The 55007-nt window shown below is 36.2% G+C and overlaps 1 protein-coding gene, 1 non-coding gene and 1 pseudogene across 2 annotated transcripts; all 3 read left to right on the top strand.

Moving 5' to 3' along the window:
• The first annotated feature begins 1069 nt into the window (after window positions 1-1069).
• Window positions 1070-1217, top strand: LOC142340512 (U1 spliceosomal RNA; annotated as a pseudogene).
• A 3548-nt stretch (window positions 1218-4765) lies between these two features.
• On the top strand, window positions 4766-4927 carry LOC142340511 (U1 spliceosomal RNA). Its single transcript, XR_012759072.1, has one exon. It is a non-coding gene; the product is annotated as a U1 spliceosomal RNA (small nuclear RNA).
• A 19984-nt stretch (window positions 4928-24911) lies between these two features.
• On the top strand, window positions 24912-31932 carry LOC142340204 (uncharacterized). Its single transcript, XM_075390719.1, has 2 exons — window positions 24912-26023; window positions 31577-31932. Exons 1-2 carry the CDS (start codon window positions 25229-25231, stop codon window positions 31868-31870), a joined length of 1089 nt encoding a protein of 362 aa, XP_075246834.1. The 5' UTR covers window positions 24912-25228; the 3' UTR covers window positions 31871-31932.
• The last annotated feature ends 23075 nt before the right edge of the window (window positions 31933-55007 follow it).

Below are 55007 nucleotides of genomic sequence, written 5' to 3'. Positions count from 1 at the left end.
TTTAAAACAGAAGTGCTCAGCAAGGACAAGAATGTTTGGCCAAAACAGTTAGTTCCACAAAAATTATTGGTACCCACTTTAGTCTCCAAAGAACAACTAAAAGTCTCTTGGCATTAACAAAATCACCTCTTTCAAACCACAAATCAAAAATAAACAGCTGCATATCTCTAAATGGAAAATCGCTCGCCATCAATACGTTTGTTCTACCAAAATTAATGCACGTTGCTCGACATCAGAAAACAGGATTGAGCATTCTAACTAAGTGTCAGTCGGAACTCCTTCACGTCATCTTCCCATCATCCAAATACGACGTAAAGCAGGAGATACTGTACCAGGAAAAACGTAATGGAGGAATCTCGTTAACTTATCTGTCTGCTAGGGTGGCAGCAGCAAAATTGATCGACACTCTGATTGGGATAAGAGAGAAGAAAACCAGACCGTCCGCGACAGCGAACTCACGAAACTAGTTAAACATTGCCGTGGACGATTAGAGCACAGAGATAACTTCATCTGTCTCTCTCACATTAACGATGATGCGAATGTTTTAATTATCAACAACTCAATTTCCTTAAAGCGTATTTATTGGTTTCTAACAGCTGCAAAGTTTGCTGTTTCTATTGTTCATGAAAAATTGAGAAAGTCCTCGCCGGAATATGGTTGCTCTTCTACAGAACTGATACGCTTCAGCGAAAGACTATGGCTCAATAAGAACCTCTTCGCATTTGAGAAAAATGCTTTTACAGATTTGCTTTTAAAAGTATCCGAAACAAACAATCCAAATGGAATGACGGTTTAGAAGAGAGCCCTGTTTGTGTGTTTTGTGAGAAGGAATTTGAAACAACAAAACATATTCTTTTGAAATGCAACTTCTTTTCCACAATACGAAACCATATTGGCCTTATGAACTGGAAAAACATTTTTGTAGACAGAGGTCTTCTAAAACTTAGATTTTTATCTAGTGTACTGCTTGGATCTTTGAAAAACTTGCCACTTGAAACTGATACCTGTCTCCATCTTTTCAATGGTAAATTATTGTTTGATGTCTGTTTGACCTAATCTTTGAATTTAAATATTTAAAACCTGGCGACCGTTGTCCCCCGATCAAGCAGAGGCTTCCGCCTTGCACTGCGCGGAGGTTGACCCCTGCGATTTCTTCAAAGCGAGAAACTCGGACGCACAATTTCTTTGTGTTAGGACTGCGTTCGCGCTTTCCCTAGTAATTTTGTAAAGTTGAAACTACGTCAAGCAATCATTAGTCCTCCCAAGTCGAGGTCTGCGTCAGACCCATCCAGACAATAATCAGCCTTGATTAGAATTTAGATCGTTTTTGTCGTTGTCGTGAGAATCTTTGACTAAGTCAAAGATCATCCAAATTTGGAAGTTCTTGATTATTGAAAAAAGTGATAAACGAACAGCTAGATTTTGAAAAGCGATATTTATTGTTGCCATGGTCATACTCATCCAGACAATAACCAGCCATGATCAGATTTTAGCTCATTTTTAGAAATGGTGCTCGCTTTTACCATGGTTTAAAAATTTTGCTAATTTTTGTCGCGTTGTAAAATTTCTGTTCTTTTATCACTTTTTTCAGTGAGCAGGAACTTCCATATTCGATTGATCTTGGACTTGGTTTTTACTTATGGAACAAAACAGTGCCTTATTGCAAAAAAGTGTACCATCGAGCTTGGACAGTTCATTCTGAACAATAGGATATCAGTATATTTCGTTTTCTCATATATTAGATGTTCATTTTCAGCAATCTGGAATTCTGTCGCGTGAACCTTCAATTCCACCCAAGTTGAGATGCCATTCGGAAATGACTTCTGATAAGACCGTTTCAGATGAAAGTAAAGTCTGATCAGACCATTCCAGAGCAAAGTATCCTCTGATCAGGCTGAAATGCACTCGAAAGACCTATGTACTGCATTATAATAAACCATTCAAATTCTACTCTACATAGCAATACAATTAACCGTTACAATTCTACTAGAGCGCTAACTACAGTATTGTAAACACTAAGTGTTTACAATACTGTAACAATAAGTAAACACTAACTACAGTATTGTAATACAAATAGCTACAGTTTCTTATTGATTACCAATTTTGATAGCACAGTAGGAACGCTCCACTACCCGAATTCAGAATTAGTCTGGTGGGACTGCGCAGACCGGGGTTCCGATAACCCGCCTCTCCGACAAATTCCTAAAGGGGTTTTGCTTATTGTAACGGTTTATTGCTTAACGGTTACTGCTTATTTCCCACTCGTCATTTCCACCCCCTTCCCCATTCCTCTCAAACTTTCCCAGTTTACCTTACCTATACTTGCACGCTTATAAAATACCATTTTATTCACCGTTGGCTTCCCCTGCAGTGTCGTTTGCGGCAGTTTTGGAATGGAATCACCCGACAGAACCCATTAACAACGACATACAGGTCATTAAAATTATTCCGCCTTTCTCTAAGGAAGACGTTCGATCTACCGAAAAATTGGATTACGCATATGAGCGATGCGAAGAAAACATCTTGTCAATGTTTCCTACGCCATTACAAGAAAAAGCAGCAATAACACGAACTTTCACAACTAACACAGAAGGGAAAAAACTTCAGTCGTTGACAATAGTTGCTCCCCCTGAATCCGAGCCATATTTCACTAAAATGAAATGTGAATGTATCATGCCACTGGGGCGAACCATCTTTCTAATTGGATACGTTCCCAAGAACAGAAGGCTTTCCAGCTTCTACCCCCGGAATACTAAAGTCAAAATCTCCAATCTACCCTTCATTTGTGGTGCTCAGTTGAGCATAGTCCACTAATACAAAGTGAAACCTTTTCTTTATATATGGCAAACAGATTTATACTGGACGCGCCATACTAGATGTCATCAAAAAGAATGAAAAAGATTAAGACGAAATTAGAAAATGGTCATATACCAACGCAATGAAGGATGGATTAGACTGTCACGGTGTTTGCATTAGTTTTCACGTTCCCTCCCTGCATTCCTGTGAACACTGCACAACCGTCGGTAAACTTAGCATGGGGCACCATAAAGACTGGTGTCTGAACCTCTCCGAAAAAAAAGAGAGAACCGTGCCATAAGGAAAGCCCCTTGGTAACTTTTGATAAAGCCTGCGAAATTCACAATGCAAATGATGGAGATAGAAAAGATGACATCGAGTCGCATGATAGATTAACTTACCATTTTCTAAAATCTCCAAATCAGTGGGTTCTGTTCGTACTCACGATAATGTTCTAATTAACATCGACTTTACGAAGGTATTCGACAATATTGATCGTCGCTTCATATTCCTACTACTAGAGAAGCTGAAAATCCCTGGTGTGTTTTTGAAATTTGTCAAAGCACTCTACTGGAGAACTTCATCATATGTCGAAATCAATGACCACATATCACCGATTTTTAGCTCAGAGCGCGGCGTTCGTCAAGGTTGCCCGTTATCTTCTATCCTTTTCGTTCTGGATGGAGCCTCTGTTCCAAAGCATTCAAAGTGAGGACGAGATTCGGAGCCTCAGTCCATCAAAATTAGAATCATATGCCAACGACATCTTGTGCATCATTCACAAAAACAGTGTGACAGCATTGTTCGAGTTAATAGACAACTATTGCGAATGTAAACAATTAAGTCTGAACAGTATGAAAACCGCAATACTGACAAACGATATGATCCAAGTTTTTCCTGCGTTACATCAACGAAAATATTGGGCATTGTCTTTTCTCTCAATGGAAACGACGATTCTCTTCTCACCATAATTAGAAAGTCCATTAGTCGCCACCAAGTCAAACTTAATATATCCATTAGTCCATTAGTCGCCACCAAGTCAAAGCTCCTCAATCCCAGGCTGCTTTCTTACTCAATTTTGTAATTCACAAATTCTTACATTTTGCTCGTCACCGCGACATAATGATAGCAGATCTAATGAAATTGCAATCAGAACTGTTGCAAATAATTTTTGAAAACAGCAAATACGATATTAAGACTGAAGTTTGTATCAACCTATCAGCAAAGGTGGCATAAGACTGACTTACTTCCCCAATCGTGTATTAATAGCAAAATTGCTAGATTTCACTCTTTTGAGTAGTCACTCTCCTGTAACTGTGAACACCAGTCTTGATAAAAGCATAACCAAATCACTGAAACATTGTGGTGTACAACTGTGCCAAGGTGAGGACGCCTGGTCGCTGCCGTCAATCACCAACTCCCAGAACGCTCTTCTTATCAGTCCAATCACTCAGTTCCGTGCAATTTATGACTTCCTTGCTGCTGTGAAGTTCCCCTTCTCAATTGTCCAAGAAAGACTTCAGAGTGCCGCTGAAAAGTATGATTTAACTCCCACCTGCCTCACAGTGTTCTGCTCAAAATTATGGAAATCAAGATATTTATTTTTTTCGAAAAGAATGCTATCTATCGTCTCGCTTTCTTGTGCATACGTGATAAACAGTCGAAATGGATTATTGATTTTGGAAGAATCTGCAATCTGTGCTTTCTGCGATGATTCAAACGAACATTTACTTCTAAAATGCCAAAACTCAAAACCTTAAGAAATCATTGCGATGTTAAAAACTGGTCTGATATATTTAAACATACAAACTCAATAGCTCTCCGATACACTGCAACCATTTTGCTTGGTTCGTTAAAAAATACCCCATCAGACTCACTGTTTTTCCTAAACTTGTTCCTTCAATTTTAAGCTCTCCTTTTGCTGTCGAATACCCATGTAAATATATTAGTGTCCCTTCTGAATTTAAATATTTATACCTGGCGTCGGTTGTCCCCCGATCAAGCAGAGGGGTGGCCCAGAGAGAGGCGTCCACTTTGCACTGCGTAGAGGTTGAGCCCTGCGATTTCTCCAAAGCGAGAAACTTGGACGCACAATTTTCTAATATTGGGACTGCGTTCGCGCTTTCCCTAATAATTCGGAACACTTGAAGCTATGTCAAGGAATGAGAAGTCCTCACATGTTGAGGAGTGTGATAATGATCAAACCCATCCCGACAATAATCAGCCTAGCTCAGAATTTAGCTCGTTTGTATTGTTCTCGTGAGAATCTTTGACAAAGTCAAAGATCACCCAAATTTGGAAGTTCTTGCTTACTGAAAAAAGTGATAAACAATCAGAAATTTCAAAAGGCGACATTTATTGTTGCCATGATCACACTCATCCAGACCATAACCGGCCATGATCAGACTTTAGCTCGTTTTTAGAAATTGTGCTCGCTTTTACCACGTTTTAAAAATTTTGCTAATTTTTGTCGCGTTTTAAAATTTCTCTTCGTTTATCACTTTTATCAGTAAACAGGAACTTCCAAATTCTGTTGATCGTTGACTTAGTTTTTAGTTATGTAACAAAACACTGCCTTTTTGCAAAAAAGTGTACCATCGGGCTCGGACAGTTCATTCCGAACAATAAAATATCAGTATATTTCGTTTTCTCATATATTAGATGGTCGTTTTCAGCAATCTGGAGGTCTGTCAGGTGAAACTTCAATTCAACCCAAGTTGAGATGCCATTCGGAAATGACCTCTGATCAGACCAAAATCGGACCATTGACCGGAACTTTTTGCTACCACAGCCTAAACTAATTTTAGACCATTGCCCAGACGACTGTGAGCTTGAAACAACCTCTGATCAGACCATTCCCAAACTAAAAATTCGACGGCTCAGATACTTTTCTACACATCGACCACACCAAATTTATACGAGGACAAAAGAAATTCTAAAAATTGGACGTTGAAACCTAGTTTTGGGCTCTCGATAAACAAGCATCAATACAAATCAAAAATTACCCCAGGATACTACTTGGCGTCAGTCATCCCCTGCTTTAGTGGAAGGCAAAAATTCCATCGCTTCAACTAGTGAATGGTAACGACAACTGTGTTAGTGTTTGGTTAATTCTTACAATAAATCTGTCCAATTCTTTTCCAACACACAAGTGAATACTAGCTATAGAATATCATTACAAATAGCTACAATGTACTACTATTTACCAGTTCTGATAGGAACGCAGAGTAGGAACGCTTCAATATCCGAATTCACAATTAGTCTGCCCGGGTCGAGGTTTGGTGGTGAATTTTTGTAAGAAATGCGGTGAAATGCGGTGAAAAAAAATTTTTTACCGCGTGTTTCTTGCATCTTTTTGCGATGAATGCGGTGAATCGCGGTGAATTATTTTTTTTCACCGCGTTCTCTTTGGCAGTGAATTATTCTTTTTCACCGCTTGATGCGATTAATTATTTTTTTCACCGCATCTAGCGGTGAAAAAAAATAATTCACCGCTTGAGAGAAATTGGTGAAAGAAAAGAACTCTTCGCATTAAGCGGTGAAAAAAAGTAATAAACCGCCACCGAGAACGTGGTGAGAAAAAAATAATTCACCGCATTCACCGGAAAAGGATTTAAGAAATACGCGGTGAAAATTGTTTTTTTTTCACCGCATTTCTTACGAAAATTCACCTTGTCTTCTATGAATTCCCCCTGCTGAACTTTTCTTACCTGAATCAGCGCTTCAGCTGATTTTTTTTGTCAAACCAGGCATCATCAGACAGCTCACTGCAGGCAATCTCCATCAGCAACAATTTTTCACTGTTCAGCATCTTTTACTCATTTTTTTTCGATTATTCGAGAGTTTCAGACCAAACCGCTAGTTTTGATTAATTTCCCATTTGAGCCTCTAGATAAATCGATAAAAACCGATAGAATCAATCAATCAATCAATTATCAAATCGTATAAAATTATCAAATCGAACCCATGGCGGGACTGCGCGGACTGAGGTTTAGATACCCGCCTCTCCTACTAATTTTCCTACTAATATTATAACTATTATTATAACTAAACTCTCACCCACACCATATTGTCAGTACATAATCCCCGCCAATTTTGAAATTGTTACAGTTACCTTTCATCTGCAACAGTATTACCCAAGAGAAGCAAACTACTGTAGTTTTGATCACAATCGCCGAAAACATCTCACATCGGTGATTCTCCTTTTTTTTACCCTACGTAGAGAAAAGCAGAAATTGGACAGAAAAGGAATAGTCTAATTGACACAGCTTGCTCATTGGAAATCATGACATCATTCATTTTGACATGAAGAACAGAGTTTTTTGCTAACTGATCAAATGTACACCTCTGGATGTCAGATGAATGCCTATCCAAGCAGTTTCTGTGATCACTCATTCTTACATCTACTGAGCAATATAATGGCACTTGGTCATGAGCGGGGGCAAAAGTTTTGGAATATGAACAATGACGTTCGCCAACCAAACCAATTACTGATTGGAGACCACCTTAACTGGAAAATAAAAATGCATAATTCAGAGTTCTACGATCTGTTTAAAGCTGAACTACGCGACCTCATTTTATCAAATTAAGCGACAATTTTTTGAAAAGAAAATGTCTTTTGCCTACATTCCACTTTCCTTGTTTCGGTGCCAATTGAGATCGAAGTGATTAAGTCGATCCATCACACCACTTCCACGATTATGCTATTTGCTTTTATTTTGCACTCAAACGAAGTTTGTAGCAATTATATTAGTCCTGCTGGTTGTTTTTGCAGCAATATTTGTACTACCAACTTGTTTTTTATCATTTTCCTTTGTTCAAGCAATAATTTTTCGTCCTCAAAACGGGATAAACATTCAAAGCATAGAGATCATTAATTTTCTCTTAGAGCCTCACTGTTTACTATTATCTAATTACTTGATCTACTGAAAGCTTAAAAAATATTATTTCATGCTGTGAAGGGCCGACGCTTTTAAAATTTCCTCGTCCCTTACTATAGCCCCCCCCCCCCCATTTAAACCCTCTTCCTCTCAACTTTTCAACCTCCTCACCTTTTTCCACCCGTAACCCCGCTCACTCGACCTGCTCCCCACGCTAATCTCCGCGCTCCCCCTCTCCAACCCCTTCAGTAAAGCCAGAGTTAGCCTCCTAAACATCACCTATCTACTGAAGAAGCCAACAGATCGACAGTCGTTTGAGAGCAATTCGCCCGACATTAGTATCTAATGTTTTTTCCGTGTTGAACCGTTTTTATCATTGGTGGGGTTGGCCATGATGGTGACGACGGTTTAGAGTTTTGGGATGAATGCTTCGGCTATAAATTTATTTTATCGTCTCACGCTCGTGTCTAGTTAAACAGTTTTTTTGACTCCGCAAAGCTTTAAAGAGAGGTGTTGATAACCGCTTCAGCCTTTTCTCCAACTTCTTTGTGCCTGGAGTTATTTGCTACTCTAAAACACCGAGTTGTAAGTTGATTAAACGAATTTGCTCAATTTTTGTGACAAGTACTGTGACTGTTTATGTCTGTTTATGCTTCATTTTTTCGGGAAGTATCTTTCCTCTCAAAAATGATTGAGAGGAAAGAGACTTCCCGAATTGGCTTTACTTCCTCAAAAAATGGTAAAGTTTTCAAACCAGTAGAAACCGAGAAGAGTATGTAGCTCTTCTCAGTTGTCCTATTTTTTAATGTCATTCATTTTAGATCTCGTTTGTATCATGTTTGGCTGATGAGGCGTTTTTGAAACTACGTAATGGTTTTTATCTTATATCTAAATTTTTTATCATTATGTGCAGGACTTTCAACTTTTTTACGTTTTTAAAGCTACATAAGCAAGGTTTTCTGTTTCATTGCGCTGATGGAGACTGAATAGAGGCCTTATACTCAACGAAACTTTTGAAATCAATTTATTTGAGTTCTGATGGTATGAAACCGTGTTTCTGTGAAGAAAGTTGACAAAAATAACAAAACATTCTTTTCAGTTCCTTGCAGGTTTTCGAGTTATACTTGAAGTTTTACCGAAGCGATCAAAAACTTTTTGTCAACTTCCAGAAGGATTTTGTTTTTCCTCGAAGTTACACGAGTTTCTAATGCTTTTTCATCGTATCGTGAGAAATTTTGTAACCTGACATTGAATAATGAAAGTTATTTCTCATTTGTGTGCCGTTCTATTATATGAACAATTACTTTGATTTTTATTTATTTTGTAAGTTTTAAGTTTGTTAGTTTTTAAAGTTTAATATTTCGTTAATTGTTTTGAATTAAAATTTTTAATTTTCGTGAGCGGTTTCCGTATGTGACAGTTTCCTGAAAGTGTTTCTTCAGCAGAGACAGCTCGTTGCCGGAATTCATTCGGTTGTGTTTTCGCTTCACTGTTGTTCACACAGCAAAGTTGAAAACTACAAAATTTTCCGATGAATGTCTCCTTTCACGAACAACTTCTGCGGGCATGGCGTCATTTCGTACGCTTTATAGCGAAAAACTTAAGATGAATTAGGTGATTAGATTTTGATTTAAAATTTTTTTTGTGCATAAAAAAATTAAAATTATAACCGTGTTGTAAAATATACTTGAAAACAGCAATAATTCAAGTAAATGCAGCAAAACTGTTAACATACTTGTTTTCTTCCGAAAAATAAAATTAACTTTTAAAAGCTCCTACATTACTATCCAAAGGAATTTTTCATGTTGTGAGAGCAAGGAGTCATTCGAGGTTTTCTTCCAAATCTTTTCATTTTTTGCCAACCGAAGCCATTGTGGTGACTTATTCCTTTTTTCCTCATTGACGAACAATCGAATTCATTCCAAAGTATGCATTCGACATTCTGTCTAGTTCTAAAACGTTTTCTTCGAGTGTCTTCATGCAGACTCAAATATCCGTGAAAACTCTTAGATTTTTCTGGTCTGACTATGTCATACTGAAATTTGATTAGCGAAGGTTTTTGCTATCATTAGCTCAGCTGGTAGGATATTTGTCTGTATTAGAAGATCTCTCGCTGTGTCATAATTTTTTCGGAGAAAGCACTCTTTTAATCTGTCCGTTAACCGTTAATCATTGCTAATCTGTCGATTAAGTTGTTTCAAATTTTTTTGCAGACATACACTTTTTCGATTTGGCCAAATAGATAAGTGTGAAAGCATAATTGATTTTAATAGAGGAATGCGCGTGTTGTGGGGAACTTGATGTCTTATTAAGTATATTAATGTTATAGAATGAATCATATGTTTTACCGTTTTATCCAGCTGCTCATCGATATCATGGTTCCTGTCAATTTGAATAACAGAGTATATACAACATTTTGACCTGTGAGAACTTTGTTTTTTTAAAATAAAAAATAGATCCAAAATCAGAAAAACTGCGAAAAAAAATTGGTTTTGTTTGTATTCAAAGTTAATATGTTCATGTTCTGTTTTCTACAAAAATTCATTGACAATGACTAGTCCATGTAAGCTATTTTCTCTTCAAAATCAGGCAAAACTTGTGTCGTCTTCAAATTGAATTATTCTTTCCGTTGTCTTTATAATAGAAGAAGAATCGTTCATTTACAGAAGAAAACTGAGTGGTTCTAAAACAGTTACCTGTGGCACACAATGATTCACAGTTTCGCAATCAGAAAAAATGCCATTAGGGGTTGCTTTTTGCCTGGAGTTGGCACGAAATGAAAACGAAAGGACCTCTTTGTAAGGTTTTCCCAGGTACTCTTTTGCCTCCTGGGAAAAACTTTACATTTCAATTTTTTAAGATAAATGCCGTGCGATATGGTATTAGAGACCTTTGCAAGACCTAAAAAACAGCAATAGTTTCTTTGCTTTGATATAAATTAGCCATAACTGTTTCAATTAGACTTTTTCTGGAATCCGATTGCCTTTCTCTAGAGTTTTATGCTCGTCAATGAAATCTGTCATCTGAGTCAGAAGGGAGCGCTCAAAAATTTTTGCTAAACTCGGAGTAACATAAACTTGTCGACAGTTTATACTATCCAATTTATTAATTTTTATGAAAACTGGGGTTACATAGGCTAGTTTTCTTTCTAGTTGGGAAAATTTTCTACTGAATGCAATCAATTAGATCGAATTGTAGATGTACGTTTATAGCCTTTGCATTTTTTTAATGAGACAAACTGCTATTTCCGCAGTTCTTGCTTCTTATTCTAGGTCCTGCTTCTTATTCATAGACCAGCGAGTCAATGACTGAATACTACGAAGTAAGCAAAATTTTCCAGGGTATTTACAACAAATATTTAAACTTTGAATACACCTACCTTAGCAAATGATCTGTTTAGTTAATTGAGGTTATTTACTGGATCCCTTACAGTTTCGCCACTACACTACATGCTTTCATCAAATTCGACACTTTTTCCACTCAGACTGATGTTCTGCTTAAAGAATTTCCATACTTTTTTGCTGGTAGTTTTTTGAATTGTTGCGCACCCACCTTAATCTCTTACTAACTAAGTTTCTTAAAAGCGTAATTTCTTTGTACGTCTCACTATCAAGATTTCCTCCATTTGTTGAACAAAAAATGTTTTTGGACAATTATACACTTCAGTTCTTCTTTAAACCAGGACTTAGATATCTTAAAAATTTTATCACTTATTAATATTCAAGATTGGTGCGTGTTTTTCAGCAATTTTCTTGAACATATCGATAAATGAATCAGACATATCGTTGCCAGTCTCTCTTTGGTAGTTTTTTCACCATTCTGTAAGGGTTAAATCTAGAGCGCGAGAAAAGTAGAAAAATTCTTATCGTTGCCATCCTATCACTCTCAGATTTCAATTAGAGGTCTCATTCGAAGATAATAAGAGAGTGGTCTGAGTTAAAAAGGTTTGTTGTGACATTGTAGGCAATTATTTGATCTTTCAAAATAAAACAGTGATCATTTAGTGTAAGTGTTTTATCAGTACAACTGGTTTCATTCTCGAGGCTAACAATTTCTATTCCTAAAATGTCAAGTCTATTTTTCTCTAATGTTCAGGTAATTCAAGTTGTAATTTCCCAGTAAAATAACGTTGTCTGTTTTATTATATGCCCCTGAGAGTTCGGTACTTAATTGATCGAGATTTTTGATCAAGACCCCGGGCAATGGAACACGTTCAGAAATAATTTTTATTTCAGAGGGTCACCCAAAAGTGTTCGAAAAAATTCTGATCAACCGTTTCAATGTTTGATTTAATTCTGGCGTTAAAATTTTTAGAATAAAAACACCTGCTCTCCACCCTTCGAAGCCCCTGTTTTGTTTGGTCTACATTTCACAGAGAAATTGTGCAAAGCTCTTGAAAAATACTTTCTTTGTTAAAGTCAGTGCTCTGCCAGGTTTCAGTTTCAGCGACAAACCTCATAATGGTGCTGTTGGCAAAAAGTTTGAAAACTCTTCAAACTTGTTTTTCGAGTTGTCACAATAATTGGGAAAAGTAATGGCGAATTGTCTGATCCTCTGTTTTTTTAGGTTTGAAATACTCAACCAAACATTCTAGTTGAGGCCCTGGGTTCAATTCAATGCCACCTGACAGCATGAGACGTACAAGTGAATAAAACAATTACCTCTAAAAAGAAAATAGTTTTTATAGTTTTTAATTTATGTTTATTTTCATTGAAAATAAGGCGAAATGAACTCATAACACAGTGAAAGTTCTTCTAAAAAAAGTTCTTCTTTCTGTGAAGTTAGTTTGAGCAAGCCCTATTGATTTATCGCTATTTTTTTTACGTAATTTTTTAATGGGCTGCATCTGTTTCTGTTTATTCCTCGGTACTCAAGCCTACTTCAGAGCTACAATAGCTCTCTGTTAATTTAATTTCACCAAGCTCTGCTTTTGCTTTGTTACTAGAGATTTTTGATGATACCTTGTTTCCTGTTTTCTAGCTTTCCCTCTTTGACACTGGAAATTCTCCCCATCATCCCTTTTATGACAGTGTTCAATCAACCCCTCGGGATAAAACGAGTAACAGCAGGGTCCAGCCTCACCTGTCATTCCAGATCACTGCGTCGGAGGTTCACCGGTTACGCTTTAATAGAGAGGAATCAAGTTTTTAGTTGTTGTAACAAAAAACAAAAAAATTTATGGAATTTTATTAGTCCTGTTTGATGCATTTTTTGCATTACCAATTTTTTGTCTAACCGAAAAATTTATCTGAAATTTTTGTGTTGAGTATTGGGATGAGCTCGTGAAACCTGAAGGCATTAAATTACTGAGCAGTTCTTCAAGAACTGCACTTGTATAACCCAACTGCGATTTTTCGAAACCTACGAGGAGACCTAAATTTATGATGTGGAGGGCAAACTCTTGAAGGAGATAAAGAATTTTAGATTTCCTCCCAACATACTTTTTTCATCACCCTCTAACGCCACCCCAACAAGTTTACTGTTCAACCAATTTTTCTTGGTGCATTACAAAAACTTTCGAAATCCGAATTTTTTACTCACATTTTTTGAAAAGTTAATTTTGACTTGTGAATCAACTTGCAAACCCAATTTTTGCCCAAGACTCGCAAGACTTGTAAACCTTGCATTTAGATTTGCCCAGTACTGATTTAGACTTGGAGTTCGGTACGGGTATATAACTGATGTTGGATCTGATTTGAAAATTGTGCTGATTTAGGCAGCCAATCAAACTCAAGGACAACACGCCTGCAATTATCCATCCTGGTGCCATGATATTCATCATCAATCTCCTTCCAGAAATGTAATTCCCTGATTCGAGACAAAAGGAATGCGCAGAACATTCTCCATATTTTATGTCGTGCAAAAACTTTTCTTGTCATGCGAAAGAAATGCTCAACTACTTTTGCATTCGGGGTTGGTTCGAGTTCTGTGGTCCGATTTGTGCTGTGATGCTATTGGACGAGTATCATCCATCACACTCGCCGTGACCCACCCGTCGGTAGATAAGCTTTCAAACCACAGAATCGAAGTTCGAGATCTGAGAGTTTATTTAAGGCTTGGAAGTCAACACATTGTCTGTTTAAAGGAAGACGATGCGATTAATCAATATTTTCCTACTGGCGATCGATGGCGATTAGTGCTGACGTTAGGGTTGGTAGATCTCCACATGGCCATGCTTCAAGTCCGAGGAATGATTCGAGATCCCAAACTAGTGACGAGCTGCCCAACTCATCACAGGATTCCTAGCGCGTGCAGACTAAAATTGGGACCGTTCCTCTAAACACGTTTAAAACTTTGATGACGTTGACGAGCGAAAGAGAAACTGAAGCGCAGACTGAGCTACTGTCGGCCAAGAACGCAGAAGTAGAACCTACCTGCTTTTGTCAAATTCAACTACAAATTTGACAGCAAGTTTTTGATTCGCTCAATTGTGTTGCATATGCATTGATTGAGCTACGTTTTAATTGAGCTATGTTTGATGAGCAAATGCTTAAAGTTGTTCACTTTAGAGTTCTTGCCAAATTCTTTTTGGGGTAAAATGTTTCTACCTATTGAAGCATTTCTACCTAATAAAGTGGATCTCAAGTTATATTTATATATATATATATATATATATATATATATATATATATTTATATATATATATATATATATATATATATATATATATAATCTGTATATTAATATTGTCATACGGTATGGAAAATATCATCTTATATCCATAACCGTATTTAGTTCTAATTACCCATTTGAAGGACAAGTGCTTTTGTTGCCTAGTTTAAATTTAGTTCATCAAGTGTTCTTTTTAACTTCCTGTCTTGTCATCCTTTAGACAGGAAACTGTCTGTTCAGCTCATAAACAAAACGATACTTTCTTCCTGTCTTATGATTATGTTAAGAACAAAACTTTCGCTTCCTTTTTGATTCTAATTTGTAATCTAAATTATTCATTTTCCAGTTTGCAGTTCTGTAAACCAGTTTCAATTCAACTTTAGTAACTCGCTTCTCAATTGCACTCGTTCAAATAGAATTGCGCCATTCGCACCGCGATTAACTAATTCAATAGTTGGTAATTCTAATTGCAAAGAAATAAGTGCCATTTGCGGCGCGATTGCCTTGACTGAATAGTGAGATAAGCATTCGCGACTCGATTAGCTCAATCAGAAGTAATTGAGTACAACATGACGCCGTCAGCAGCTGAATCAAAGAAGACGCCTCTTCACGTCGATGTATTTTGAGAAAAGTCTACTGCCACTCCACCGCTGACGTGGGATAAATGGACTCAACAGTGGAAGCTCGCATTGCTAGCAAAAGAAGGAATTCAGCTCGAATATCTTTTGAAAGATCCACCATCAGCGGTAACATACCCACCCGAGCCAATTTACAAGGAACCAGTGGAGAACCAGACGCAAGCAACTGAAAGGGATAGAAAGATCAGTAACAAACAACTCAAGGTAAAAGGCAAAATCGTTGCAAAAAGATTGATGAAATTTGTATCTTGTGCGGAAATAAATCAGGGGGGATCTGTGAGCAAAAATCAAGTCGTTGTTATATTTAAGCAATGGCACGGAGGGACGACGTATTTGCAAAAGCAAACACCCTTATTTCCTAATAGAAAAACAACCATTTAAGGAGTTATGGCAAACAAAGGACGATTCCTTTACAAAAATGAAAAAAAAATGACGTACGACCGTTTTGTCTTCCACTCCTGCAAACAACAGAAAGGTGAATCTGTTGAAAGTGTCTACGGCCGCCTAACAGACCAAGCCAAAAATTGTAGTTTAGGAAGTGAAGAAACTGCACTTATTCGAGATGCTTTCATACTAAACATAATAGATCATGAAACCCAAAAGGAGTTATTAAAGGAACCTTCCAAGGCACTTGAAATAGAAACTCGATGGAGATGGGGGCATAAAATTTGCAAAAGATCAATCAGAATTTGATGCCAGCTTCAAACTCAGTAAATGTCGTCAACAATTACCAACCACGCAATCGCAATGCGACTGCACAACAAACTAGAAGGGATTCCACATGATATCCAACTGTACCCCAAAACTACCAATATAATAGTATCTGCACCAATTGCGGCCAACGGTGGAGTCATAATCAAAGACAGACTTGCCCCGCAAATGGGAAAAAGTTTAATAATTGCGGAATATTTGGCCATTTTGCAAGAAAATGTCGAAAGCCGAAACGATCACAGGGACAAGCATCTAAAGCTCCACAAACAAATGTCAACCACATTGACAAGACTCCTGAAAAAAGTTACGACGAAAAGTCTGTTAACTACATAACTATTTGCCAACAACTATACGAACAAGTCTATGATTCCCATTACGATAGCGACTCTGACAACTACGTAGCGGCAATCTCATGTGAATCAGCAAATCAACTTGAACCCCTGAACACTACAATTCGTACAATTCGGAGAGGTAAAAGCAACCGCCATGATTGACTCCGGGAGTGCAGTTAGTCTCATCACAAAAACATTAGCAAATCAAATACTTCGAACTACACAATCTGCAAAGTAAGAGGGAAAAGAGGGAAAAGTCTGGATCACTAAGAGGGAAAAGAGGGACCTTAAAAGATTCTCAAATGACCCGATCAAAGTCCTCGGACACCTGGAGACGACGGTTGCATATAATAATTGGATAGACAGAGAAGCCAATCTGACAGTGGTGGAAGACGGTCACAAAATCATCATTGGCAGAGACCTCTTCACAAGCCTTGGCCTTCCAGTTGTAAAACAACAACAACCAGATAATGGTAAATGTGTGAATAACATTAATAATTCCGCATGTAAAATTAAAGAGACAATCGCGGCACAATTTCCACATTTAGTTTCAAGAATTGGTCTTTCTAAGACACATTTAACGCAATCAAAATTTCATCAAAAGTTTACAGCAAAGCCTCATAAATGTCGGCTCGTTCCAATAAATCTACAACCTACAGTCACGGAGGAATTAGAACGCTTTCAGAATGAAGGTCATATCGAAAAACTATTTAGTTGCTCAGACGAACATTTCATATCTCGTGATCACAGTAAGAAGGACAAATCTATAAAACTCGCAATAGATTCTAAAGTACTAAATAAAGCCAGACACAAAAATAAATATCAAATGCCCAACATTGACATGCTAATTGACACATTATTGCAATATTTTACTAACACTCAAAACGGTCAACAAGCATATTTCACCACATTAGACTTAAAATATGCATACAGTCAACTAAAATTACACCATGATACTGCGAAACACTGTAACTTGTTTTATTATGCGTGGAGAGTCCACTGGCATCTATAGATTCAAAACTGGATTCTACGGCCTTACTGACATGCCGGCAGAATTTCAAAAAGCAATGGACTATACATTAATAGGTCTACAAAACACCTATTGTTTCTTAGATGACATAATAATTTTAAAACTGGAACTGAAACAGATCACTTGGCATACGTTACAAAATGCTTAAAAAAGCTAGACGAAGACAATTTAAGAATAAATCTTCAAAAATGTCATTTTGCTCAAACGGAAATTGAATGGTTTGGATATAAGCTTACCTAAACTGGCATATCACCATTAGAAAGTAAAACCGCAGCAATTTTAACAATACCACCATCAACAACACTAAAACGCCTACGATCCTTTCTCGGGTCAGTACAATATATTGGCAAATTCATACCAGACCTAGCACAATTATGTCATCCACTTAGACCACTTCTCAAAAAATCCACAAAGTTTATTTGGACAGAAGACCATACTAAACATTTTAATTTAATCAAAGAAAAAATTGCCAACAGTACAGAAAATAGTCATTAAAATCCAAAATTAGACGTTCGAGTTAAATTTGACGCTTCACGTTCGGGACTGGGAGCAGCACTTGAACAGAATACACCCCCAGGTTGGAAACCAATAACATTTGCGTCACAGAAGAACGTTACAGTGTTATCGAATTAGAACTATTGGGAATAGTTTGGTCGATTGACTATTTTAAATACTATGTATATGGAAAAAACTTCACTGTTTTAACAGACCGTCGAGCATCATTGTCCATATTAACAGAACACAGATCGAACAGATCTTACAATAGCCGACTCTCTAGATGGATAGACAGACTACTTCCATACAATTTCACAATTGAACACATACCGGGAGCAAAATTGGGCTTAGTGGACTACATATCTAGAAACACATTCGCAAGAGCTTAAAAAGTCTCTACATACGATGAACACTTTGTAGTAGCAACAATATCTTAAATTCGTATTTCGATGATACATCTCATTAAAAATGATCAGAACACACTACAAAAATTCAATAGTATATTAAAGTTACATTCATCTTCATCTCATTCAAAACAGTCAATCGCACCGCAAATGCATACCCCATTAAGAACTAATTCACAAATTATTATTAAACCAGTTGACCCACAATCACTAATTTGTAGAAAGAAACTACCATTCGTGCCGCAATTAACACTTTCAGATTCAATAGTTAATCCGCATTTAAACAAACAATTCGCATTACAAATGCCTCTTAAAATTAGAAGATCACAATTTGCACCAAATAACCACACAACAAATAATTCAAATTCCATTAACAAATTTGATGCAAAAGCAGTGCAAATGTCAGACAATAAAGAATGTGAACAATCTGAACAAATAAATCTAATAAAGCCCATTAATGGAAAAGACAAATTCCTAGGTACAAATACAACCTGCAAAACAATCGCTCGCTTTTTGCCCAAAATAGAATCACATTTCACTCCACTTTGAATAACTCTATCAAATCGCTCAACGCAAACAACTCTGTCAATTTACTCAACAAGATGCCAAAAACAAAAGCAACAAGATCAAAATCTACTCCAACGAAGGCACGAGTGAACTTTTCTGACACAACCCCATCAACACCCGCCACAAAAACGTCCTCTAATACCGAAACCCCACCAGGCAGTTTGATCGACGCGGCAGAATATATATGCTTCACAGAAATATTAAATAAGATATTTAGCAAAAAATTACTGGCCATTCTCACCGGAAAGGATGCAATTCTCAAAGAAGTGCGAGATTGTGTCATACGAGACGACCCTGACAGACTACGAGAGATAAACCCCTACATCTTCTCGTATTGGCGGGGCCTCAGTGTGAAGCACGGATGTGTCTGTCTAGACGAAAGAATAGCGATACCAAAAGCGATAAAGGATGCGGTGCTGGAGGATATACACTCAACTCACGCTGGGAGTTTCGCAATGCTTTCACTAGCACAGAATATTGGGTGGCCAAATATCCATCGGGATATACTGGCAAAAACCAGCGAGTGCAAAGCCTGCACGGAAATTGGTAAGAACTCAAAATCAGTGATCCCGCACTGCAAATGGGCACCTTTACCAAAATGCGTTGAACCAAATGACGAAATACAAATGGACTTTGGTGGGCCAATACTTAATGAAATGGGTATAGAACAGTATTCCATTACAAGTGTAGGTAGATATTCACAATATCCCACAGCAGAAAGAAATAACAGATTACGCTTCTGGTACAACTGTAAATAAATTCTTAAATAAAACATATATAACAACGGGGTCCCCAGAACCATTAGATTAGATCAAGCTCGATGTTTTACAGGAAAAAAGTTTGAAACATTTTGTACAGAAAATAATATTACACCTATATATGCACCAGCAAATGATCACAGAGCAATAGGTCTAGTAGAACGCCCTATTCAAACAATTAAACGCCAATTATCATGCATGAAAACACAACTGAAAAAAAATTTCATTTAGAACATTTCCTACATGCAATTATACAACGACTGAGAATTTCGAAACAAAAAACAATACAAATCACACATTTGAGGCACACTTCGGTAGAAAATGTAAGACACCAATTTCTAATATCACCACTAAATCTAACAACAAAAATTTAAATTACAATAAAATAATTAAACACTATTTAGATGAAGACACAATACCAGGCCGCTTGTATCTAACGGAGGAACAGTGGGAAGACACGGCCCTATGCTCAGATACGGAGATAGAAAAGGTCATCTGCGCCGCAAGTGCCCGCGCACAGAAAGAAGAGGACAAAATGAAAGACGGAGAACTGCGACTAATTTGGTCACAAGGGGTGAGCAGGCCAATTCCGTGTTCCGAAAGAAGCGTTCAAGTCAATCTAGCGAGGAAAATCTATGACAGCTTTACGAAGTGTTCGATCCTGGTAGCACTGTATGTAAAATCAGCCCAACCACGAGCGTTATTAAAGAGCCCAGCAGACAAGAAGTAAGGCTGCGAAACTCTGATATCGCAAAATTTGGTACAAAAGCGGAACGCGATAAGGATCTCGGCCAATACATAGAGCGTAGACCGAAGGAAATCTACGGAAAAACGGTCGAACAGAAAATAATAAAACATAGAAGAGACCTAGTTAGAATGAATCTCGGGGACAAAAAGATAAAGAGAAACAAGAAACAAGCGGACGATCTCAGTGTTGTATCATCGGGCAGATCCTGCATCTCTACGGCCAGTAATGTTGCGCGCTCACTGAAAATGAAAACCCAAAACGCAATCTAAAACACGAGGACGCATTCGCAAATAGACCTGATCTCACCCAGATTTTAAACTTCAGCCCACCTGTGCCAATTGCGCCCCCACCACATAAACCGAACGTAGCTGGACCATCTGTGGCACGAGTGGCTTCTCCTCAAATGCGAAAGCCTATCCTACGCAAAACGCAAAAACGACAACTAACAATAAGTGATACATCCGATTCGGATACTTCATCAGTAAGAAAAAGCAAAAGGACCCTTGAAAGACAAAAGAAGTCTACGACGTTGAAAGTGGAAAAAAACTCAGAAAACAGAAAGATATTCAACGGAAGTTCCCGAATCAAATAAAGTCATTGGGGGAGGTTTCGCCACGAAACCCTAATGAGAGATGGACAACGGATCCAAATCCAAATCTCCCAAAAGAAATGAAAGTTTTGAAGGCCGAAAACCAAGATCAATCAGATTCTGAATAAAACTCAAAAAAATCTCTGAACTTTATATTTTATCTATTATTTATTACTTTAATACTTATATAACCGGTGAATATTTATTAATTTTCTCATTTGCTGTACTAATTTTTCTCCCAAAAGGGGGAAATATCATACGGTGTGGATAATATCATCATATATCCATAACCGTATTTAGTTCTAATTACCCATTTGAAGGACAAGTGCTTTTGTTGCCTAGTTTAAATTAAGTTCATCAAGTGTTTTTTAAACTTCTTGTCTGTTCATCCTTCAGACAGGAAACTGTCTGTTCAGCTCATAAACAAATCGATACGTTCTTCCTGTCTTATGGTTATGTTGCGAACAAAACTTTCATTTCCTTTTTGATTCTAATTTGTAATCCAAATTATTCATTCTTGAATTTGCAGCTTTGTAAACCAGTTTCAATTCAACTTTAGTAACTTGCTTCTCAAATGCTCTCGTTCAAATAGAATTCCGCCATTCGCACCGCGATTAACCAATTCAACAGTTGGAAATTCTAATTGCATAGAAATAAGTGCCATTCGCGGCGCAATTGCCTTGACTGAATTGTGAGATAAGCATTCGCGACTCGATTAGCTCAATCAGAAGTAATTGAGTACAACAAATATCAGAAAAGGAATAAGGGCAAAGAGGTGAATGTAATCAAATTTGCAATAGTCGAAGAAATCGAATTGTAAAATATTTCAGTAAATATATGTTTATAGAACTGCAGCTTATCAGCTGATAGTTTTTTATTTGCGTTTTTCGGAGACGAAGGAAGGAAATTCCACCTATATAGGCGGTTCTTCAAGTTTTGATGCTAAAGGAAGCAAAACAATGAAAAATTTTGGTTATGTAAAGTGTAATTAGTGAACTTCTATTGTAATCCAATAAACAACGTACCCGTCATGCTTTGGTTTTGTTTTAGCGTAAAAAACACGTGACGGAAGGCTGCGTTTAGTCAAAAAATTCTTGACACAACGTTATAAAAATCAAAATGTGCACATTGATTATTTTGATCTATTTTGAACTAACATTTCGAAATGAACAAAATCAGTAATTTTCCAAAATTATGACGGCAATCTGTTCTTTTTATACTTATCCGAAATATAGACAAAATTTGTTTATATCATTGCAGTTTCTCAGCGATATATGTTTTTCAAAAGCGTTTTCGATAGAATTCATTTCTACCTATTAAAGTTGCTCTCAATTTTTTTAAGCTACAGAAGCAAACAAGTTTTATGTTTTCCATTCTGCTCACAAAGTTGGCAGACATGCAGATTTTGAAAGAGTCGAATTTCTGAGCTTTTATTATGATCAAATAAAAACGTACAAACCTTGTCAGATTTTGAATTTGTTCTAACGTAAAAAGAACACAGCTGAATTTTTAATATATGGTAAAGACCAGATCAAAATTTTCAAATTATTTCAAATGACCAACTCAATGACTAAGATTTGAGAATTTGTGTCTGCTCCAAGTTTATGCAAAGAATGTTATAAGTATTAAGCAACATTCTCTCAAAATCAAGAAAATTTATTAATTTTTTACATGAAAATCACTACACTGAGAGGAGATCAACAAAAGAGAAATATTTGACTTAAAAGCCCAAAACTTTGAAAAAAAATTGTAGGACATTGATTCATCACTTTGAAGAACTCATCATGAGAAGAAAAGATTTGAAAAAATGTCGAAAAGTTTTAGCAATTGCACAGCAATTAGAAAATGTGTTTCAGTGTTTTATCTCAGAAATTTTACATTGATTTTGATTTATTTTTACACTTCTACGTCAAAGTTGAAGAGAAAATCAACAGGAAATTGGGTTCTATAAAATGACTGAAGGGAAATGAAAGTTCAATTATAGTTATCTCTTAACTTGAACGTGAACTCAGAGTGATTTTGAAGAATTTTCTCACTAAAATTGGCATCTCGTCAACAGAAATTGTATATTAAAAGAGGCGTATTTTTAACTGAATACAAAGAAGTAATTGTTCGAATACATTTTGACCTTTTTCCAACGTATTTGGAAAACTATTTTTCCAGCTCAAATCAGATATCTTCAGTTCTCTCCAACCGTGTCCGCAAAAAATTGTATTTCTTTTCCAGCGATGGATGAGTTATCTAATTTGATTGAAAAAAAGTTTAAACTCAGTACAGAAACAAAATTCGTTTGCAGCATTAAAATTTGGATACAATCAGAAATTGAATAAAATTGCATATTTATTACCAAAACACAACCGATGAAGATCTATAGAAATACATGTAGCAATTGGATATACATCAGAAAAAAGATGAGTAAGGGCATGATGACAAAATTTTCATGCTTTCTTGAACCAATAATTAATGATGTATCATAAATGTAAAATATTACTCAATTCTTGAAAATTTAGCTAAGATATTAAAATATTCCTCGAAAATTTCTAATGTTACGTTGAAATTTGATTGCTCCCTTCTGCAGATGTGAGTAAGAAACTTAAAAATAAATGTAAATATTTTAATTTTTTTCATCAAGTTCAACTGATGCTAAATAGATATCTTACATTGATTTGGAATTCAGTTTTGCTACTAGAGAGAACAATAAAAGAAACAAAAAGCCGAAGTAATTGTTTTTTGAATGCTTTAATCGTTTACATGTAATTTTTAGTTGATTTGAGGTATAGTAGACTAAAGTGGCATTTAGAATCAATACTGGTGCAGAGTCGGTTTTAGATGTCTTGAAAGAGCGTATTTGGAAAACAACTTCTTCAACTGATGACTTCATCTTTTTTCTTTTTCAAACATTTTATAAAAAATTTTATCTTGAAATATCATTTTTTTTCTGATTCCACTAATTTTTTTGAATAAATAAACGAGAGAATATATTTTTAATAAACTTGTCAACTTTCAACTGCCCTAATTACAGGCGTCCGAAAGATAACTGATAAATGCTGATGCATTTTGACTTACTTTAACTCAAGTCAACTTCTAATTTTTCTGGCTTAGTTGAAAATTTAAATAAGAATTGTTTAAAATTTGGCGGCAGTCGCCGGATGTTTATCAAAAAATATACGCTTTCGCTGAGTTAGTTTCAGCAAAAAGAGTATAATTTTGATTGGATTTTAGATATAAAACATGTAGTACTATAGTCCAGTTGAAACTTCTTCACGATTGAAAGAACTTCACGATTTTGAAGTCAAATTTGATTATTTTTTGTTCGGACTTCTCTATCATCACTTAACGAACTTGAGTATAACTAGACGCTTCAAATTTCAGCCCTAGTGTTACGTAACCGAAGCTCTCAATCATTTTTCAAAAAATACTTGTAAACTTTTCTCGCATCTATTTTGTTAACCCCGACACTGACCCAACCCCCACCCCATTTTTTGTGCAGATAACTTTTACCACTCCCCTGTAGCGCGTGTATTTTTTTACTTTGTAACGTGCTATATAACAGCATATAACTTGTAAGTGGGGGGGGGGGTGTAAAAAGCAGGGTTATTAAGCTCAACTACCAATGACTTGATATTCCTTAACAAAGAGGACATTAAACTTAGCTAAATTAAGCTCAAGCTATCATACTTAACTACTAAACCATACTTTACTATTCTCGCAAATATTCTGCTAAAAAACTTCCTCAGGAGCAAAAAAGCAAATAACCTGAAAATTAAGCGCAAGCGAAGATTATGCCCCAATCACAAACATAAGTAGGTTTGTCTCTCGGTTTTCAGCTCAAGTAAACGCAAAAATGAATAAGCCTTGTTCCAGCCATAATTTTCTCTCCTAATAAAAGTCCATAAGGCTCTACCACCTACTAGAACTGATGGAAAATTAAAGTTGCTGCCATCTGCCTTGGTTCACAAAATAGCAATCATTTTCTGCTTTGATCAAAGTCGGCTTATTTTAACAACAATCACCCTTCAAAGACGCGACTTTTCTTGTTCATAACATGCTGGTATATCTGATAGTCTTCTCAAAAGCATAGTTTGAATTTCTAAGAGCGCCTAAATGCCAAAATAATATCTTCAATCAAAATTTGAACAAACGCTGCAAAAAAATCTCATTATCACAGTATGAAGTAAAGTTATTACAATTTTAATGGTTAATTAAGTATTACTCGACTGAACATACAAATACGTATAATAACTACATGTGTTTAATGTTATAAAGATATCACTATCCGCAGTTATTAACAATCTCCAACTGTTTATTAATTTTGAACTCTGTTAGTAAAGAAAAGCGCACCTGGTTTATGTTATAACCAGCTGGTTTAAACGTTTGTATTATTAATAATTAAATTTATTACCATGTTAATTGCTTTCAACTGTGAAGAACTTTAACGAAACGACACTTTATGAGTCGTAAAACCAAGAGTTTGCTTAAAAAAGGTTAACTTTACAAGAACTTCTGATTTACTGTGTAAACAAATATAAACAAATTTAACTTGTTTCTCACAAATTTACTGATTTTTGAGAATGACACTAAGTGTCAACACTTAACAAGTTAACAATAGCTATAACTTGTCAAAATATAAATTATAACAGGCTGGTTATAACTGAAGTTATTACAAATATGGTTAACGAAGAAACTGGAGGGCCTTTTATCGTCAGGAGAGCAAAAAGCGCTCATTCAGAAAGATGTGATAAAAGTTTGTCAAAGCTCTCAAATAAACACAATTTACGAGCAACCAAAACTCACAGAGAATTTTACGCAACAAGAGCTCAGAAAAATCCAGATGTCAAATTTGCCAGACCTCAATCTGTTCTACCTATGGAGCGATCCATGTTCTACTACAGTGAAAATCCAACCGGATTTATAAAACCTCAGAAAGTAACGCCGCATCCGAAAGACAAACAGGCGTCCTTGTTGACAAACAGATCGTCAAACAGTTTGATTTCTTCTTGCAAACCTTTCAAAAGATCATCGCTTTTACCCTTTTCAAAAATAACAGTTCTAAAACTAAACGCCCCGAGTTTAAATAGAAGTAATAACAAAACTCAAGCGGTTAAAGAAACTTTAGTTCTCGAATCTCCGACGGTAACTTTTGGCCGACCAGTTTCAAAAGCGAGCTCAAAACTGCCAATTTTCTGCCAATCGCAACAAAGTAACAGCAGACCTCAATCGTCATTTGCAAAGTATTATAACGTCAGCAGTCCAGTGCCTATGAGTGTCTCACAGTACAGAAACTACCTGTTAAATTTACACGAAAGGGGAATTGGCCGAAATTCGGACTCCTCGGCAATGTTAAATTGGGTTAATTTGGAAAGGAATGAGGACCCTGGAACGGGTTATGGGGCTGAAGACGAAGGCGAGAAACGCGTGAACAAAGTTGGGTTTAAAACATCAAGAAATGGTTACTCTGACGGAGTTAGTAATTTGATCAAGAATTTTTACTGTTTTTCTTTCAGAGAATTATTTCAGGCACATTTTTAGAGAACAAAGTATTTTAATATGACACAAATACATTAATTTAACGATGAGAATTAGAAACAAAATTGGAAAGAATTGAAAGACGAATATTTTTGCCTCAAACCCTGTTAAAGGTATCATCGTCTTAAACATGGATTAGTAACTTCCAATTGTAAGTTTCATGAGAAAGCCCTTTAGACAATTGGAATGTAAAATAAAAAAGGTTTTTATCACAGAACATTCAACAGACACACAACATTCAAGAGTTATGACTCCCAATTTGCGATACAAATTGGGGGGAGGGGGGGGGGGGTGAGGGGAGACTATATGCGTAACTGGACTTTTCGAAAGGTGCAAATTTTGTACATTTTCTGGATGATACTAATCATGCTCTTCATTAACCCTACTTACATCAAACCCTATTGTTGGCTGCTGAACTATTTGCTATTCTCCAGTTTTTACTCTTTTGTGGAAATTTTGGCGTTTGTGTTACAAAAAAGGGGATTGGCAACAGCTGTGTTTCGCACATGGTGTCTTCCAACCTACTAAATTTTCATTTTTTTTTAATGCGGTTTGAGGGAAAAGGTGAAAATGATAATGAGTCAATTTGAAATCCAATTGCGGATAAGAAACAAATTAAAATCTCTCGATCCAAAATTAGTGTTGACAAAATGTTTAAATCAATTCCTGTAAAAAATATCATTGTCAAGAATAATGAATTAGTAACTTCGAGTTGTAAATGTTACCAGGAAATCATTTGAAGAATTGGAATTCCAAAAAAATATGTCAGATCGTTCAAGCAGAACTTACCTTTTAAAGGATCAATGAAACGCTATCAGCAGTTTGAACTTATTGTTCTACCTACTCCTAGAGTTGCAGAGCTAAAGGGCAAGTGTAATAATTTAGCGGTGTTCTTAGTTCTGTTCCTGCTTTGTTATTAGACACTTCCTCTGATTTATTGAAGTGAAAGGCGAGACCGATGCAAGAAGACAAAGTATCAAAAAACATTCGGAAAAAACATTGCGAAAAAGAAATGTATTGATTTTTAAAAAAAGGGGCTTCAAAGTCAATAAAAACTGTTCCAAATTAGATGATTACATTTTTATCGCTTATACTATATGGTTTCTGTAAGCATTTGGACTGAAATATAGGTTTTCCAAATTTCGATTTTGCACTATTACTTTATTGCCCCTATCTAAATCAACACCTTTTGTTGCCTTGTAAACCCTCCAATATTTGTTCTTTAGTGGGAGTTTTGGCAATTTCTTTTACAAACGAGGGGATTGACACCAGCTGTGTTACGAACAGAGAATGTTCCAATCTCCTAAATTTTCATTTTTTTTCAATGCGGTTTGAGGGAAGAGGTGATAATGACAACGAGCAACAATTTGAAATCCAACTACAGATAATAAAAAGTTATAATCTCTCAATCCACAGGTTGCGATAAACATGGAAGAAAATTTTCGCCTCAAACCCTGTTAAAGGCATCATCTTCATAAACATGGATTAGTAACTTCCAATTCTAAGTCTCATGAGAAAGCCCTTTAGACAATTGTAATGCAAAATAAAAAAAGTTTTTATCACAGAACGTTCAAGCAGAGCTTATTTTTAAAGGACTAAGGAAACGCTCACAGCAGCTTCTCAGTTCTAAGTTGCTCTTCTATATATATATATATATATATATATATATATATATATATATATATATATATATATATATTTTATTTGTGCAGACTTGTAGGGCAATTGTATGTTATCTGCTCAAGGTTTTGTTCCTGTTTCGTGTTCTGACACATCCTATGATTTGATGAAGTCAAAGACAAGACCAATGCAAGACAAGGTATCAAAAAACATTGTGACATAGGGCCGCAAACAAATGTAATGTTTCAAAAATTATTAAGGTCAAAATCAATGAAAACTGTCTGAAAACTCATATTTACACTTTTCTTGCTTACACTTTTCATTTTCCGTAAGCCATTTAGAAAAATTAGGCAAAAATAGGAGTATCGCCAAACAGGTACACATCTGCTACAGCACTGCAGGTGTAGGGCAAACATTCAACAATTTTTAAAACTCATGCAGAAAACTAATGTACGTAGTCATAATGATATTGAAAGCAGCTAACAGCATTTCAGACTATTCATCCTAATTAACTGTGTCGCAATAGAAAACCCATGGGACCAGTCATTAATAAGATTAGGTGATTAAACATAGTACATAAAGAACAAAAAAACAGAGCAAAATTCAAAGTTTTGCCAGTTTCTGTTAAAACAAAGAGTATCAGAGGCATAAAAAAACTATTGCTTCTTATTAAAAAACAAGTGAGAATGGGCAACACTCAAAAACATGTATCATGTGTGGTAGCATACAAGAATTAGTGAAAAAAGTTAAAAAACAGAAATTAAATTGTGAGGTGTGAACAAGCGACAAAATCGTTTAATTGCACTTCGTTATTTCCAACCTAAAATAAAAAAGATGTACAAGCTGAAATGGTTCTAGTTTACTATTTTTGTGCAATTTTGGCGTAATCAAAAGGATCGAACACTACCATTTGACTTTGATCGCCCCTATCTGTTTTCAAAACTGTGTGAAAAAAAATTCAAAAAGACAGCGCCCTAATGCAATCCAAATTTCTGAGTTGCTAGAAATGAGCAGAAGGCAACCAGTATCTACAAAGAGCTGTTGTTTTTGCTGCAAAAAATGAATGGCAGAGTACGCGTTAGTGTAAAGGTTAATAATTAAAGCCAGAAACATTAAAAATTCTAAAATCTCTACAAATTTTTGCTTTTTCTCGAGATAAAAAACTTATCTCCTCAAGAACCATTTCAGTTTCTATGAGGTTTTCAATGACACTTTTTGGAGCCCTTTACAATATATATATATATATATATATATATATATATATATATATATATATATAGTTGTCAAGATTGTCTTAACAAAAAGCCAGGGTAACATTAAGCTCCTATCCCTCACACAGATTTTTAGATTCGAACAAAAATTACGAGCTTAAAAATAAATTTTAAACTAATTTGATATTTCAAATTAGTGGTATCCTGCAATTTTAAGCACAGAATTGTTTGATTTTGTAAATGAGAGATGAATGACATTTTTTTTTTTCATTATTAAATGCGCGGAAAATTTTTTGGGCATATTGATTTCATATTTTTCCACATGCTCTAGCCGAACAAATTTGATAAATTTTTGGAATCACTTATCAAACAAACAAGAAATATAATCAGACTTCTTTTATCCAGCGGAATGGTTTTCAATTGATATTGTCTTTTTTTTGTTTATTTTATATAAATTTTAGCATCATATTTAGGGTTTTTTATTTTTTTTTCAGAACTGTTTGCATGTTTTGTTGCTAACAATTTTTGACCACAGCAATTCTTATTGCTCTGAAGTTTTTTTTTCGTTTTTTGGCTCCACATTTGAATTAAATGTTTTTCTGATATGCGTGAGTTTTCTCTGATGGTTTGAAACGATGTTTTGTATTCGTTTTAACTCCCTCTAATATACAGTTCACATCAGTTTATTTTTAGTTCGTTTGTCATTCTCAATTTTTTGATGATGTAGTAAAATGGAAAACAAACGCTCTGACACAAAAAACGACGTCCTCGCACTAAAATTCTTCAAATTAATTTAGCTGCTGTTTAATGTGTGCTAAATCATAAATCAAACAAAAAATAAGGTGAACTTCAAATATAGCCAGGATCTTCTCAAAGCTTGCAAAGATTTGAGAACAAAATTCAAAGCTACAAAGCTTCAGGAAAAAAATGAGCATTTTTTGCTTATGAATTAAACAATTACCAAGCATCAATATGCTAATTATTAACTCGAAGCTAGGCTTTTCTCTAAGTTTTAAGAAACAATAGATAAAAACATTTCCAATTAAAATGTCGAACGAATCGATGAAAAGTTTTTTAATATTTTTTTTCGTTCTGGTGTATGAGTGTTTTTCCGTCTGCTTCCTATACATGCTTATTGGGGCATTCATTTTTTTCGAAGTGAATAATAAATCTGAAAATTTTTTTATTTTCTGTGCATTGTTTATATTATTGTTGCCATCATTTTTTTTCTTATAGTTTATATTGTACTTTTTTCGGGATAGATTATTTTCAAAACAAAATTTGTACGTCACAAGAACAAGCATCATTTGAAAGACAAAACTCAAACCGTTACAATTTCGCTTATGCAGAAAATTGGACTGTGATAAACTCATTAGCTTTTACTTTGACAATATTAGGTATGATGACTAAAGAAATTTGAATATATTTGGACCCGCTCCCCGTTGAGTTGAATAGTGCCACCATCTATATGACAAATCTGATTTATATGTACAATTTCGTGTAACAAAAAAAACAAAAGAAAACATATTTTCAGTAATGATGAACCTCAATTTTTAGTTTGAATCCTTGAAACGGTTCGTTCCAAATATCTTTTTTTTGTAATTCTGAATTTTTCAAATTTTTTTCTTTTTTTGTTGATCAGTAGTTTCGTTGAAAGAGCAGATTTTTTTGCGGTCAAATTATATAGGAAAAAAAGTACGTTTTCTATTGATCTCTAAATTTGAAGAGATTAGTACTCTGTGATTTTCGCAAATCTTTCAAAAAACTAGAATTTTTGGAATGCTGGAATTTACAATAACGATTTTAATGAATTTCCTCCAGTTGCTTTCCTTGTTTCGAGTCTTAATCTAGTTTGCTTGTTTCTTCGAATTAATTTTTTCAGCTTGTACTGAAAGTTATCTAGGTCCTAAAATCATTAATACCTCCTCTAACCTTCAAACTGTTTGGCATTGAAATCTTGTGTATGATAATGGTCAGAGCCTTTTATGCGCGCAAACATTACCGAAGTTCAACTTTTAAAAAGCAACCGTTCGAAGTATTCTTATGATGCGCATAGGTACCTATAGTTAGAATTTGTGTATAAATTTACAGGATCGATGAGTAATTAATTTTCAATGTTGTCGATTCCTCTTCAGCATTGCAATTTTTTTTAATTTGAGAGAGAAAATGCTCAAACTAAATGTGTTTTTTTATTTATGATAAGATTTTACCATTTTATCAATAATCAACAATCAAACAGTAGATGAATATTAATATTTCTCCAAGGTTTTTTCTGCGTTTTAATGGATTTTTTTCTATTCAGCAAATGAGATTTTTGTTTTAGCCTTTCGTTGAAGCTGAGCAAAAAAGAGCAAGAAAGCTGAGCTGATTTGGTTTGATATTTAAGTGATGAGATTTTTAAATTTTCTTTTGCAATTATTTTAATTTTTTTGTAAAGAACCGCTCAAGATTACACGGTTATTTTTTGCTAGTGTAATAATTTTCAATAAAAACAACCGTGGGTCGTTGTATGGAAAATTTTTGAGAACAATTTTGTTTATTGTTGGGAATAAATGTGATAAAGTTCTACATTATTTTATTTCATTTTGTCGACCTCTCCAACCTGGGCAATGCTTAACTGTGTTTTTCCTGAAAAGATAATATTTCATCTTTTGTTTAGAGCAACTTGGAATCCTTGAGTCCGAACAAGACAAAAAGAAGTTTCAAACTGACCACAAATAACGGAACAAATGTGAGTTACAGGGACACAATGAAAGCTGTGAAGAAATGCAATAACTGGATTGATCAGAATATAGAGTACCTTACCCCCACTGCCACCCCTCGACCTCAGAGTTCGAACCTCCTCACCCCACCATCAGTGCTAATTGCCCAACAGAGGTCAAGGGGTCATCTGCAGCAACCACACTCAACTAGACTTAGCAGACCGCCTATAAACATACCAGTTGCTAATTGAAAACTAATTTTAGATTGATTATAAATTGCATTTAGTTTTTGCCGTTATAGCCCAAAAATTAATACTACACTCCACACATTCAACGTTTGAGCTTGTTTTGAATTGATCGTGAAGTTGAAGAAAAAATTCTTAGACTACTCAAACGGTCAAACAACTCTTATTTCTGACATTTTTTTCTGCCTGGTGGGGGGGGGGGGGCTGCAATGAAATTATCAAGTCGAATTTTCCTTAATTCTGAGTTGATGTTGACCACAACTCTCCTGTCGTTGATGATTTTAGTGTTATCGGGTTTCTGTTAAGATAGTCTATCCAGCGAAACCGGTACTTCGGGAATTGTAACAGAGGAGACGAAAATAAGATTTGAATTAGATCTGATCTATTAATAACTTTTTCCTGAAAGTATACCATTGTGAAAGGGCTATATTGGCAAAAAAAAAACAAATTTCTTCCGTTAAAACTCAAATAAAAGAATTAAATTGCCTCAACGCAAATTGCTATATCTTCTTATGAAAACTCCAAAAAATAACAATAAAGCGTTTAGATCTCATTTTTTCTTATGGTAATGTGGTGCTGTGTCTCAATTCTAATAACATTTGTTCGTCAGATAAAAAAGCTGTACAGCAAAAAGAAAATTTTTTCTTCAAATCTGGCATGGTTTGATCATGTTAATGCTATCCAGTTTCCGAACGACTTTTCGTTGCCCGGGGCGACATTTTATTACAGAAGAGAAACCATAAATCAGATTTGAGTCGGATTGTTCAGTTTTCATGTCGGAAAAATTCTGAAAATGAAATAAAAAAAAACATCGCGCTTCAAGTAGAATGGTGAAACAAACTGCGAATCATATTTTGATCAAAATAAAGAGAAGTTTTAAAATTTACATCATACAGCATTTGAACACCATCCGAATACAAAATTCAACTGTTTTTTTTTGGAGAATCGTTGTTGAGAAAAAATTTCAAAAAAAGAAAACGCTTGGATTGTTTTAGCCACTGTCTTATTTTAGTAATTAATAGTAAATTTGCCTTTGTTGAACTTCTACGGAGACTGTGAAAAAACTGCAAAAAATTCGATTCTCCAAAAAAATCCTTCGATCCAAGCGCGTCCACGCGCGCATAATCATCACCACCCGTACCTATATTATAGTGTATTTAATCACTGAATCATTCAAAATCCATTCTTTTCAACTGTCTGACATTTTTATTATCATGCTAGCATTTATAATTCGCGGACTGTGTTTTAGGATGATTCAGTCTGGCATGTTTTTGTTCTGTGTGAAAGGTATTTTTGTCCAAGATAAATAGTGGCTAAATATTTTTGGAGCATTAATAAAAAGCGAAGGGTTTATATCGGAGCATAAAATGTGACTGATTTTCATCGGAGCGTGATCAAGGGTTGGTTGGTTATTATATATGAACATAAATATTGCTTAAACCATTACTCGAATAATAATGACTCGATCTGATCACTTGAATCTCTCTGCCCTATTTCAAAACAAATGCCAAATTTGCAAACATTTGCAAATTTTTGGTCAATAATGCCAAATTTGTAAAAATTTGCAAATTATCTCTTTACAAGGTCAATTTTGCAAAATTTCGCAAATTAATGTTAAGTTTGCAAAAATTTGCAAACGATGGGCCGAGTTCGTTCCGGTCGAGCTCTGCATAATTTATCAATGTGGGTTATTTTCCTAACCATTTCTCAGAGATTGCTTAATTTAATTGAAAAATGTTCGAAGTAAACCTGGTAAACGATTTGTGTGGTAAAATCACCCTACAAGGCCAACTACGAACTATAAGAGACACAAATATTCAGACCTGTTTGCAAATATTTGTAACATTAATGCATTATTTTACAAAATTTGCAAATTTCATTATAAATAATTGTAAATTTGACATTAAATTAACACTAGGGTAGTTCCAGTGTTTTAGCTGATACGGAACCAGTCCTCTCCACAACGTCCTCAGACCTCCGTGACACTGAGAACTGAGAATGGACTGAAGCGTCCGATGGTAACAGTCAATTGAGAATAAAGCCACACTTTCGTGAATGAAGTTGAATTAACGTCTCGTACATGAAACAGCAAACAATAAAAATGATCACGTGTTCAAATCTGCATGTGAAAATATCAAAATCGTCATTAGACTGATAACATAACAAAGATATAAATATTTGTGAGTCCTTTCAAGTCAGTCTCTTAAGTTGTACTTACGTGCTCGATACCGAAGGATGAAGAGACACTTTGAAGAAAACTTCTTTCATGTCATTTTGAAACCAAGATCACAATATGAGCAGACGCTTGATACCAAGTGAACATAGGATAACTTATACAGTTAAAAAAAGAAAACATTCAATTCCAAAATGTTCTACACCATAAAAGTGTTAACAAAATGGCATCGCCCAAAATTTCAAATTTTTTTTTCGAAATTTTCAAATTTTATTATGATTGGATATCAACATCATGGGAATCAAAACCAAGAATGCACAGCAAATTTTCAGAAAAAAAGTATCTATGGGACTTATCCTGCACGTCATGAGTGGCAAGATACTCTTAAGATACACTGATACAGTACTGGGCCGTCGATATACAATTGGAATACAATGTTTCAGCACTGATTTACTATGGCACTAGGGTCCGGGAATGTACAAATCCTAAAATACATAAAACAATAAAAATATATTTTACAACTTTTACAATATTTAAAAAAGCTGGATGCTTAGCTCTTCAACAGCAGAGAATTTAGCGTCATCATAAACAGCAAAAACATCTACACAAAAAGGAAGACGTAAAAATCCAACAGCAACAAAGACAACGACAGCAAATTCAGCGGAAACAAACAACTATAAAACATAAGATATAGCAAAAAGTTTGATAATTAAGAAAAGGGCCATTAAAAAACTTAAAAAAAATGTCTTAAAGTAGATTTTTGAAATCTGATAAAACCGGGTAGCGCAGGCAAGCAACCTGCTTTTCAGGCAATTTATACATAATTGATGACTAGTGGCGGTCTAGAAAGGTTTAAAACTTTGAACAAAAAAGTACTGATAATTGTTTTTGATGTCTCTTTTTTGGAAATTTTTTTTACATCAGCGGAAGTAAATATACGGACGTTTTCTGCTACTGTTATACCGCTAAAGTGTCGCCTAAACATCTTGTTTTTTTTTCAAATGTTTACTAGAAGATTTACGAGGGAAAGTTTTCCTATTTTCATTATTCGGGTTTAGTTTTGCTGCAATTTTGTTATCTTGATGTGTTATAACAACTTCCCAGTAAGCATCCTCAGTTCTATTTGTGTTGTACGGTAAATAAATTGATCTCAGCATCGATCTCTAACCTGTTCGTCCTCAATTTTCTCGATTTAGAACAAAATGATTTTTCTGTGTTTGCAAATTTGATTTCTGTGTTTGATTACGATTTTTCTGTGTTTGATTATGATTTTTCTGTGTTTGATTAAAATTTTTCTGTGTTTGATTATGATTTTTAAAGTTTTTGTTTGTGATCTTGTTTTCTAACTTGTGTTCTAGTTAGTGTCTTTCATTTTTTAAAAAAAGTTTTGCAGCTATATTCCTCAGTGGTGATTGCCCAACTAACCCACACGATGTAGTTTACAAATTATGGGTGGTATTGTTGCATCAAAAAATTGTCTAGTTTCCAACGTTTGCTGTTTAAGTTGCTCACGGGAGCAGGTTTGTAGCAGAGGCACAAATGATGACTACAGAGAGTAACTCACTTAGCTTTTCCAGAACAAGAACCAATCTCTGAGATTAGCGCAATACGCTTTGAAAACCACATTCGCTGAAACCAGTGACAAAGCGAGCAATGTAGACAAAATGCAAAAAAATCGAAACGAAATTCGCGAAAAACTTGATGCGAGTTTTTGTGACAATAGCAAGGCGTAAATTAGCGACTAATCCCACCAAATTAAGGTATTAGATTATAGTCTCGGCGACGAAGTCAAAGATCAGAATTTTAAAATGTTACCATTTAATGCACACATAAAATGCAAAAACTATCGACGTATAGACAAGCGTTTGAGCGTGTCAGCGTTTTTCGCACTGACTTACTTTCCTTTTAATACATTTGCGCTGAAGACAGGGACCATGCTGAGTGCATACACACACACACACACACACACACACACACACACACACACACACAAGTAGTATAAAAAGCTGACAGGAACCTCAACGGGGGGGGGGACGAACAATTTTTGCAACGCGATTTTCTGTGCCCGACTACAACGGGGTGGGACACTTAATTTTTTTGACCGATTACAAAAAATTTCCCCCCTATTTTTTAGGTTTTTGTCAGCTTTATAGTAATTTTATGGTGCTATATTTAATTTTTTCGTTTAAGTTATACCTCGGCTATTTGAATTCGGTTCATATTTCTTTGCAAACCTGTGCTAATTTCCCGCCATATTGTGCAGAGCTAGACAAACGCGCGTTACCATGTCCCATTTTATACCGTATATCTCGCCATTTCAACGCTCTATTGTTCACCTCTGCTAACTTTTGCAAAATTTAAGCGTGCATTTATCCGATTTTAACAAAACCTAACCCAATTTTTAGCTAAAAATGTTCCGATTTTTCGGTTTTTTGTCCCCCCACTAGGTTTTTGCGGCAAGATCTTAGAAAAATTTGCCGACAGATCAAAAATTCAAGATTATGGGAACCTAATAAAGGGTTGGGGGGGACCCAGGGAAACTAGCTTATAAAGATTTTTGGCTAAAAAAACAATGATTCAAAGCTCGAAAACTTTGTTTGATTTTTAAATTAAGATTGTTGATTTTAATCATTTTATCTATTTTCAGTAACCAGTTCACTGGTTCCCTTTGCCTCATATATATCTTGAATTTTAACTGAAGTTATTTATCTGCAATCTGTGTCTGTGAGTCTGTGAGTCTGAGAGTGCACAGTCTTAGACTAAAAATAAATTGGCAAATTTTTTTCTCTAGCAAGTAAAATAAGTTAAAAGGGAAAGTAATTAGACGGTGTAAACAATAACTGGTAAGGTTTTATTAGGGTTAAATTAGCTCTCACTTTTTTTAAACCAAAATGCAAATGGTCCACTTAAACTCGTTTTTTGCATTGGAGAACTGACTTGAAACTTTTTCTCATAAAGGGGGGGGTGGGGGTGGGGAGTGTGTTAAGTGCAGACTTTAGGCTTTGTCAAATTTAATATATGAAATCAAAATTTGCCAATTTATGTAATAGCAATCAGCTGAACAACCGCCTAGTCAAGTTTGGAGTAAATCTCCAGTTCTGCAAAGGTTCCCAGTGAGTTCATTTTTTTTTCGTCTGATACTTATTGGCCGGTTCCGTTCTACCCGGCCCCCCCCCAAGAATTTTTTACTGTCAGGCGCACGTGCACATTTGAAAATATTAATGTGTTATTTTATATGAATTGGAACTGAAAATTGTAAAAAAAACTGGGGGATTGGGGAGTTCTGGAAAATTAACGAGTAAAAAACTGTTGTCTGATTGTTTGAAAAACTCATACTTTGGATTGGTTGGGAGGTGGGATAGTTCCGGAAAAGATGGAATAAGGAGAATTGATTCGTGCTTTAAGAAACTGATATGTTATTCATGTATTGGCTTGATAGAGGAATTGTTCCGAAAAATATTTCATTAAAAACAATTACTTGGTGGATTAACAAACTGATGTTTTATGCGTATTATGAATCAATATACCTGAGGGGGGGGGGCTGAAACAAACGAGCAAAGATATGAATTTGAAATGAGGTTTTAGGCCACTGTTTTATTGTAAAATTTATAAGTTTTTTCTCGTTTTTAGATCAAGAAACCAGCAGAAAATTTATTCTCTGATGAACAGTTGTTATTGACTGAGACACACTAATGACGAAAATCATCACCAAATCAAGTATGTTTTCAACTAATTTTCATTTCTAAAAATTGAGAGCCTGGCTGCTTCTTGTGTTGAAAACAAATGACAAATTAGCCATCACATGGCTTGCTAATAAAAAAACAACTCTGTGAACCCCAGTATGGTAAGAAAATTTTGAAAGTAAATGCTTTTAAAAATATTTTAAAAATACTCTAGGTTCTCTTGGAAAGAATCAAACTTGAGGAAAGTCAGCAATTTTTTGTGAGTCTGTTAACTGTAGCGGATTGTTTATGACAGGGCATTGCAGAGGTTCAAGAGAGTTATTGGAAGTTAATCTTCAAGTTGGCATTTTTCTTTGTGAGAAAATAATAAGAAGTCAATAGGCTATTAGTTCTCTTCAACTTTCAAAAACTTTTAGAAATAAAACTTCGACCAATAAAAATTTGCCTGAACCGTGGATTCATTGGCCTTCACATTTGCCACTGTGGAAAGTGCAGGAATCCAAGAGTTTTTGATATTCAGCTGAACAACCGCCTAGTCAAGTTTGGAGTTAATCTCCAGTTCTGCAAAGGTTCCCAGTGAGTTCATTTTTTTTTCGTCTGATACTTATTGGCCGGTTCTGTTCTACCCGCCCCCCCCCCCCAAGAATTTTTTACTGTCAGGCGCACGTGCACATTTGAAAATATTAATGTGTTATTTTATATGAATTGGAACTGAAAATTGTAAAAAAAAACTGGGGGATTGGGGAGTTCTGGAAAATTAACGAGTAAAAAACTGTTGTCTGATTGTTTGAAAAACTCATACTTTGGATTGGTTGGGAGGTGGGATAGTTCCGGAAAAGATTGAATAAGGAGAATTGATTCGTGCTTTAAGAAACTGATATGTTATTCATGTATTGGCTTGATAGAGGAATTGTTCCGAAAAATATTTCATTAAAAACAATTACTTGGTGGATTAACAAACTGATGTTTTATTCGTATTATGAATCAATATACCTGAGGGGGGGGGGCTGAAACAAACGAGCAAAGATATGAATTTGAAAAGAGGTTTTAGGCCACTGTTTTATTGTAAAATTTATAAGCTTTTTCTCGTTTTTAGATCAAGAAACCAGCAGAAAATTTATTCTCTGATGAACAGTTGTTATTGACTGAGACACACTAATGACGAAAATCATCACCAAATCAAGTATGTTTTCAACTAATTTTCATTTCTAAAAATTGAGAGCCTGGCTGCTTCTTGTGTTGAAAACAAATGACAAACTAGCCATCACATGGTTTGCTAATAAAAAAACAACTCTGTGAACCCCAGTATGGTAAGAAAATTTTGAAAGTAAATGCTTTTAAAAATATTTTAAAAATACTCTAGGTTCTCTTGGAAAGAATCAAACTTGAGGAAAGTTTGCAATTTTTTGTGAGTCTGTTAACTGTAGCGGATTGTTTATGACAGGGCATTGCAGAGGTTCAAGAGAGTTATTGGAAGTTAATCTTTAAGTTGGCATTTTTCATTGTGAGAAAATAATAAGAAGTCAATAGGCTATTAGTTCTCTTCAACTTTCAAAAACTTTTAGAAATAAAACTTCGACCAATAAAAATTTGCCTGAACCGTGGATTCATTGACCTTCACATTTGCCACTGTGGAAAGTGCAGGAATTTAAGAGTTTTTGATATTCAAGATCGCGTTGTTCAAGTGGGAATCAACGGACAACTACACATCACCCTGCGCAACAATTGAGTAAGAAAAATCGTTTATAGTAGACCGGATATATGAGTAGGAACTATTTTTCAAAAAAATCATCCGGTTCTGCTGACTTTTATTGGGTGTAAAACAATAGTAAGAGAAACCCTGCATGTATGGCAGCAGAAAAGCTGACTTAGTCGGTTCTCTGCGACACAAATTTTGTTGTAAAAACGAATTTTCAAGCATTCTGATAAGTGCAGGAAGAACGGTGTTCTGTCACATGCCGTGGCAGATCAACCCCTCCTGGTACGTCAGTGTCCCTCCCTTTTACATGACCTCACTCACTACACACAAGAAATTTCTAGCCCAAAAAGGGGGGACGGTACAAATTTAACTTCATAAAAAAGCCAATTGGGCCATATAAGCCCGGCTGCAAGTGTTTTTTGGACAATATAGGTACAAATACAGGATGAGACAAGACTTTTTAGTTTTGTTTGGTTCTTCAGTCCTCTTCGCTACTACTTTCTATAATTCTTGCTCGTCTTCTCTTTTTGGTAGGTGGTTGATCTTGCAGATTTTGTCGATCAATCGTTACTGGGAGGTTGGCTGGCGGTTGTTCATCAATTGTGATTGGAGGTTGGGGGCTGCTATCTGAATCCTCTATCACTTGACTTAGAATAAATCCGTCGCAAGCTGCGTCTGTAGAGGAACCACTGTCCAAAAACTCTGACAAATTGTCAAAATCTACCACGTTTTCGTTTAATTCATCCTCGCTGTGTTCGCGTTGGTGAAAACCTGGGTCGGGAATTGAGTTGATACTTGTGTTTAGAATGCTATTAGTTTGTGGAATGTTTGCTGACTGTTGCGTTTGGCGTTTGTGTTTTTGCTGGTTTTTGCTTTTTACCTGCTGCCCGCTTTCCTGCTCCCGCTGCCCGCTTTCCTGCGCCCGCTGCCCGTTTTCCTGCGCCCGCTGCCCGCTTTCCTGCGCCTGCTGCCCGCGATCCTGCTCGCTTTCGCCCGAGTCATCCGCTCCCCAATCCGGCTCATTCATTATTGACTTGAAGAACATATCCTCGTATCGAACGATGACCATAGGGCAGCATGGAAACTTGGTCACTCATAATAAACCGCTTGTCATCGTAGCCTGACAAAGATTTCTTGTTTACAGCAATTGTGTGCAGCCTGTGATTGCTTGAAGCTATTCGAGTGTTCAGCAAACGCACCACCTCGCCGCCCAAAAGAGTTCGTTTGTACAGCTCGTGGGTCATACTGCGGCGGGCATCTTTTGTCACTCCTTTTGCTGACTGCTTAGCAGGACCTGAAAAAAAAACTTGATCACTTGAAATTCTTCCGAGCTTTCCTGCCCGCAGAAAAAACTTGAACTATCTGAATGCCTAATGCGTGCTTTTTTTTTACTGAATGATTGCGTTTGGATGGAGATACTGTGGTACTGAAAAAAGACTTATACTTGCCTTCAGCGAGCTTGATTGAGTACAGCTTCGGCTTCAGACCACAAAACTCTGCAATGGGCTTGCTTCCCATTTCATCTTTGAATTTTAGGGTGACACGTGCATTCTCCCTGCTGTACAAGGGGTGTTCTGGTGGAAAGTTTGAGAAATCGAACTGCTCAGCGACCAACTTTTTCCGTTGTAATTCCGCAAAGAAGTCTCTCGAGCGCACTTCATACACGAAAAAGTCCGTGTCTGAATAAAGCAAGTTGCAATCAAAATTCTTCTTCATGACTTTGTAGTGAAACTCGAACATGAACTTCTTAGCCAAATCCAGTATACAGGCACCTACTATTGTTGGCTTGTCCCAAAGGGTTTCCGATTGATGAAGGCATACTGTGACCAGATCTTCACTAATGATTTTTCACGACTGGTACTCAGGCTTGTCTGTCCACTTCAGCGTTTCCTCCTCTCTGTGGGTCAATTTGACTTTCATACGGTTGCGCTTTCCCTCGCAGGTTTTTCCAAACGATGAGTTTACCATCAGTTTGAAAAAGTCTTCCTCGAATTTATTCTGGGCCTGCTTTCTTTTTTCCGTATTCAGCTTCACATATGGGGCCAGCCACTTTTCTTGTCTGAATGTTAGCACTCGATGAAGCTTGGTTACTACCAATGCTAATTCAACATAGAGTTTCAACGTTTGGTAGTGCAGTGTATAATTTTGTTTATCGAAAAGCGTCTGGATGAGCTTTTTAACCTGTGGAGGTTTTTTGACTTGCATGTCAGCCAACAAATCAGACTGATAGTCGTTAAGCCAGCATTCACCTATCGCTTCTTTTGTCGGTGCCAAGGGAAAATCAGAGTGAAGATCATGCAAGCTATCGGGATAACTGAAATCGACTTCGACGATATATCCTACTTCATCGTCATCCGGTGTATTCAGGATTCGATTCAAAATTTCCTGGGCGTTTTCATCTGTCCACTCACTCTTGTCGAACAACTCGAACTCGCGCAGGGGGAGCGGGAATTTTTCCATGATTCCACCGTAAAGGTTATTAGCATCGATCATTATGATAAATGATGAAATATTTTTTGGTTTATAGTCCGGCAAGAATTTGTTGTTTGCTCGACAAAGACGCTTGCTGTATACGGAGCTCAATCCTCCTCTAATCAAACTTTCCACCATGTCAAGGTGTTCCCTCTCTGTAAGAAGATGGTGTTCTGGGTTGCAAATTTTAAGCATGGCGTCACCTGATAAGTTTGATGCAGTGTAGTATTGACAACAATCCAGTCCATATGTCTCGTAGCAAACTTTTCGGAAGCATAGTACTACAGCAGCGAGGAGAAAGACATCTGTTTTCAAATACAAATTGTAGTACTCTCCAAGATTCTGGCATGCAAAAAAATTGAACACTTCAATGGCTCTTTCATATTCTTCTTCGGTGACTGCTACCTCGTACTGCTGTAAACTATTTGTCCACATTTCACGGGGAGGGAGTTGAGTCTCTTCTAGTTTTTCGAAGTTGTCTATATAGCAATACGGGAACGAGCCTTTTTGTTTCAACATATTGACTGATGAGTCGGGCCACATTTCGAAGTGTTGTTCGAGCAAAGTGAATTGATCAGCTGACAGGCTTTGCACCAGCTTGTCGAGTGAGGCATTCATGAATTTGAATGAGTCCAACAGTCTGATATACTCATACTGACTAGTCCACACGCCTTTTTTGTTTTGAGTTGTCTTTATGTGAAAGCCTATCTGCAAAGAGATGAATTTCTCTCTCGTGCTTGGTACAACCGAAATAGTGTTCTTTTCATTTATGTTTTGTAGTGCCAATACTACATGATGAAGGTCATAGTTTGCTAAATTGTGAGCGAACAGGGGAGTGAAGTTAAGAGTTCTGCGTTTTAAGTTGCACTGCGCGTGTGCCCACCCGAGAAATTTCCCAGTGAAGTGACAGTGGTCTAGCACTGTTGGATCTTGAGCCTTTTTGTTCAATTCAGTTTCACATATCCAACACAAGGTAGCGGCTTCCTTTGGTGTTTTTGGTTCACCGGAAAAGTTTTTGTGTTGTTGTTTCACATCGTAAATATCCTTAGCGATTGCTTCAATTGACTTGACAAAATCAACCATGACATTCGGTCCGCTTTTCAGCTCGAAAAAAAAACGGTTTTGTTTCATGCAAGGCAACAAAAAGCAAGGCATAGCTACATGGTTTGTGCTCCTCCAGCGGCCTAGTCACCGATTTCTGTGGGATATTGCTGTTCAGTGGTTCAATAATTGACTCGAGGTCAAAAAAACCGACAATTGGTGCAAACCATCGTGCCTGAACATTTTTGAATTCAAAGTTTTGCTGCTCAATTTTTGGCATTCTGATTATTGCTTGAGTGTTCTGATGACAAATTTGTTCGTGCTTCTCATGTCGATCTGCTGATGTGTTAATGTGGAAGCAATTGCGGCATAAATGATTGTCCGCGCGTTGGTGGATTTCCTTGTACTTGTGAATTAGTCCTTTGATGTTGGTTATGAGCACATAGTGATGCATTGCACCATCACTTAGCAAGAGAAGATCAAGGTCAAATTTGAAATTTGGATTTCTCGAAATGCGGAATGGTATCAACTTGTTGTTTGAATGGCGGAAAACATTGACACGAACCTGGTTTAGCTGCTCAAATTTTTCCATTTGATGGAAAGCCATTGGCATCATGAATGTTCCAACGGGTTGTTTTGCCCTCGTGTTTTCTGCTCCATACATTATTGGATTTGTCTTCTGTCTCCATGATGCATTGTCCGGAATTAGCTTTGGTCCAAATATTTTATGGTACTGAGCGGTATAGCAGTAGAGAAAACATTTCTCATCCTGTTGATTGCCAATATTCAGCAAGTACTGACATCTTGCTAGCTTGGCTGGGAGAGCTAAATAGGATGAAGCAGCAATTGGTTTTGTCTTGACAAACCTTAGTTCGACATTGTCAATGCTATCCACGGTCCATCCGCTACCATGCGAAGCAAAGTTGTTCAGTGAAAGAAGCATTTGTTCAACCATTCCGGCAAAACATGACTTGCTCAATCCAGTGAAATCCACTCGCTGCATTTTCGAGTTAACAAAAATTTTGATTCGATCTGGTTGGCTGTTGATGTTTTCATCGCTTGTTGGTTTTGTTAATTGCACCAATGCACTGAATTGAAGTTTTTGTGCGCTATTTTGCGTGTTTAGTTGAACAACTTTTTCAATCTCGTCCTGTTTGCTCCGCATAAAACTTAGCAGATCTATTTCATGTTCCCCCACTGGTATGTCATAGGTTTTCAAAACACCACCAAAAGCTTGCTCGGACGGAAGAATTCCAGAACTTGGGTTATTTTCCAGATCAGCGTTCCATACTGGAAGACCATGATTTTTGTTCATATGCTCCATGTACTTGAGGTTGTCTACATAGAACTTGTTACAGTAGAGACAATAGAGGGGATGTTTTGAGGTGTGTTGCTGTATCATATGCGTTTCGAGTTCTATGACTTTTTCATGAGCAAACGCACATTCATCGCACTCGAATCGGTTGGTTTGGACGTATTGTTTATGAACTGTTTGCATATGTCGTCTGAGGCTGCACTTATCTACGAGTTTTCTCTGACAAATTGTACACGTTTCAGCGTTCATTATGAACAGGAGAAAGAGAGAAGCGATAGGAACGCAAGAAAAAACTATAAAGTTATGAAAAGGAAATGAAAAGAGTTGAAGTTTTTCAATCAAGTGAATTTCAGGTTGAGGCAAAAAGCAAATGTAAGAATTTTATTGTCGGACAAACTGTAATTTAAACTTGTTTCATCCAATCAGAGTGCGCGTCTTTTTTCTTTACTTCTGCAACAAAAAGCTACTGCTCCGCAAACAGTAGTAGAGGGGAACACACCGCGCAGACTGTTGTGTAAACAACACATAGATTCATATGGTCAACGGTTTTTCTACCTTTTGTTTGTTTAAAACAGCTGATACTGAGTTCACAGTTTTACTTCTTATTTGTTTACCCTAATTTTGGTACGGTGTACAACTATCTGATAAAAAATAATTATTGATTGTTAACTGTGATTTCAATACAATCCAAGCTTCAGCTGGGTTCATTTCAACCTAGTCTCTTTTCGCTTATTTGTTTAAAACATTGTTTCGCACACTTGTTTGTTCAATGTCTGAGTTTTTCAGCAGCGTTTAATTCTGTCTCACATTATTTGTCTAATGTTAAGATAAATCTTTAATTAAAGTTGAATTAAGAACTGGATTCAAGGTGTTAACAAAGTTATCATGCTCAAACATTGTGAAAAGCAACAAATACAATATGTACAACGGGTTTAAAGAGTTTTGCTGTCTTTTAGAGTCGAGATAACTTGATGACCTTCTTGACGGGGGCATAACATTGGCTCAAAGGAGGTGTTTCATCGATACTGACATCATCAGAAAAATTGTTGGCAAGCAACAGGAGGCTTTCCAGGGTTTTTGTTTCATCACATGGCGACTGATCAAAACTCCAAAAACCAGATATTTGCTCAACTTCTTCTAGCTGCCCCAATTGATTCTCCCAGATTTCAATGCAGTCATGATCATAGTCTGCAAAAAGTTTTCTTGTTCGCTTTGCCAATTTTTTCACATCCTGCTTTTTTGTTTGAATGGGATTAATACATCCATAATATCGATGAGCATACGGAGACTCTTCTTGTCTTGGTGATTTTTCTGGCGGTTTTGTTAGTTGAAATAAATCGTTCTGTTTTGTGTATTTAAGTATTGGTTCAATGTAATTAACTGGAACAATAAAGCTGTTTTTTATGTGCCATAATTCTGTCTTGTCATCAAAGCTTTCCTGCACAAGGACAACATTTTTGAAGTTGTGACACATTCGCACAAGGGTTCGAGTGCCTCGCTCACTTGTCTTTGCAATTTCTAAATATTCAGCAGCCATATTGCAGATGATGGATAAACAGTTGAAATGTGTTCTACTGATTTTGCGGATTTAAACGGTAACAAAACAAGCAGTTTTCTTTGGAAGGAAAATTTTATAAAGACTTATCTGCAGAGTCTAGAGCCAATTCTCGTAACAAGAGAAATAAAAACTTGTTTTTGTATGATACGGAACTGAAAAGAAAAGCAGGTTCAAAGATAAACGCAAATTCTAGAAGAAGGTTATGTAACAAAAGACTTGCAGTAATGTAATAAAGAGCCAAAGAACTAAAGAATTTTCATAAAACTTATATTGAACAACAAGAAAGAACAATGGCGGAAAGATTGAAAAATTGTTGCACACCGATTTGTTTATTTGACTTAGCCATTTCATCATTATGCCGTCAAGTCTAAAAATAGAATTATGTCATATTGAACTAAGTTGAATTGGGGTTCCCTCGGGAAATATAAATAGACTCGAGGAGGCGAGCTAATTTATCCATTGCTAATGAAAATTTGTCAGTTTTTAGATTTAAAGGTCGGGACTTGTAAAACTGTTTTCTGCTATGGCCTTTATAATGCTTGGCCCGGCGATGTTGCATTAGTGAATGGAAATTTTTAAATTGCCTTGGACAATTGTGACATTGAATGGGTCTTGATTCAGCAGGGTATATTTTTTCCAATCTTTTGAATTTCATATTTCGTATAAATATCAGAGCTGATATAGAGGAGTATAAATTTGTTTACACGCGTAGGGAGGGGGGATTTGTTTGTTCAGCTGTTAGGTCACATGTTGGCGTGGGGTTTGAAATTGTTTACATTCCAACAAACAGTAATGTATTAGTCATTTAACATTTCAGATTACTTTGATACAGTTTGTCTCAATATATGCAACATTATGGGTAATGTTTTGTCTAAGGATGCTGAGTACAGCGACTTTCATTTGGATCTCTCGCTCAATGAAAAACGGCTTGTTAGGGCTGCTGTTAAGACTTATCATACCACTGGCACCTATTTATCCTTGAAATTGTTCAAACGTGATAGTGAACAGGTGGACTGGGATTTCAATCAAAAAATTACACTTTCGGCGCGAGAGTTTCGGTTGATATGTCAGAACATTGAAAAACTAGAACAAATGCTTGATCAACCAGTTGGCTTGATCGACTCACTTCTAAAACCAGATTCAACTGATGACTCGAAACGTCCAGCAAAACCGGCCGGCAAAACACCGACTCAGCGCCAAAAGAAGATACCAAAAACATCTGTAAAAGTCGATGAGGATTCGGAATAATTTATATTATACCTTTTGCTTCCTGTCATTGTTTATGCTTTCATAGATAGTTCATTAGCTTTTTCTTTTTTGTTCGTTATGGTTGAGGCAATGTATGAAAACAGTCCTGAATATTTCAAGAAATTTCAAAAACGTTTCAAGTACAATATTTGTGAGACGGAACCAAAACTTGAAAATACAACAATTGAAAATTATGCGTATGGTTATCATTCATCCGCAACAGTTATCGAAGGGTGCACATTTGGGTCCAATCATTATCATGTTATGTATGAATTTGGTTCACAAGATGATGATATATTCGATTCTCTTTATGTACCTGCGGTGATACCGTGTCTCGTTAACTGTTTCAAATTACTTATTCAGCCTACGCAAAAAGACTTTGTTAAACGTGGTACAATTATTTCACGACTACATGTTGCTGTTGAGTACCTTTCAAAATCAACTTCGGCAGTTACCAAAAACAACCAGAAACAACTTCCTGCACCCTTGAGTGAGGCAGCACCAAAATCTATTAGTACTTTTACGGCAAACAAACGTTCTTCTACAGTCCCTGATGTAACTATGAAACGATTTTGCCAGCTTATGCTAGGTGAACACTCATCAACTCTTTATCAGATAATGGATATTCTGCTTAGTGGCCACGGGACTTTTGTGCGAGAAACCTCAAACTCTTTCATAACCTTTCAATTTTGTAAAAATTGATATTCAAAAAATGTTGTTGTTTCAAAATTAAATTAACTTTTACTTCATATGTTTTACAAAAGCTAGCAACTCTAATTCATTTACATCAGGTATGAATGGAAATTTCTCACTATAAAAATAATGAACAATATATATGCAAAATAAACCACAAAGCTGGGAGTCTGAGGATTGCAATGGAGACTGAATGTCTCTTCTATGTTCCATGATATCCATCATTATCTCCAAGTCTTCACACTGTTGTAAACGGTTGAAAATATCCTTGTAGGTAGTCAAGGGTAGAGCCAATGGATCCGCAAAATATATTATTGGGTATGCAAATCGTTTAGCTAGCACTACCCAGTGGGTTCCAATAGAGTTGGATCGTGATGCAATAACAATAATAAATGTGTTGGTTTGCAAGTTCAGCGGAAAATTATCAGCGGCATAAACCCCTCTGAATTTGAATTTGAGGTGTTTACACTTTTGCACTTGAAGATGAATTTGGTCTTCGTCCATTAGTATGTGATCATGGGAAGAGCGTTTTTGGATGCGTTTCTTGCAGATTCAATGTAGATCGTAGATGCTTTTTCCCCAAGAAAAAATATTTCAACGTTATGAGCTATCGCTGCATCAAACTTGAGTTCGACAGACAATGATGAAATTGTAAGCTCTGGATGATTAAAGTCATGAGTTGCCTCTTGAGTGCTGGTCAGATCAAATACCATTATATAATGGTTTGCGAACTCGCTCAGAGGTATTCCGTGGCCATTTTCTGCATAAGCTTTTGTACTCATTGAATGGTAGTACAACCTCTTGTTGTCAGTTGTTGACATTGGAGTTCCAGCCGTTGCAAAACCATTTCGATAAATGGTTATCTCTCTTAAACCAAATTTTTGATAATGGAATGGATTAGCGGTGTTGGTACCGATGAATGCTGTACCAACGCATAATGCAACAATGACTCTTCTGATTGGCTCTTTAGTGAAAATGTCCTCATGTTTCCAGCTTTGTTGGCCTGTTGTAGCCAAGAATGTTTTGGTAATTACTTCATTGTATCGGTAAATTGCCGGAGTTTTCAATAATGTCTTCTCAATTGCACCTACAACATTATCTGACACCGTCATCTTCCTGATAAATAAATTAGCCTCATCTATTTTAACCTTGTAGTGTTTCGCTGCGTTTCGCTGATGACGGCAAAGTCATCTTGAGATCTTCTCATTGAAATGCGTAACGTAACTCCACTAACCAAATGTTTCTCACATGATAAGAAATCAACCGCCAACTTTCCATATAATGTTATGCGTGCAGATTGTCGCACTGTTCTTTTTCTTATATCTGATATTGCTGCTGGAATTGTGCCGGGGTTTTCTTCATACTCGTAACCCTGACATTTCAGCCAGGTTTTCTTTGCGTCTGTACCGTGAGAAAATTCAGTTTCTATGAAACTTTTGTGTGCATAGTGTCCATTAGCTGTTGAAATTTTGATACCATTTGCAGAAACAGTACAGTCGGCGAAAAGCGAATGAAGGATATTATTAGCAAAATATGGAAGATCACTGGCATTTGCGTCACCAGCTGTGTAGCGCAAATCCGTTCCATCTGTTTGAAGTATTCGACACTTGATCTCCAGGTAAATTTTTTGCAATTCAATAAAGTTGTTGCGATCACCAACAACTTCAAATTCCAATGAGGATCCTGAAGGCGAATAAAGCGGTCCTGTTTTTTGCTCGAATGATTGATCAAATGTTACCAGCAAAGGTGGTTTTTCAAACAAGTCTAAAGAACTGTGAGTGGCTTCTGATGGTATCACAATATTAGTTCGCATTTTTCACTCGCGAGAAAAAATCCAGACGACTCTTTTTCGGACGGGGTTTTCGAGAAATGATTCTTCTGGTTGAGATTTTTCGTTTTTGGTTTGAACTAGGTCTCGTGTATTGTCGTCTTTTTCGTCTAATTATTTTACGACCTGATGCAATACGTGATTGAAGAGATCCAGCTATTTGTTTGCGAGCTGTTTTGGCTACTGTACTTTTCAGTGCTTGTTTTGCTGACTTTCTTTTGATTGCAACTTCTACTAACTCCGGTGCTCCTTGAAGCAATAAGTCACGCCCAATCTTTTTCGCTGCGGGCCAGAGAAATTTGCGTGCTAATGGCAGAGCAACTCTTCCAATACCTGCAGCAAGGGCTCCAAAACCGCTGCCTCTTTGTCTGTAGTGTCCGGAAAAATGAGGCATTGATTGAGATGCTTGATTGCTGTAGTATGCCTCCATATCAAATAATTTTTTGAAATTTTAAACTGACTATAACTTTTCCGGTTCCAGTAAAAGGAATTAGTTTTCCAGTTTCGTTTCTCAACTCTACCTGGATGTTCTGAATGTTGTTTGATAATATTGGCTTGTAATCCAAATTTGTGTACGACTTGTGGTGTATGGGTGTTGCTGTGTTTATGCTACCGTTTCTCAAACGTCTTTCAGACTCAATGATTTTTATTACCGGAGCTCTCACATCACCAACGTTCTGATGTTCAATTATATCAATGTATACAAATATTAGCTGTGATCCACAAGTAATATCAACTGGAAAATCTCCAACATGTCGGTTCAAAGAGTTGCCTGAATTTTCTGACTTGTAACCAATATGAATAAAACCATGATTCGAAATATCTCTTTTTCCTTTAAAACCAAGTATACTGGGTACTTCTTCATCTTCGAATGACAAACCTTCGTTAGGCCCAAATTTCAAAACTAACTTTTGCGTTACAGTGTCAAAATCATAGTCAAACTGTTTCAATTGAGCGATTCGAAAAATTTCTTAGAGAAGCTCTTCTGAACTGTTGTATATACCTTTGCGAATTCTTCGAAGTTGTCCGGTGCGGTTATGTGAAGCATCAAGTTGAGCGCCAGAACTGACATACGCAACTATTTCAGCTGAGTTTATATTGTTGGTGTTTGATGGAAAGGATATTGAAGCAAGGGCAACTTGCCAATCTCCATCTAACTGTAATGGTTGGGCAAGTTGATTTCGAAACTTGGCCATAGTATTATTCGTAAAAATTCCCATTGACGCATTCGGTATCAAATCAATAGTAAATTCTTTTTTAATACTCATGTTTAGTCTTCGACAGAAAGAACGTTCACTTGGACTAATTCTGGTTCATAAAATTTACCTTCAATTATAACGTTGTTTGCGTCTAAAAGGTTGTATGTTGGTGGACTGAGGGTGGCAACCTTGAATACTGTGAAGACTTCGTCTGTGTAATTTTGTTTATAACCTTTCCTAAATATTTCGTCTGGCTTTGCAATCCGAACCAGGTCTCCTTCTTCGTATTTCGGCTTGTACTTTTTTGTGCTAATTGCTAGGGATATTAGAAAGGGTTCATGTTTTTTGAAAGTTTTATTAGGTGCAAGTTGGGTAACACGATTAACACGACTGTTTATAATATTTACAAACTGGGGCAATTGCTTAATATAAGTTCAAGTCCAATTTTCCTCCAGGTATTTGTGAATATTGTTTTTGAGCGATCGAATATTCCTCTCAGCAAATGCCGACTTGGTTTCGTTTTCGGTTGTATATAAATGAATCTCCTTCTTTTCACAAAATTTTTTGAATTCACCTTTAAACTCGGATCCCTTGTCTGTCCAAACCCTTTCTGGTTTTTTCTGCTTTATCATTTTTTTGAACGCTTCAACAGCGCCTTTTGCATATGAAGCCTTCATTGGTTGCACTCGTAGGTATCGCAATAAAACATCAACAGCTACCAGTAAATATTTGACTCCATTGTTGTGTTGGGCAATTTTATCCATATACGCCACATCGACAGACCAGATTTCGTTTATTCTGTATGCAACAGCTTTTAGTCTCGGAAAAGTTTTTCTGAATTGTCTGTATTTTGTGTATGGGGCTTTCGACTGAAGGTATTGAACCACTTTAGATCTTGGTAAACCACTTTCTTCAAGTTAGCAATGCTACCAAAAGCGGCAGTACTTTTGTGTATAATTTGTTCAACTGTTTAACGTGAGAGGAAGTAATTTGTTCACGAGCTAGACGGTTGGATTTCGTCTTTTGCATCTTCAAAGCTTCCTTCATCGTCGCCAGAAGCTTTTGATTCTTCCTTTCTCGAGACTCCTGATTCTTCGTTTTCTGGTTCATCCTCAAACAACTGTAACTTTTCGTTTAGTGATAAGGCAAGAAATTTTTTTGCGTATGTATTACAAGTTAATTGTGAACTGATATCTAGAAAAGTCAGGATTTTGTAATGTTCAAGTGAAAGCTTAGATGTTGTTTGTTGTAGATCGTAAAGAAAATCTGCGACAAGAATTCCCGTGCTTGACTTATTAACCACTAGTTTTGATGTCTGATCCAGCGATAGCGATTCTGAATCTTCTACTTTTTCCAATATTATGCTCGCTTTTTCAAACTTTTTTCTGTCAAGGTGTTTAATATCTCTCAAAACTCGCTCCCTGATTTCAGTTGAAATTTTTATATCAATTTTGTCATCTCTAGTCTCATTCAACTCATCTTTGACATTCCCCAAAATATTATCTGTCTGCTGTTGCGTGTCTTGTTGCGGGGTAGAGGGTGCTGTTGGAGACTTGCTTCTTTGCAACAGTGATATTTGTTTTGCTTTCTCTTGGACATTTTTGTTGTTGAGAAGTTGAGCAATTTGAGGTTGTTCATTGGCATACATTTGACGAGGAATTAGCACAAACTCTTCAGTGTGCATTTTGCTCCAGAAAAGCAATACAAGGTAACGCAATAAATTTAATTAGACGGATTCCAGAATCTGATCGAAAAATTTTGATTCTCTCTCTTTTTTCAACTCGCCTGTCTGCAAGTTTACGTGGTGGTTTCTCAATTTTTTTTTAATTCAACTTTATTGATTGGTACAACTCCAGAGAGTACGTTCATCACACAGTCACTCAAGAACCAAATGAAATCGCCCCGATGTAATATTTCTATTTGAGCTGTGTTCTCATTCCTCTTATTTGCCCATTGCTTGAGCATAAGCAAATGTTTCTTTTTCATTTGTAATTGTTGTAATAACTGCTTCAGGGGACAAAATCTAAAAAATAGAAGGATCCGGTCCAATTAGTTGCGATGAAAAACGTAAACCCTGACTGGTTTTTGGGTCGAGATCTATCATCAAATGTCCAAAGGGCTCCGCAGTTGCTAATTTGTATGCTTCTTTAATCAGTTGGAGACAATTCAACTGTTTTCCAAGATATTCAATTTGTTGAATGTCACGAAGCGACTTGAATAATATTATGTGTGTTGTATTCAGATCAATGGTTCTGGACCATTTGCTTTGATGGAATAAATTATGCTTGACGTATATAACATGTAGTTTGCGATGACGTCCTGAGGTCGCTATTTTTACAAATTCTTTATCGTTGAAGATTTCTTCACATGAATCGTCATAGATAAGCAGACAGTGCGATAGATTTTTTGTTATATCAAAGCCTGAGTATTTTAGAAACTCAATCCCTGGTATAACTCGTTGCATATCTTTGAAGAGTGGTTGGAACTCTTTGTAAAAATAATAAATTTTTTCAAAACGTGGATAAAAGGTCGAACCTTTTAGCATTCGAAACAAGAGTTCTGTTTTACCACAACCACTTGGTCCTACAATTGACATAAATACCCTGTCATGTGTAAGAATAACTTTGTTCATAGTTTGGGATTAGGTAAAATGTAACCAACTAAACTCGATAAGAGAGCAATCCAAATTGATTTCTCTTCACAGCTTTCTGATAATAGAAAGAGCATAGAGAAGCAAAGAATGATCATTAAGACAATGATACTAACTTGAACAAAAAATATTACTTCGGACCTTGGCACTGTTGAATTTGAACAACAACGCCATGGGGGCCTCTCCTTGTTGTTTACATCAAAGACTAAATTGCTGATACCGGCGTCAGCCTTGTCTCTTTGATTCATTAAAAAAATAATTAATTGAAAAGTGAATTGAAACAAGAATGATATAGAACGTTAAATTTTTGAATTATTTAGCATTCGAAACAAGAGTTCTGTTTTACCACAACCACTTGGTCCTACAATTGACATAAATACCCTGTCATGTGTAAGAATAACTTTGTTCATAGTTTGGGATTAGGTAAAATGTAACCAACTAAACTCGATAAGAGAGCAATCCAAATTGATTTCTCTTCACAGCTTTCTGATAATAGAAAGAGCATAGAGAAGCAAAGAATGATCATTAAGACAATGATACTAACTTGAACAAAAAATATTACTTCGGACCTTGGCACTGTTGAATTTGAACAACAACGCCATGGGGGCCTCTCCTTGTTGTTTACATCAAAGACTAAATTGCTGATACCGGCGTCAGCCTCGTCTCTTTGATTCATTAAAAAAATAATTAATTGAAAAGTGAATTGAAACAAGAATGATATAGAACGTTAAATTTTTGAATTATTCACTGCGCAACTGTTTCATGTACCAGAACTCAAACAAATTGAAACCTTTAATATGACTTTTTGTTTCGAGTTTATAACAAACAGTTGATGAGTCATTTTCATTGAACGATGGTTGACTGAAGACTTTTTCAACTTCGGGGTGTTCCAAGACATATAACCGCAGCTCATTCGGCATCTCTTTTAGTGATAGCTCAGGTTCCGGTGGTGTTTTCTTCAATCTAAATTGAGGAACTTTTTTGTCCGCCCATTGCTTCCAACGTGGGATTCGCTGCTCTTTGGGGGACTGCATAGGCTTCTGGTTTGCTTTGATCATAGCCATAATTGAACTGATTCCGATGCTCTCGAGCTCTCTGCTTATTTTTTACGTACAGTTGGAAGTGATAGAAATTATCTATCACGGGCAGGAAAGCTCTAAAGCTGTCTAGCTCGTCGGGAGAAAGAGTAATGGTTGCAAAATAACGTTGTGATGCTGCGCTATAAAGCGAATTGTAACGAGGTTGTTGTGCAGCGTTTGGCTTATTGTTGAGATAGTTCGCTCGGTTCTGGTGATCACTTGAAAAATTATTCTGTATTGGTGGAGAGGGATCCTGAACTCTGTTGAATTTTACAATAGGTTGATCGTCAAGTGGAGTCAAGCAAGTGAATATCTTCAAGTTGTCTGACAGATAGGTTGTTAAAGTTGATGTGTCTTCTCTGTGCAACACTTTGTGTCCACTGTGAGAATATTCGTGCTTTACGTTCCGCGCAGTGATTTGAGAATTGGTCCTTTGTTGAACGAAAATTTGAATGAATATAACAGGAGGGAACTTGTTCTTCTGATATTATCTCTGAGATTCGTG

Source organism: Convolutriloba macropyga, chromosome 5 (assembly GCF_964194025.1).
Source record: "Convolutriloba macropyga chromosome 5, txConMacr16.3, whole genome shotgun sequence".
In the NCBI taxonomy this organism is placed as follows: domain Eukaryota; kingdom Metazoa; phylum Xenacoelomorpha; order Acoela; family Convolutidae; genus Convolutriloba; species Convolutriloba macropyga.
The sequence above is the reverse complement of the archived record's forward strand: the minus strand, read 5'-3'. Positions and strand labels throughout refer to the sequence as shown.

Coding starts and splice junctions, on each gene's coding strand:
- LOC142340204 (XM_075390719.1), top strand. CDS start 25,229: ATGGTTAACGAAGAAACTGGAGGGCCTTTTATCGTCAGGAGAGCAAAA. Junction 26,024..31,576: donor GAAATGGTTACTCTGACGGA/GTTAGTAATTTG, acceptor TCTTTTGTTTAG/AGCAACTTGGAATCCTTGAG.